This window comes from Peromyscus leucopus, chromosome 16_21 (genome assembly GCF_004664715.2).
Source record: "Peromyscus leucopus breed LL Stock chromosome 16_21, UCI_PerLeu_2.1, whole genome shotgun sequence".
Classification (NCBI taxonomy): Eukaryota; Metazoa; Chordata; class Mammalia; order Rodentia; family Cricetidae; genus Peromyscus; species Peromyscus leucopus.
Window position 1 is genome coordinate 42,607,881 of NC_051084.1, and position 72,089 is coordinate 42,679,969.

A 72,089-nucleotide genomic window follows, 5' to 3' on the forward strand; every position below is an offset into this window, starting at 1 on the left:
CAGCTGAGAGCGTTCTGGTTGTCTTAGCAGAGCAAAGAAATCACTATGTCTATAGGCAGCTTATTTGGATGAGTGACTTTAATTACATTTTTATAACGAAATAAGATGTAACTAACTTTTATGCTGTTATTTTGCTAGACTGACAAATTGGGTGTCTCTGTGATGGGTTGTTCAAACCCACTTGTATAAATGAAAGATGTCACTATCTTAGGACATGCCATGGGGAGCTGGCATTCACTATTGACTTCCCCAGGAACTGGCATGGGTGGGCAGCTCACTTATATACAGCCTGACATTTAACATAGGGAATTGTGACTACATTGCTAGGCAAACTCCCCTCACAGTCTTTGATGTCATCTTATTTGGGAATTTATATCACTCAAGATGAGAGACTACCAATCTTCTGAAGTTTCCACTGAAATGGCATTTTGAGGATTCAGATAGTAACTCTTCATTATTTTATAAACACAATTCTTAATTTTACAGTTGTATGTTGAGAATAGCTTTTCATCTTTCATTGTGCACTCTATATTGTGTGTAGGTGGGTACATTAGTGAAAAGGAGTGTCCACAAAACTTCCTTCACCATCCATATTGTAATCAAGCCTACTAAAAAATATACCCCAAATCTCAGAACTTCCACACATCCGTTAATATAATATTTTTAACATGTGTTTTCACACAAATCCTATTGATTTCTTTGTAACATTTTTATAGGAAAAATGCAAATTAAAAAAATCTCAGTATTTTGTCCAGGGCTGTTTTTTATTCTTCAATAACCATTTTCCCCTTCTCCACAGGCTAAGATCTTTGAAAAGTATCAAGTTTGCCTCATAATGATCAAAAGCATTCTGTGATGAACACAAATGAAAGATAGTTTCTATTTCATTGGCTAATTCAGCCACAGAGGCAGCCGATATTGCAAATTTGTAACAAATTGGGCAATTCAAGAAGCTGTATTAATGGATGCTATGAAAGTAAGAATCATTTGTGTCAATTGAGTTGAAAAATGCACCTGTTGTTTGCCGTCAAGGAAATAATCATCCATCTAGGCCATAGGATAAGGCTTGCTTTTAGTTCACGTCCATTAGGAAACAGTACTCCATTGTTACTCTCCACGCAGGCAGCGCCTGCAAGCCTCAGGGATGGCAGGAAATGAGGCTAAGGGAACCTGTTAGTGCAACCCTATCCCGAGACAGGTGCCACTTTTAGACATTTTAATTGATCTCATTTGTTAGTTATACGTGTAAATCACACTGTTATCATCCCTGAACAAGGAATGGAAAACCAGAATTGTCATGGACTAGAGATAACAAATCAAGTCCCCAAATGGACTGGCAGATAGACTTCCTGGCCAAGTTTCACAACAGGACATTAGATTGAAATTAGATACCTGGCAAAATCCAAATTACATGGAGGCCTCTTGTTTCTTTATATAACACTGACAGAAAACTGTTTAATATTGGGCGAAGGCAAGGTTATGTATCATATACCATGTGTTTGAGTGTGTGTGTGTGTGTGTGTGTGTGTGTTAAGAAAACTTTTGAAGCTATAAGGGCCATAGTAAGCATACAGTCTTAGCATACCACTGTGCATCTGGTTATAGAACTGTCCAGTATCTAAAGGAGAGATATAGGCCAGGAATGTCAGTGGATAAAGAATAGCAAAACATTCAGAGATTGTAAATGTCCAGGTTGTCCCCAGACTGGGTGGTGGTAGCTGAGGGGATTCTTCTTTTCTGAGTCATTAATGAATGGGCAGGAGACAACTGAATCTCCTGAGATTCTTGAAGGTGGGGGTTACCGAGAAAGCTTTAGGAGTCAGTATGCTTTTAGAAGAGAGTACAATGCCAGAAATATTCAGGGACCTTTATTTAGCATAAAACTTTTCCTTTCAAGTCTAGCAACATGTCTTGGTTTATTGGATTCTTCAGTCACTGTATTGATATGATCCTTTATCAGGCAGTGGAGGTGAATTCCCACTCATGACTTCCAGAAGCACCAACTACCTACCACAACTTTAGTATTCTAGGGTTCAATTTATCTATGACCAACCACAGTCTGAAAATATTAGATAAAAATTATGAAAACAATAATTCATAAAATTTTAAATAATTTTATCATACATATTTTGTTTTTTATGTTGTATTTTTTATTTTATAATTTAATTTAATTTTACATATCAGCCACGGATTCCCTTGTCCTCCCTCCTCCCACCCCACCCCCACCCCTCACCTCCCCACCCTACCTTTCCCCACCCCACCCCCCATTCCATCTCCTCCAGGTTGCAAAGACTCCCCTGGGGATTGAGTTTGACCTGGTAGATTCAGTTCTAGTCCCCTCCTCTCAGGCTGAGCTAAGTGTCCCTGCATAAGCCCCAGGTTCCAAACAGCCAGCTCATGCACTGAGGACAGGTCCCAGTCCCACTGCCTGGATGCCTCCCAAACAGTTCAAGCTAATCAACTGTCTCACTTATCCAGAGGGCCTGATCCAGTTGGGGGCTCCTCAGTTCATAGTTCATGTGTTTTCATTCATTTGGCTATTTGTCCCGGTGTTTTTTCCAATCTTGGTCTCAACAATTCTCGCTCATACAAACCCTCATCTTTCTCGCCAATTGGACTTCTGGAGCTCCACCTGGGGCCTGGCCATGGATCTCTGCATCCGGTTCCCTCAGTCATTGGATGAGATTTCAAGCATGACAATTAGGTTGTTTGGCCATCCTATCACCAGAGTAGGTCAGTTCAGGCTTTCTCTCAACCATTGCCAGTATCTTTGTGGATTTCTGTGGGCCTCTCTAGCACTTTGCTTCTCCCTATTCTCATGTGGTCTTCATTTATCACGGTCTCTTATTTCTTGTTCTCCCTCTCTGTTCTTGATCCAGCTGGGATCTCCCGCTCCCCTAAGCTCTCTTTCCCTCAAACCTTGCACTTCATTACCCCCACTCACGTCCAGGTTGTTCATGTAGATCTCATCCATTTCGCTGTCATTGGGTGATCCCTGTGTCTTTCTTAGGGTCCTGTTTTCTAGGTAGCCTCCCTGGATTTGTGAGTAGCAGTCTAGTCGTCTTTGTTTTATATCTAGTATCCTCCTATGAGTGAGTACATACCATGTTTGTCTTTCTGAGTCTGGGTTACCTCACTCAGGATGATTTTTTTTAGATCCATCCATTTGCCTGCAAACCTCATGATGTCATTGTTTGTCTCTGCTGAGTAGTATTCCATTGTGTATATGTACCACATTTTATTTATCCATTCTTCAGTTGAAGGGCTTCTAGGTTGTTTCCAGGTTCTGGCTATTAAAAACCATGCTGATATGAACATAGCTGAGCAAGTGCCCTTGTGGTATGATTGAGCATTCCTTGGGTATATGCCCCGAGTGGTGTAGCTGGGTCTTGAGGGAGATTGATTCCAAATTTTCTAAGAAAGTGCCATATTGATTTCCAAAGTGGTTGTACAAGCTTGCATTCCCACCAGTAGTGGAGGAGAGTTCTCCTAGCTCCGCAGCATCCTCTCCAGTATAAGCTGTCTTTAGTGTTTTTGATCTTAGCCATTCTGACAGGCGTAAGGTGGTATCTCAGAGTTGTTTTGATTTGCATTTCCCTGATGATTAGGGATGTTGAGCAATTCCTTAAATGTCTTTCAGCCATTTGAGCTTCCTCTGTTGAGAATTCTCTGCCCATTTCTTAATTGGACTATTAGGCATTTTGATGTCTAATTTCTTGAGTTCTTTATATATTCTGGATATCAGCCCTCTGTCAGATGTGGGGTTGGTGAAGACCTTTTCCCATTCTGTAGGCTGTCGCTTTGCCTTGTTGACCATATCATTTGCTCTACAAAAGCTTCTCAGTTTCAAGAGGTCCCATTGATTGATTGTTTCTCTCAGTGTCTGTGCTATTGGTGTTATATTTAGGAAGTGAGCTCCTATGCCAGTTCATTCAAGACTACTTCCTACTTTCTCTCCTATCAGGTTCAGAGTAACTGGATTTATGTTGAGGTCTTTGATCCACTTGGACTTAAGTTTTGTGCACCATGACAGATGTGGATCTATTTGCAGCCTTCTACCCATTGATATCCAGTTATGCCAGCACCATTTGTTGAAGATCCTTTCTTTTTTCCATTGTACACTTTTGGCTTCTTTGTCAAAAATTATATGTTCATAGGTGTGCGGATTAATGTCAGGGTCTTCAATTTGATTCCATTGGTCCATATGCCAGTTTTTATGCCAGTACCAAGCTGTTTTTATTACTGTAGTTCTATAGTAGAGCTTTAGGTCAGGGATCATGATGCCTCCAAAGGTTGTTTTATTGTACAGGATTCTTTTGGCTATCCTGGGTTTTTGTTTTTCCATATGAAGTTGAGTATTATTCTTTCCAGGTCTGTGAAGAATTGTGTTGGTATTTTGATGGAGATTGTATTGAATCTGTAGATTGCTTTTGGTAAGATTGCCATTTTTACTATGTTAATCCTGCCTATCCATGAGCAAGAGAGATCTTTCCATTTTCTGACATCTTCTTCAATTTCTTTTTTCAGGGACTTAAACTTCTTGTCATATAGGTCTTTCACTTGCTTGGTTAGTGTTACCCCAAGGTATTTTATATCATTTGTGGCTATTGTAAAGGGTGATGTATCTCTGATTTCCTTCTCAGCCTGTTTGTCAATTGTATATAGGAGAGCTACTGATTTTTTTTGAGTTGATCATGTATCCTGCTATGTTGCTGAAGGTGTTTATAAGCTGTATCAGTTCCTTGGTTGAATCTTTGGGGTCACTCAAGTATACTATCATGTCATCGGCAAATAGGGAAAGCTTGACTTCTTCCTTTCCAATTTGTATCCCCTTTATCTTCTTATGTTGTCTTATTGCTCTGGCTAGAACTTCAAGTACTATATTGAATAAGTATGGGGAGAGCAGACAGCCTTGCCTTGTTCCTGATTTTAGTGGAATCGCTTTGAGTTTTTTTGCATTTAATTTGATGTTGGCTGTTGGCGTGCTGTAACTTGACTTCATTATGTGTAGGTACGTTCCCTGTTTTCCTGATCACTCCAAGACCTTAATCATGAAGGGGTGTTGGATTTTGTCAAATGCCTTTTCTGCATCTAGTGAGATGATCATGTGGGTTTTTTCTTTGAGTTTGTTTATATGGTGTATTACATTGAAGGACTTTTGTATGTTGAACCACCCTTGCATCCCTGGGATGAAGCCTACTTGATCATGGTGGATAATTGTTTTGATGTGTTCTTGGAGTCTGGTTGCCAGTATTTTATTGAGTATTTTTGCATCAATGTTCATGAGGGAGATCGGTCTGTGGATCTCTTTCTTTGTTGCATCTGTGTTTGGTTTAAGAATCAGGGTAATTGTAGCCTCATGGAAGGAGTTTGGTAATGTTCCTTCTGTTTCTATTGTGTGGAACAATTTAAAGAGTATTGGTATTAACTCTTCTTTAAAGAAGAATTCTGGTAGAATTCTGCACTGAAACCATCTGGTCCTGGGCTTTTTTTTTTTTTTTTTTTTTTTTTTTTGGTTGGGAGACTTTTAACTTTTATTGACTGTTTCTATTTCCTTAGGGGTTATTGGACCATTTAAATAGTTTATCTGGTCTTGATTTAACTTGGGTATGTGGTACCTATCCAGGAAATTATCCATTTCATTTAGATTTTCCAGTTTTGTGGAGTAGAGGTTTTTGAAGTATGACCTGATGATTCTCTGGATTTCCTCATTGTCTGTTGTTATGTCCCATTTTCATTTCTGATTTTGTTAATTTGGATGCTCTCTCTCTCTCTCTCTCTCTCTCTCTCTCTCTCTCTCTCTGTCTCTCTCTCTCTCTGTCTCTCTCTGTCTTTTGGTTAGTTTGGATAAGGGCTTGTCTATCTTGTTGATTTTCTCGAAGAACGAACTCTTCGTTTCATTAATTTTTTGTATTGTTTTCTTTGTTTCTATTTTATTGATTTCAGCTCTCAATTTGATAACTTCCTGGCATCTATTCTTCCTGGGAGACTTTGCTTCTTGTTCTAGTGCTTTCAGGTGTGCTGTTAAGTCACTAGTGTGAGATTTCTCCAACTTCTTTATGTGGGCATTTAGTATTATGAATTTCCCACTTAGCACTGCTTTCATAGTGTCCCATAAGTTTGGGTATGTGGTGTCTTCATTTTCATTGATCTCTAGGAAGTCTTTAATTTATTTCTTTATTTTTTCCTTAACCCATTAGTGATTCAGTTGAGCATTATTCAGTTTCCATGAGATTGTAGGTTTCCCTTATTTTTTTGTTGTTGTTGAAATCTACCTTTAAACCATGATGGTCTGACAGAATGCAGGAGGTTATTCCAATTGTTTTGTATCTGTTGAGATTTGCTTTGTGGCCAAGTACGTGGTCAATTTTAGAGAAGGTTCCATGGGGTGCTGAGAAGAAGGTATATTCTTTTTTGTTAGGATAGAATGTTCTGTAGATATTGATTAAGTCCATTTGAGTCATAACATCAGTTAAGTCCTTTATTTCTCTGTTAAGTTTCAATTTGGGAGATCTGTCCAGTGATGAAAGTGGGGTGTTGAAGTCTCCCACTATTAATGTGTGGGGTTTTATATGTGGTTTAAGCTTTAGTAATGTTTCTTTTACATATGTGGGTGCCCTTGCGTTTGGGGCATAAATGTTCAGAATTGAAACTTCATCTTGGTGGATCTTTCCTGTGATGAGTATGTAATGCCCTTCTTGATCTCTTTTGATTGATTTTAGTTTGAAGTCTATTTTGCTGGATATCAGGATGGCTACACCTGCTTGCTTCTGAAGACCATTTGATTGGAAAGTCTTTTCCCAGCCTTTTATTCTTAGGTAGTGTCTATCTTTGAATTTGAGGTGTGTTTCTTGTTTGCATCAGAAAGATGGGTCCTGCTTTTGTATCCATTCTGTAAGTCTGTGTCTTTTTATAGGTGAATTAAGTCCATTGATATTAAGGGATATTAATGACCAGTGATTGTTCATCCCTGTTATTTTTTGGTGATAGTGTGTGTGTATTTCTCTTTTTTGGGGTTAACTGCTGTGGCTTTATCTATTCCCTGTGTTTTCGAGGGTGTATCTGACTTCCTTAGGTTGGAATTTTCCTTCTAGTGCTTTCTGTAGGGCTGGGTTTGTGGATAAGTATTGTTTAAATCTGGCTTTTTCTTGGAATGTCTTGTTCACTCCGTCTATGATGATTGAAAGTTTTGTTGGGTATATTAGTCTAGGCTGGCATCCATGGTCTCTTAGTGTCTGCATTACATCTGTCCAGGTCCTTATGGCTTTCAAAGTCTCCATTGAGAAATCATGTGTTATCCTGATGGGTTTGCCTTTATAAGTCACTTGGCCTTTTTCCTTTGCTTCTCTTAATATTCTTTTTTTATTCTGTACATTTAATTGTGTGGCAAGGGACTTTTTTGCGGGGGGTCTAGTCTGTTTGGTGTTCTATAGGCTTCTTGTATCTTCATAGTCATTTCCTTCTTTAAGTTGGGAAAGTTTTCTTCTATGATCTTGTTGAATATATTTTCTGTGCCTTTGAGTTGGTATTCTTCTCCATCCTCTATTCCTAATATTCATAGGTTTGGTCTTTTCACGGTGTCCCAAATTTCTTGGACATTTTGGGTCATGACTTTGTTGGCTTTTTTGTTTTCTTTGACTGATGAATCTATTTCTTCTACTGTATCTTCAACGCCAGAGATCCTCTCTTCCATCTCTTGCATTCTGTTGATTATACTTGCATCTGAAGTTCCCATTCATTTACTCAGATTTTCTATTTCCACATTCCCTCTGTTTGTGTCTTCTTCATTTTTTCTATTTCATTTTTCAGGTCTTGGACTGTTTCCTTCATCTGTTTCATTGCTTTTTCATGATTTTCTTTCAGGGATTTATTGTTTTCTTCTGCTTTATTTGTCCTTTCCTCTAGTTTTTTTTATAGCGTTCTTCCCATTTTTTTGTTTGTCTTTTCCTCAATTTCATTTTTGATTTCTTCTTATAAGCCTCTATCCTCTTCATGATGTTATTCATAAGGTTGCTTTCTTCTGCTTCTTTCATTTTGTGATGGTCAGGTCTAGCTGTTGGAGGAAGGCTAGGTTCTGGTGACGCTGTATTGCTCTTTATCTTGTTGTATGCACTTCTGCCTTGATGTCTGCCCATTTCCTCACGGATTAGTTCTTGGTCTTATTAGCACTCTTGGTCCAGACAGAGCTGACAGATTCAGAAAGCCTCTCTCTGTTCCAGATGGAAGCTCTGGGGCTGGGTGGGAGCTGGGGGCTGGTCTCTAAGTCTCAGGAGGTGGCTGGGATCTCAGGAGGATGGGTGTGGGGACAGGGCATGGAGATTTCAGGGTCTGCTAGGGGTCTTGGAGAAGGGAAACCTTCCTGGTGGGGGTAGGGGTGGTCCTTCCCAATGGCCAGAACCTGGGGCCAAGTTGTGCAAGTCTTCCCTGGAATGGCTGGTGTCCAGGGATGGGACCTAGGGGCAGGCCTCTTTGGGTATGAGCCCAGGCACTAACCTCTTGTCCAGATGGGAGCTCTGGGGCAGGATGGGAGCTGGGGTCTGGTCTCTGAGTCTCAGGAAGTGGCTGGGGTCTCAGGCAGATGGGCGTGGGGGCAGGGCATGGAGATTTCAGGATCTACTGGGGGTCTTGGAGAAGGGGAATGTCAAATCCTGTTGTTTGAGACTGAGCTTAAGGGGATCCATATTTTGTTTTCTATTTTATTATTACCTATGACCATTCATCTCTTACTGTAGTTAATTTATAAATTAAACTTTGTCATATGAATGTACATATAAAAACATTTTATATAGAGAGTTTAGTCCTTTCTTAGTTTTGTATTATTGTAGCAAATTACCTGAGGCAGGCTAACTTAATGGAGCAAATATATTTATTTAGTGCACAATTTTGGCTAAAAGTCCAAATCTCCTTGTAAGTCCCCTGTACCATCTCACGGTGGATCTCAGTGATGGATGAATAAAGTTCTTCCATACAGCAATCCAGAGAGAGACTAGGGTCCTGAAACCCTTCCAAGACCACACCCTCAGTTGGTCTGAGGACCTCTCACTAAGTATTAACCCTTACACTCCAACTTCACCCAACACCTTGGCCCTGGAGGCCATGTTTCTGTAATAAGAACCTTGGGGGTGTGGCTAACCTATAACAGAGGAAGTGGTCTCCAGCATTCATCACATCTTGAGATGTCTCCCCAAGGATAAGCAGGGAACACTCAATTCCTCTCTGCAATTGAAACTCTGATATAGGATGTCAAATCATCCGGTTGTTTGAGACTGAGCTTAAGAAATTGTTGTGTGATTAAAGCATAGTGTTTAATCGATGTTAATTGGCTGTAGGGACAACTGTAGTTAATATCTTGAAGTCTGTATTATTAAGTATTTTAAAGCTTTTTGTTGTGATCCCACTTAACAATGGCTGCTACAGAGAAGAAGTGTTAGTGTGACTGGAGTATGAGAAATGGCTAAATTTGTGTCAAGGTAAAGACACACGAAAGATGTTCTTTTGATCCATTCTGAACTTGCAATTATCACCTTGTCATGCTGTTGTTGTCTCTTTGATTGCCAGTTGAAGTAGAAAAAGGTCTGTTGGGCTTTTGAAGTCTTCCCTTATTTAAGGCAAGCTATCCATATTTATAGATCAGATAAGCAGACTATGTAAACACTTTACATATATAACTACAAAACAATTATGAATTATGAAGGTGAGAAACCATGGTGGATGCTAATACCTAAACAACTTGCAAAAAAAAAATCTACTAGGTCATCTTCAAGCTAAAAGATTCTCCATCTTATGCTGCCACAGAGCTGTTGAACAGTTTTTTTTTTTTTCTAGTTTATCACCTCAGAGTGAATCCAACATATTTCCTTACTCATGATTTTATATTTGGCATTCAAATTATAAAAATAAGATGATATGGGGAAGGAGTGGCATTGGATAGCTGAGATTCGTGTGTGTGTGTGTGTGTGTGTGTGTGTGTGTGTGTGTGTGTATTATTTAGAGGCAAAGGTAGTGAGTGAGTCGATGATGACAATTCTTCAACAGAAAGCTGTCTGAAGAATAACCTTACCATCTAGGAGTCTTAGATTGGGTTCAGTTCTCTACTGATTAAATGAATCAAAGGCAGGAAAAGTCACGGTCACAATGCAAAGTTTGATCGAAAAGAACCATGCAGTATAGCACTTGGCACAGTGAAGGAAGAGACAAAGAGATGGCTTCCTGAAATGGGAGGGTTCCTGGTACTGCATGCTCCCCTCTGGAGGGTCTGGGTTCGATGTTTGGGGCTTGAGGGTGAGCACCCTTTTCTTCTCTCCAGCTTTGTTGTTTGGGCTGACACAGGGGGTCAGGTAATTTGATCACTGATGGGGAGGTCGATTAATAACCACCCAAAGAGGCCACGGGTGGGAGATTCAAAAGTCCTGCTGAACAGGTATTTCAGGTGGGGGAAACAAAAGCACCAGCACCATATTTATCCCCCAAATCTTTGTTCTTATGGAGAAGACCCTGTAACATGGACATAAGTTCAACTACAATGGCCTCTTTCCCTTCCTGCCTATCAAGTGCTTTCTGTCTTTATACACATACATTAAATGTGCAGTTTATCTTCCTTTCCCAACATGAGATGGTTAGTGATACTTAAACTTTAAAGTTTTATTCAAATATTGATTATAGTGTAAAGACTTTATTCTATTCCTTATAAAATGAGGAGTGTGTACAGTTAGAAGTTTCAGGCTTAAGGCTAGATGACAAAGAACACTTTTGCTGTCTCTCTTTGAGCCAGAGGTGGTTATGTCTCCATTTCCATAGGAAAAAGGGTGCCGTTAGGCTTGCAAGGTACACTTTTGTGGGCTTTCACTCTTCCAAATATGGAGTCCCATAGATGGGGACGAATATGGCACTGGCAGAGTTAAGATCTTTGAGTGTCTAACAGAAAGCAATGGATGCTGAGGAGAGATGAGGTGAGCAGGTCAGCACTGCAATCTGGCTTCAGAACTCTAAGAATGATTAAAAACTGGGCCTTGGGTCACCTCTGCTTCTGAGGAAGCGCCAGGTGACTTTGGAGCGCAACATCTTTCCACAGAGGCTTCATCAGGCAGATAGCAGCTCCTCTCTGTGAGAAGTCTCTCCCATCACTTGTGGGAGCACTACAGCTCAGAGTTTCAGAAATCTGGACAGCACCCCACCCCAGGAACAACACAGAGCACAACATGAGAAGCAGTGCCAGTGGACACACCCTCAGAGCAAAGATCAACCCTGGAGAGTTGAAATAGACTAAGCTGAACATAAGGAGACATTTTAGAAGTTGAGAACGGATGACTTTCAAGTGTCAGTCTCAGTAACAATAAGTAAAGATGATTTTCTTTGCACTCTAGTGAATGGTCTGGGATGTAAATTCACCAAAACAAATTAGTCAGGGAAATATAGAGAGACCCATTGTGAGAGGTGGGCTTATCAGATGATGTAGCGGTAGAAGGGGTGGGCAGGCAACTGAATACAGAGCATGTGGCTGGAGAATGTTTTAATCAGACTTTTTAAAAGTGGGAAAAATTTACTAGATTTTATACACACATTTCAGGAAAATTCCCAAGGAAGAATGTGAAACAGACAGAGAATAAGGTAGAGATCTATTCAAACCTTATATTCTGCTAGGTAAGAATGAGGTGGACTCTTAAGAAAAGGCCAGTGATCCTCGAAACAAAATCACAACCAGTTAGATAATAAGTACAATAAGCTGTTTGAGCAAAACTGAAGAGCTGGCAACTGGGAAGAGGAAATGAAAGTTTTTGAATATCTTTCTCAGGTTGAAGAGAGAGTGGGTCTAGAGAAAGGCAGAGATCTCCACTAACGAACTGATAGATTCTTCATATCTGCTATTCACGTTATAGAGGTATACTAGTCACATTGGAAGCACTCAAGGAGAAGTGACAACCACTTGGACAATTACAGAATCTTTAAATGAACAGCTGGAGCTCAGGGAACAGAAATGGGTAAAACAAGTAAAAACAGGGACATGGTATGGAAAGGAGTAAGCAGCAACCATCAGCATTGCTTGTAACAAACCAAGCTATCTACTAGTTAAAATACATGTGCTGAAATATAAATATGTGTGCTTGGAAATAAAGGCAGAGAGGAAGGCATGACAAAGATGAAATCAAGCAAAAGCACAGATGACTATTAATACCAAACAAAGTGAGCTTCAAACCTCTGAAAAAATTAAAAGGAGACACAAAGCAAGTTGAGTAGTATGACCTGAGGCTGTGTCCTTCCTGGTGACACCTGGCAGTCTCATATGGAAAAGTTTTTGTTGAAGCTTTATGTATTTGCTCTACAGTTTATGTTCAACATGTTCTGTATAAAGTATTTATTAAAAAGGGTCCCAGATTTGAAACAGGTAGATGATCGATCTTTCCATTTGCACCTTGAATTTGAGAAGAAAAAAAAAAGAAAAAAAATTTTCAAATACAAAATCATGTCAGCAACACACATAGCAACAGAAAGGAAAGCTCTTTTTAGGCAGGCTGAATACAATGTGCAAGGAATTTGAAAATATCACTTTCAGAATCGGACAGGTGGAACAGCTAAAACAAATACAAGCGGGATTTGAGGAGCACACAATTGATTATATTGATTATTCACGACTAAATGCATTGTCTTTGCTTATGTTATGAAACATTCATAAAATGGAATCAATGTCACACTTGTCCCTGAATGAATTTAATGAATTTATTAAGCCACAAAATAGAATAATTGCCACAGTATTTTTAATTTTAAACAATTTTTGTAATTTTATAGATGAGTATTGTATTTTCATAATTTCTCCCTCATTTCCCCCTACAATTAATCCAGTGTCTTCTTGCAATGTCCCCCAAGTTCAATGGCCCCTTCTGCAATTATTGTTTTATACACACACACACACACACACACACACACACACACACACACACCTTACTGGGTCTATTTGGTGTTACTCATATGTATGGGTGCTTTGGGATGACTACTCGAGACTGGATAACCAATTAGTGTGAAGAAACTGGCTCCTCCTCTCCCAGCAGCCATTGATTCCTGTTCTTCATCCAGGGATGGGGTCCTGTGAGATTCTCGCCATCTATGTTGGCATGTCAGCTATTGTCATTATGCAGGTCTTGTTTAGGCAAATGCATTGTTGGGATTTCATTGGAACACTTTCCTTGTCGTGCTTATAACACGCTGTCTCCCAGCAGGTACCATGGTCCTTTGGCTTTTACAGTCTTTCCACTCCTTCTTCTGTGATGCTCCATGAGCCTTAGGTGTAGTGCTTCTGTTCTAGATCTCTCAGTGGGGGGTTGGGCACACCATTCTTCTCTGCACCATGACCACTTGTAGACTTCTGTAATGGTCTCTACCTTCTACAAAAATAAGCTTCATGATGAGAAGTGAGAGCTATACTTATCTGTGGGTGTAAGTATTAAGAATCATATTAGTTTAGGGAAGTGACAGCAGTAGGTTCTCTTCTAGGATCCATGATTTCTCCAGCCACAGATAGCTGGCTAAGTTTACAGTACCAGCCACGAATTTTCTATTGAGTGGGTGTTGTAGTCAAAAGATTTCCTGTGTCCTGGCCTGCCGGCAGTCAGACAAATCTTTCCCACTTGCATCCCCCAAGTAAATACACAGAAGCTTATATTAATTATAACTGCATGACCATGGCTCAAGCTTCATGCTAGCTAGCTCTTATATCTTAAATTAGCCCATTACTATTAATCTATGTATCACCACATGTTCCAAGGCTTTACCTCCAACCTATTACATGTTGCTTCTTGTCTCTTGACTCAGCCTTCCTCTTACCAGAATTCTCCTTGTCTGCTTATCCTGCCTATACTTCCTGCCTGGCTACTGGCCAATCAGCATTTTATTAAACCAGTGTACAAAAGCATTATCCCACATCAGGGTGTTAAGTCCAATTAGACCACTAGTCCATAGCTAGTAACCCCCAAGATAACAGTGCCACATTTGACCCTTGGGGATATACTGCCATGCTGGGTGCTGCTGTTTTTTATAGGCTATGGTTACTGATTCCTTTCATATTTGGCAGCTTTTGATACTATGATAACTAGTTTTCAGGAAGAAGACTACCAGGTCAACTCCCTTAATTCCTCTTTCTGGTGTGTGGTAATATTTTCAGCAATAGGGTCTTATCTTCAAGTTTCAGGAGGTAACCAAGGACAGTGGCAATAATCTTTATTATTTTGAGAGTCTCTTGGACTCCTCTGACACCAATAGCTCAAAGGAGGTTCCCCATGACTGGCACTGGAATTTTTTCTAGATAGTCTGTGGCTCTGAGAGCAAGCATTATCTTGGTTGTCAACTTGACTGTATCTGGAGTCAACTAAAACCCAACCAGCTGAGCATGCCTGTGAAGGCTTTACTTTGTTGGATTATTTAAAGTGCAAACAACAACCCTAATACTGGGTCACACCTTCTGGTTGCAGCTCACATAAAAGAACATGGAAGAAGAGAATTTTGGCTTTTTACCTGCTTGTCCCCACTCTTACTAGTCTAGTGATGGTTCTGCCAACAATGGGCTGGGTCCTGCCTAATCAAACACTAATTAAGAAAATGCATTATAGGATTGCCTACAGCTGGATCTTATGAAGACATTTTCTCAGTAGAGATTTCCTCCTCTTAGATGCCTCTGCTTGTGTCAAGTTGACATAAAAGCTAGCCAAGGTATTCATTCCATCAATTCTGTTCCTCTAGAGAACCCTGAATAACACAGGGGATAAGATGGTAAGTTAGTTTTCACTGTTCACGGGGATGATCATTAAGAAGATAGGAGCTGAGTAGAGAATGCAAAGAAAGTCACTGAAAGAGTGCCTGGAAAGAGCATAGCCAGACTGTGGATAGACTGGGTTTAATAACATCAGCAACAGAAAAAAACAAAAACAAAAACATATGACTAATATATAAAAATGAATACTTGGGGACACAAGAAAATTATAGAAGATGAGACTGGGAGGCCATCTAGTCAAACATTTTTTAAATGCTACTAAATTTACATTAATAAATACATTTGATGTGATCATTCAAATTCAAACAAGGTACTTGCAATTTATAAATAATATAAAATTAGCAGAAAATATGAATGGCTAAGGTCACTAAGAATTCTATAAAAAGTGACAAGGATGGACCAAAACCAGAAAATGCTAAAGGTATTGTAATCATGGGGTAGCTAAGTAGGATTTGATGAATCAAGCCTAGGTACCAATGTATATGAAATTCAATATTTATTTACATTTTTCTTAACTCTTACTAATCTTTGTGGATTTCCCATCATGTATCCCAATCCCACCCATCTCTCTGTTCCCCCATCTGTCCTCTGCCCTTGCAACTTCCCCCCAAAAAATAAAACAAAACAAAAAACAAACAAACAAAACAAAACAAAATTAAAAGAACAAAAATAGAAGAATATCGTCATCTTCATCTACAAGTGTTCATTGCAATGAGTCATTGGCCTGGTTAGAGGCCTCTGGCTTCTGCTACACCACTGATAATGGGCTCTCACTGGGGCTCTTCTTGGACATCCTGTTGTTGTCCTGTGTCCTGGGGATCCTGCAGTTTTGGATCTGTAGGTTTGTCCCCTTCACATGCTCCAACTGTTCATAGATGAGGTGGATGTTGGGGTGGGCCAACTCATAGCCCTGGTTGTGGGCCTGGGTGGTAGCTGGGTTGGTCAGCCCACCAGCGTTTCCCCATTGTCACGACCAGGTGTGCTCTCCAGCACTGCTTTGGCAAGCCCACCCATCACAGCCTGTAGCAAGGATCGGGGCCAGTTCTCTTCCTCTCAGGCCCTTGGGTCAGCTCACACACACACAAACAGGGCCAGCTCCACTGTCTTGCCCAGGCAAGGTGCAGGCTCTCTCTCTAGATTACTATAAGGGCAATCTGAGGGCAGGGTCAGCTCTCCTCCTCTCATGCCCTCAGGGCTGACTCACTTGTGTCTCAGACAACAGGTCAACTCTAGTGTGCTGCCCAGGTGAGGTGCATGCCCATGGTGAGGGGTGGGGCCATCTCTCCTGATTGTGGGGGCCAGCTCTCCTGCTGCAGTATCCAATGAGGGTTAGAGCCAGCTATGCCCGGGCCAGTGAGGGATAGAAGGATAGAGCATGGTCCTCAGATTTCAACAGGCTTTGTTCCTATGACCCACATGGTAACATGGGCCATGGATATCAACACAGACCCCAGATGCAGCAGCACCATCGATCCAGAAATGGCCCAGGTTATCACCATAGCCCTGGTGGCAGCCCAGGCCACCCAGATCAGTATGGTCCTAGTAGCAACATGGCTTTCAGACATCAAGATGGTCTCAGGTAGCTAGACAGACCATGGGCATCCCCAAAGCCCTTGGTGGTAACAGGGGTCATGGATATCAACTTAGACCCTGGCTGCTGTAGAGTCACAGACCCAGATATGGTGCTTGGCAGCAGCCCTGTCCCAGACAATATCCTGGCCCCAGATGACAGTTCAGGGCACTCAGATCCATATGGACACAGGCCCCTGGACACCCACATGACCCCAGGTTGCAGTTTAGACCCCGGGCATCCATGTGGCCTTTGGTGGCAGCATGAGCAATGAACATGACTAGACATTGGCTGTGGTAGGACCATGGACCCAGACATGGTTCTAAGACACAGCCTTTGCTCAGATGTGACTATGGCCCCAGGTGGCAGTGTAGGCCACTCAGATTGGCATGGCCCCCATGACAGCAGGGCTCTCAGACACCAACCTGACCCCAGTTGGCAGTGCAGACTACAGGCCTCTATATGGCCTCCAGTGGCTACAGGAGCCACAGACGTCAACTGCTTAAAGGCCTCAGACCAAGAATGGCCCTTGGCAATAGCCCAGGCCCAATTATCACTATGGACTTAGGTGGCTAGCAGGCCATTCACATTAGTTTGTTCCTCACCTCTCGGATCTGCCTGTCCTCCCAGCCCATGAACTGCTCTACATCTCTCTGTCTTCCACTTCCCTACACTGTATTCACTTACCATAATGGCATTTGGTTGAGTCTTGCCCCTGCCAGCCACATGGCATGACATGGAGCTGTTGCTGTTGCTATATTTAATTAAGTTTTGAATTGAGTTTAGTAAAATAGAAAAAGATGTGAGAAGTTAATAAAATGGTAAAGGGGATCTTCTTAAGCAAGGTTGGTGACTCAGAAGCTATATAAACATACACAATTGTGTATATATGTGTGTGTATGTATATATGTATATATTGTATTGTTATTATACTGTAAATATATGTATATTTCAGTTGTATTTGTCTGCTTGTTGTAGAAATATACCACACATGCTATTTGAAGTTCAAATAAAGTGGATATTTGCATATATATATGCACAAACATATTCAAAGACATGCATAGAATACATGTATTTTTAAAACTACTATAAACAAAATTATTCGTGAAATAGTTTAATAAAAACCACAGGTCAACAACAGATAGGAAAAAAAAGATCAGACATGGGAGCCAAGGAGCTAACATAATTAATTTTAAAGATGGTTTGTATTACCAAGTTTCAAAGGATGTATATGAAATATATAATTATTAAAAATGACACAGCTCTGCCAAGTATTTTGTTAAATTAAAAGGAAAACAGAAAACAAAATACAATGTGGGTTGGGGTTGAATGGATAATTCAAAGACAAAATTTAATTTTCCCAAGTTATATGATGTGGAAATTCAAAAAGTACTGTAAATGCAAATTATAGTAACAATGTTTATTTTTTCATAACCATGAAACTGGAAAAATTAAAGCAAACTATTTTGGGCAGAGATGTGTCAAAGACTGTCCCATGATTTTGTTAGTGGAAAATTGAATTGTTAATAACTTTCTGGAAACCAGTATAACTCAAAATTATAAAGCATGGAAACAGATACACTGCTAAGTGCTTCTGGTCTGCTGACGTCACTTAAGCAGCTTCGAAGTCTGCCCCTCCTAACGATACGTAAAACTCTGAACAAAGGCAAGTACCAGTTATTCCCACTTTGTTCAGAGACGTGACATCAGTTCACACTTTTGCCTGCCCTCCCCACTTGAGAGTCACACAGGTAGACACAGAGCCACAGCTTTATAGGGCAGACGTTCTCCAGCAGAGACCTCCATGGGACCCAGTGCTAGGTCAGGAAAATGAACAGATTTGACAGATTGCTTAGAGCTCTGTGTCAACATGCCAGAGATAGGGGGAAAAAAATCCTGGCATATTCAGCCATAGGATAACCTGGTTGCAACCTGCCCGGCTTTAGGGATTGTCCTGATTGGGGCAATGAGGAAATGGAGACATGACAGACGCCTGTACAGAAAAGTTGGCATAGAGTGGGCTACGTGCTCTGGTGCAGCCTCACCAGCAGCCTGGAAACTCGGTATATTCATTTTATACATCTGAATCAAGGAAGGAAGTTTATACAGCTGAACAAGGAGGCAGGTTTAGCTCACCTTTTTAAGGGGCTCTCTGTAAACAACCTGGAGGATGGAGATACAGTCTACGCTTTCTGCATATGCTGTCTACACCTTCACAAGGGAACATGGCCATTTCTGTGAGTTTGACCTGGGGTAGGATGAGCAATTCCCGTGAATCTGAGGATTCGGTTCCTTGATATAGAGGTGATCATGTTAAATAATACACATTCACTTAGGATATCATCTGCTCCCCATAGAAACCTGACACTTTGATAGAATTATTAGTTTCTGAAACCCTACCATCTTCTCAAAATTAAGATTGGAGAATTTTTTCTCTGCTTTCTGTACAGGAAAGGAGAAGAGAGCATTGTTTAAAAATGGCAGAACACTGTTCCTAACAAAATATCTTAGTTGTGAGAAACTGTTTTACTAGAGCTGGATACACTAGGAAAGGACCTACTTTATGCATTAGGGGAGTGAAGTCTCTATTTGTAGCCCCCAATTTTTTATAAAAGGAAATGATAACTAGTTCTCACTCGCTACTCTTATCTCACTCAAAGAAAGAAATTGAGAAGCTAATTTTGACAGGCTACAATGGATAGAACCAAGGCTCTACCTTCCAAATAATGAAAAGGACCTCCATTGTTTAAAGGAAAAACTACCACAAAAAAAAACCAAACCAAACCAAACCAAAACAAACAAACAAACAAACAAAAAAAAAAAACAACTCTGTAGCATGAATCTTAACAGGTCTTATTAATGAAATCAAACCTGATGCCAGGTATTGGGGTGAATGCTGGAAGATCAGAGAAGCATAACAAGCCGCAGCCACCTCGCCTTGCCAATCCCTCAGCTGATTCTGTTTCCTCAGACTGGAAGCCTCTGGGTCCTCATCCAGAATGAATCTCAGCTGAACTGTTGCTCAAAAGCCTAAAAGCTTAACCAGTCTAGTTCCTGGTTTTCACACCTTATATACCTTTCTGCCATTTCTTCCTGGGATTAAAGGCTCACTTCCTGGGATTAAAGGCTCTTATTACCACACCTGGCTGTTTCCAGTGTGGCCTTGAACTCACAGAGATCCAGGCAGATCTCTGCCTCTAGAATGGTAGGATTAAAGGTGTGAGTGCCACCATTTTCTGGCCTCTATATCTAGTGGCTGTTCTGTTCTCTGACCCTAGATAAGCTTATTTGGGTGCACAATATTTTGGGGAACACAATATCACCACAAAACTATCTCAGTATATATGGCATGATTTAAATTCTATACCCATGGCACATACAAATATTTAAAGGAAATATAAACTTGCATTAATAAAACATATTTCCATACCAGCAATATGAAAACATAATGGTGTAGTAATAGCAACCATAAAGGAAATTTTTTAAAGTTAATCCTTTGTCTATGTTATTTGGTAAGTGAAAATGTTTTACCAAAATAGAGCCTGTCAATGATTTTGACAAGCAAAATTCAGTCTTTTGTACTTCAGCCATATTTCCAATTTAAACAATTCCTCTTTTTCTTCTCAGTCAAGAGTTTGGTTATATCAGTTGAGAATTTGCCATGGAGTTTATAGTGGGACATGGTTTTCTCCCTACTCTGACTTTTCCCTCTTCTAGGATGGCTTTAGCTTTCCTGAAGATGGAATAGAAAGAAGACTCAAGAAATTGGAATTCTTTAAAGATCACCTCTGGAGTGATTTTAATACAGCCTTCAGCTTATGCCTGGATGCCATTCCTCTTGGAAATCTCTTCCAGTTGGCTCTGATGCTCCATTACATTTTCAACTGCCTGCTCCATGGTATCTGTATATGGTCTAGAGCAAGAATGTCTGACTCCTTCCAGGTCAACCAAGGTATGTCTTTCTGACTCTGCTATCAGTGACTGGTAAGTATTTTGAATTCCTGGTATTATGTTTCTCTGCCAATGCAATAAGCCAAATCAAGCAGAATTAATAAGACCCGGTTTAATCTGAGCAAAGCATTCCCAGGTTATCTAGGGCAGGGGAGCGGGGCAAGAGAGAAATCATTTGGTAGGTCTATGAACTGCAGCTTAAACATCCCATAGGTGTGGTCTTGAGCAGTTTGAGGGGGAGCCTCCACTTGGTGGGATTTCTTAGTTGGGGGTTAGGGTTTGGAATGGGGGAGAATAAGGCTGGAGCAGATCTTCCAACTTAAACAGTGACCTCCCAAAGAAAACTATGCTTTTAAAGAAGCATGACTCTGGGGCCACTGGGCTGGCTCAACAATAAAAGGTTTGTGCTTTATCCCTAAGACATATATGGTAGAAGAGAACTGACTCTCAGAAGTGACCATGTAACCATCACTTGTGTGCCTTGGTATGTATTTCTCCCTGTCCTAATTTGGCTTCTATTGTTGTGATTAAATACAGAACAAAAGCAATTTGGAGAGCAATGAGTTTATTTCATCTTATTCTTCCAGATAACAGTCCACCAGTGAAGGAAGTTAGGGCAGGAATCAAGCAGGAACATAGAGGAACTAAAGCAGAGGTGATGAAAGAATGATGTTTATTGACCATCTGAATCTGTTTTCTTGTGCAACCCAGAAGCACCTGTCCACAGGCAAGCACAGTGAGCTGAGTCCCCCACATCAACCCTCAATCAAGAAAATACCCCCATTGAATTGTCTATTGGGCAATCTGATGGAGGCAATTATCAACTGAGGTATATCTTACTAGACAGCTCTGTTTTGTATCTAGCTGACAAAAAGCTAACTAGAACTCCTGCCCACACTAAATAAATAAATGTAAAAATAAATTTGAAGAGACTTGATGTCTTAGTTAGGGTTTCAATTGCCATGAAGAGACACTATAAACATGGAAACTCTTACAAAGTAAACATTTAATTGGGGCCGACTTACAGTTTCAGAGGTTTATTCTATCATCATTATGGCAGGAAGTATGGTGGCATGCTGACAGACATGGTGATGGAGAGGAGCTGAGAGTTCTACATCTATCTGGATCTGCAGGTAGCAGGAAGAGAGAGATACTAGGCTTGGCTTGAGCATCTTGAAAACTCAAAACCTATCCCCAGTGACACACTTTCTCCAACAAAGCCACACATGCTCCAACAAGACCACATCTCCTAAAGCCACTCTCTAAGCATTCAAATATATGAGCCTATATGGGCCAATCTTATTCAAACCACCACAACTGACTACGTACTAAAGTACCGGCTACTGTATTAAAGTCAGCTGATTGCTAGTCTGTAAAACCCATTCTCAGTATCACCCAAATTAGCATTTTACAGAATGACAGGAGAATTTTATACACAATGACAGTTTCATGCATTAGAAACCAGGAATGGCAGAAAAGTAGATCTCAGAATTCATCCTGGTAGAACTATGTCAAGCATTTTACAATACATTTAACAATTTTAATGAAATGAATTCATTTGTAATGACTCAAACTATCTAAACTCTCACTTATGACTTACATACACAGTTCCTTATCTATAAAAATTTTTAGGTATGGTTAAGTATTTTTTCACAAAGAAATGTGCAAGCCTATATCACTTCAGTGATAAAGTCTTTCAGTAATTAGAGAAAAATGCACTCTATATAAACTTTTCCAAATAACTTTAAAGAAGGGTATCTTTCTCATTCTTCTATGTGGGAAGCAATACTTCATTACTCAAACCTGGCGATATTATTCTAAGTTATTAAAACAATTGACCCAGTTGACTTATGAGTATTGATGTAAATATTTGCCAAAAGTTTTATTAAATTAAATTTGACACCCTAATACCAAATCATCATGTCAAAGTGGATTCTATCACAGCAATGCAGGACCTCTAATGTTTGAAAATCAGCCAATGTGATTCCTGATTCTGACAAAACTTAAAAAAAAAATGTAACCACACTACAAGGGAAGACCATATATCCAAAATATTGGGGCAGCACAAACCAATCATGAAGGATTTAAAAAGAAAACAACAAGGAAAAAAAGCTGGGTGAGTAAGGAAAGTGGGTGTGTGTGTCTGAGAAGAGTTGGAGAAGGGAATGGATATGATATAAAAACAAGTGTATGAAACCCTCAAACAATTGATAAAATAAAACTACAAGAAAAATGTAATCATGTGATAATCTCAGAGAAAGCATTTGACAGAATCTAACCCTTAGTCCCATTCTTTTTAAAAAGAAGGAAACAAAAACAAAATGCTTCAACAATCTATGAATAGAAAGGAAATTCCTCCATCTGCGCATACTAACTATGAAAAATTTTGATTCATAATAGTGATGGACATGTGTCCAGCCTACAATTCACAATAAAACTCAATCTTGAGTTGATCTGGAAACAGTGCCCTGCTTGTTTGCTTTCATAGTGCTGCAATGTACATGAGGAACGCTGGGGCATGGAGAGACCATGGTGATCTTTCACAGCACTGGACCATGCATGCTACAATACTGACCTACCAAGTACAATGTACCCACTAGTGCAACTGTGGCAAGGTTGTAATTGGGAGAGAAACTGTTTTCTGATTGGATTTGAGGTCTTCTCAGGAGTTAATTAATGTTTGGTGCTGGAAACCCAGAAAAAAACACATGCCTTGGTAGGTCATAGGCCGTAGGGAGAAAAACTACTATAATTGTTTTGCTAAATGGTCATGTTGTCATTTGTTATACCCACCTGTTTGTGCTGCTGTCAGTTTCTTGGCAAAGAATCATATACAGGGGAGGACTATACAATGGCTTTATAATATAAAACTCAAAACTATGAATAAATAAATAACTTGCTGAACAGGTTCAATATCGAAATGGAACTGGAAGAGAGAAGAAACTTAATTAGAAGATAAAGTAACAAGATTGTATAATTTAAAGTAAAGAGAGAAAAATGAGAAAACAAAACAATTCAAAATAGTGTCCGGGACCAAAGAATATATAGCAAAAGATCTGAAGATGTCACCATGTCTTAAATGATAGGAGCAGGAGAATAGAGCTGGAAAAGCACATGAAGAAAACTGGACGAAGATTCCTACGTTTGTGAAAACTAAACTAACAAAAACCAAACCCAAAAAGCCATAGAGTTTTAAGAAGCCTAGCAAAATTTGTGCTAACAAATTATTGTCAGGATTCTAAGAGAATTTTAAGACAAAGAAAATACTATGGGAAACATCAGATAATGACACACTCCTTATTTGGATGAGGGGAAATTTCTTCTCGGAGTACATAGAGATAGAGCTGGGGGTGTACTTTGGTTGGCATGTGCCTAGTGTGCTTAGCAAAATGAGATGGGGCAAGATAAAACTGAACTAAACACACAAGAATCAAAAGGGAAGCTCAGAACTTTAAGAGCTTGAAGAAAACAACTGTCAATCATGGTTTCCTTTCCTTATCTTTTGTGATTCTGCAGATCAAATCCAGGACCTCAATCATGTTCCTTAGAGTTCTGTTCCTGGCCTCATTCATAGGCCTTGGAATTCCTTATCTAGGGAGAATATGCTGTCATAATGAATATCACTAAGGTCCTCTTAGAAGAAACAAACTGCCAGAAAACTGTACAAAGGAAACACAAGACAGAATTTTAAACCATCGACATGGCCAAAGGGGGGAATAATTGTAAGGTGGAAATCTACAACATATGTACTTATCTTTCTGCATTTCTATTATTTTATAGTTGAAGCAAAGAAAATAAACTTATAGCACTGATGCCATTCTGAATGTGCTTCCAGAAACATTTAATATCTTTATAAACAGAGGGAAACTAAAGTTACATGATATTTACATATGTGATTCATAGTAATTCAGTAATTTATAGGAATGCAGGAAAAGAAAAGTAGAAATACAAAAAAATGTGAGAGCAAATAGGAAACAAAAATTGTAATGGTTTAAGTCTTCATAGGTCAATAATTATGTAGTATAAAATACATAATTATACTGACAAAAAGCTTTGGGTAAAATGAACTGGAAAAAAAAAACGAATCATCTATACTCTATTATGACAGTCAATTTAAGTATAATGATGTGGGTGAATTATAAGTTAAAAGATGGGTTGAGCATGTACCTTTGTGGTAGAAAATCTGTCAACATAAGGAAGGTTCAATCCCCCATTCTGTAAAAAGTAGAAATATTTTTTTAAAGGACTAAGTCAGGTCTGGAGAGATCGCTCAAATGTTAAGAATGTAGAGGACCCCCGGGTGGCACATGCCTTTAATCCCAGCACTTGGGAGGCAGAGACAGGTGTATCTCTGTGAGTTTGAGGCCAGCCTGGTTTACAGAGCAAGATCCAAACCAAAACTACACAGAGAAACTCTGTCTCAAAAGAGGAAAAAAAAAAAAAAAAAAAAAAAAAAAGAATGTGGAGGACCTTAGTTAGTTCCTATTTTTCACATGTGGTGGCTCATACTCATAACCCTCTGTAAGTCCAGCTCCATGGAACTGAATGCCTTATCCTGGCCTCCATGAGTAACAATACACATGTACACATATCCACCCACATGTACACACATAATTAAAAATAAAACCCTTATAAAGGAATACTTTTAAATTTTATTTTACAAAGCTACTATTACCCTGCCATTGAAACCACATACTAGTGAAAGTCAAACATTCTTGACAAATGGAATTCAGCAATATATAAATCTAAACATCTGGCATGACTGTGTGTATTTATGCCAGGAATAAAAAATGAATCAGTCAATGTAACTAGAGCACACTTTCTCCATGGGTGCAGGAAGAGTGATTGGGAAGTTATTGACCATTCAGAATAGAAAACAATTCAGCAGACCAGAAAAGTTGACACCCTTCCTCAACCAAACAACTCCTCAGAAGTTCTACAGCTCACAAAATACTCCATTGTGAAAGGAACTACGCTTTCTCTGATGATGTGGAGCCAAAGTCAGATATCTGCTCTGGTCATTTTTTTTCCCATGGGACTGGAAGCCCTCACCAGTGCAATGGAAAGAGAAAAGGGACTAAAGGTCTACCCTGAAAGGGAGAGATTAAGCTGTTTCTATTCACAAAGGACAGTGTAATCTCTGTAGAAACTCCCAAGGAACACACACACACACACATACACACACACACACACACACACACACACACACACTCAGAGAGTGGCATAAAAGAAGGACAAATATTGAAAGGACATATCAAAAATCTTCAGAAAACATAAAGACACATGAAAGAGGTTCAATACTCTTAGTTTTTTGGAAATACAAATTATAACACAAGTGGAGTCTATTATATATTCTTGAAATGGAAAAGATTACCATGGAAAGTGGTTTTGACATTGTGAAATGCAACCACCACTTCCACTATTGGTGTGGCTGGAAATGGACACACCCACTTTAAATAGTCTTTCCTGCTGTCATAAAACAGGAAAAGCTAGTCTTGACCTAGAAGTTTCATCCCTACTGGCTAGCTTTCGTAGTGCTGGAAGGTGCTATCCATGTAACTGGGGAGAGAAGCAACTGACAGTCTTACCCAACTAATGAACCTTGCAAGCTACAACAATGCCTAGTCAGTCAAGATATGCCCACTGCTATAATAGTGGTAAAAAAAAGTTATGACAGTAACCAACCACTTCCTGGCTAGATTTAAGTCCTGCCGTCTGAGACAGAATTCATGCCCACAACAATTGAACTATTCATGATTACTTCTTGAGGTGAAAGTCAGTTTTCCTTAGAAACGCAGCCCCTGGCAGGCTACCCATTCACTAGATGGCCCTACATCCATATACATACAGGTAGCACTGAGTAGATTCAGTGGATTTAAAAGAGAGATAAAATTGGAAGACATCTTAGTCACTGTTCTGTTGCTGTAAAGAGACACCATCACCAAGACAATTCTTACAAAGGAGAGGTTTTAATTGGGGCTTCTTACAGTTCCAGAGGCTTAGACCATTGTCATCATGGTGGGGAGCATGAAGGATTATAAATGATTGTACTTTATGAAGAAATATAAACCATAACTTTTCATATAATAGATAAAACCTGAAAATCAACAAATTGTTCATCAATAGATAAATGCATAAAATGATCATATATAGACATGCAAATTTTGTAGCTACTGTTCATAAATGAAGAGGGAACTACTGGTACATACTTAACAATGGGTAGATAAAACAAAAATAACAACAAAAACAATTGGGCAGAGCAAAAGAACATGCAAAGCAGAGTAGATGGTATGTGACTCTGTTTATTAAAAAAAACAAAAAAACAAAACAAAACTCAAGTGTTTGAAACTGGTCTATAATGACATAAAGCAGATCACTGGTAAGGACACATGAGATGAAAGATGATGTCTATTTTGATGGTAGCCATAGTTTAATTTGGGCTGTATATGTTAAAACTCACCAATAACACACTTTAAAAATGGTCAGTCTGGATATCGATATGTAGAAGAATGATACTAGATCCTTATCTCTCACCCTGCACAAACCTCAACTCCAGATGCATCAAAGACCTCAACATGAGATGAGACTATTTGAAACTGCTGAAGGAAACTGTAGGTAGATATTTCAATACACAGGCAGAGGCCAAGACTTTCTGAGTAGGGCTCTCATACTACAAGGAGTATGGACAACAACTGATGAATGGATTCTCGTGAAAGTCAAAAGCTTATATACAGCAAAGAAAACCATCATCCTGGTGAAGAAGAAGCTTTCAGAATGGAAGGAAAGCTTGCAAGCAAGAAGAGCTCAAAAAACTAAACTTCAAGACAAACAAACAAACAAACAAACAAAACAAACAACTGATTAAAAACTGAGCCATGGATTCTGAGCAGAAATTCTCAAAAGAATATATGCATATGGCTAATGAACATTGAGTGTTCAACATTATTATCCACTAGGGAAGTGGAAATGAAAATTATGTTGGGGGCTGGCAAGATGGATCTGTGGGTAAATGCGTTGCTGCCAATCTGGACATGCTGAGTTTGATCCCTAGGACCCACAAGGTAGGAGAGAGCTGACTCCCTTGAGTTGTCCTCTGGTCTCCACACACAGTGTTGTGGCATGTATCATATGTGCTCACACACGCAACAAATAAGTAGTAAAAGTAAATGTCATAAATTTTTTTAGCTACTTTGAAATTTCTTTTTACCAATGCTGTACATGTATTTTGAGCATATTCGTCCTCCATCCTGCTCCCAAACTCATCCCAGATACATCCTATGACCTCACCACCCCTCCCAACATTATGTACCTAAAAATTGTGCTATCCATATACTCTTGGATCTGGGTTATCTATCTATCTATCTATCTATCTATCTATCTATCTATCTATCTATCTATCTATCTATCTATTTATCTATCTATCTATCTATCTATCTATCTATTGTGTGTGTGCCATGTATGGTATACTATAATGGTGTGTGTGTGTGTGTGTGTGTGTGTGTGTGTGTGTGTGTGTGTGTGTAGGTGGGTAGGTAGAGGACAATCCATGGGAATCTGTTCTCTTCCTCCATCATGTGGGGCTTGGGGATTGAAGTCAGGCTATCAGATTTCAGCCACAAGTTGTCTTCATCTGCTGAGTGATTTCACTTGCCCCAGTTTTGTTCTATTTTGTACATATTTCTTTTGTTCTTCATTCTCTGCTGTTCTACCTTCTTTTGTATTTAAATACAAACATCCTGGAGTGCAACTTTACATTCCTTTTCTTTTCATTTTTCTGCTATATTTCACTTGTTATTTTCACTTTGGTCCCCAAGGCAAAAATTAACACATTGAGTTATAAAAATATAGTTCAAATCAACAAAAACATTTTATCAACATCAATAATATCATTTAAAAAAAATCATTGTTCTGTTTTTTTTTATTGACTTACTTTGTGTCCTGATTAAAAATGGTTAAATATTTATACATGGCTGTGCTTTAAGGCATGTTTATAAATATGAGAACTATATATCTAGCTCATTATGGTATTTATTGATTAGAAGATTGGGGGTGTTTGCAATTTGCAGTTCTTCATATATTCTAGATATTAATCACCTGTCTAATGTATAGTTAGCAAAGATTCTTTCCCATTCTGTAAACTGTCCCTGCACTGCACTGGTTTTCTTTGTTGTGCAGAATCATTTTAATTTCTTGTGATACCACGAGTCAGCTCTGGAGGTAATCCCCTTTGCAATTGGAGTTCTCTTGGGAAAGACACTGATTATACCTGTCTTGGAAGATTTTGTCTATATTTTTCTTTAGCAATATCCACATCTCAGGTCTCTGATCCAGTTTGAGTAGTGTGTGTGTGTGTGTGTGTGTGTGTGTGTGTGTGTGTGTGTGTGTGTATGCATAGTGAAAGATGGATCTCGTTCTAGTCTTCTGTGTGTGGGAATGCAGTATAACTGGCATAATTTGTTGAATAGGCTGTCTTTTTTCCAACATATGATTTTGACACTTTTGTCAAAAATTGGGTGACTGTAATTGTGTGCGTTTTAGTATGTTGGTCCATATGTCTGTTTGTGCTGCTATTGTGCAACTTTTGTTACTTTGGGTCTACAAAGATTTTGAGATCATGCCTTGTGAAATTTCCCACCATTTTTTTTTTCTAAACAGGAATGCATGACTGCTTTGGTGATTTGGGATATTAAAGTGTAAACTTTATGCTTACTTTTAGAGTTCTCTGAGGAGTGTGTTGGGATTTTGATGGGGATAATGTTGAATCTGCAGATCTCTTTTGGTGATATCACCATTTTCACAATATTCACAATATTGGTTCTGTCAGTTGCTGAGCATGGGAAGGCTTCCCATCTTCCCTTGTGTTCTTCAGTTTCTTTAGGGTCTTATATTTTTCATTGTAGAGATCTTTTACTTCCTTGGCTAAGTATTCCTGGTTAATTTTTATGCCACTCTGAATGATACATTTTCCTAATTTTTTATTGGTAAGTAAATTATATTTACGTAGAAAACATACTTATTTCTTGAATGTTGATTTTGTATTTTGTCACTCCTTTGAAGGTGTTTATCAAATGCAATAGCTTTATAATGAGTTCATTAAGATATTTTACATATAGGGCCATATTTTCTCTATATAGGCATAAGGTAAACTCTTCATTTCTTATTTATGTTTCCTCTTTGCTTAATTAATTAATTGGCTGATTAGTTAATTTTGTGTGTGTGTGTGTGTGTGTGCACACGCGCGCATGGGTTGTGAGCATGTGTGCATGTGGTATGTGTGGTGTTTGTGTGTGTGCATGTATGGTGTGGGGTGTGGTTGTGTGTGTGTGTGTGTGTGTGTGTGTGTGTGTATGTGAACTTGCTGGTGTGTTTCAGTGCAAGCATCCACATTCCAAAGTATGTATAAGGTTGTCAGAGGAAACCCTTTAGGTATTGGTTCTCATCATGGCCCACTGTTTGAGACAGGATCTCTTCACAATGTATGCACCAGGCTGCTTGGCTTGGAGCTTCTGGGGATTCTCCTGTATCTGTCTCTCACCAAAGGGTTAGGTAGATTAGATGTTCTGCTACCTACCACTTCCAGCTTTTATATGAATTCTAGGCCTTTAAACTCTAAGTGCCAGGCTTGTGTGGCAAGTACATTCACACACTGAAACATCTGCCTTGTCTCTTCTTTTTACATCACTTTTAATTTCCTTTTCTCTTGTCATGCTGCTCTAGCTAATACTTGGAGAACTCTATTGAGCAAGAACTGAGGAAACGCATTCCCTTGTTTCTTTCATGATTTGAGATGAGACGTTTTCATTTTTCCCATGTAGTATGATGTTTGTTCTAGTATAATGACATTAAACATTTATTATGTGTGGTTTGTTCCTTCTGCTCCTGGTTTCTTGTGGGTTTTTGTTGTGAGGAAATGTCGCAGATCAAAACAGGATTTTTCTGCGTCAGTTGAGATGATCAGATGCCTCCCATCCTTACTACTGTTTATTGATAGATTTATGTTGAGCCACTCATGCATGCTTACAATGAAACAGACTTGGTCATTTATACAACTTTCTTATTGTATTCTTGGATTCATTTTTCAGGAATTTCACTGAGAATTCAGTTTTGTGTTCATCATGGAATTCATTTTTGTTTGATGATTGGAATATATAACTTTCCATCCCAATTTGTTGTGTTTATATGTGTGCAGGTAAGTATATACATATGTGTGTGTGTATGCATGTGTTATGTGTATGTATTTATACATATGTGTATGTGTGTATGTCTATGTTTTGTGTATATGTGTGTATGTATGGAGGTGCTAGTTTTCCTTCTTTGTAATGCCTTCATCAAGTCGTGGTATCCAGGCAATGGTGGTTTTGTGGAGTGCTGCGATGGTCCCCCACTTTCTGCTTTATGGACCAGTTTCAGATGCATTTGTTTCCCCTTTAAAATGTTGGTAGAATTTGGCATGGCTCTGTCCAGTCCTGGCATCTTCTTTGTTAGGAGATGCTTATGTTTCAATGTCATAGCTTGTTGTGGATAAATTTAAGCCATTTTTAATCCTCTTGAATTAACCTTTGAAGGTCATGCATCTAGAACTTAATTTGTTTTTCCTAGATTTTCAGTGTTTTTTAAAATATAAGTTTTCAAGTTATTACTGAATAATCCTCTGTATTTCACTAGAATTTGATATAACATCTTTTTTTTAACCTCCACTTTTATTAACTTGAGTTTTCTGTCTCATTTTGTTATTTTGGTTAGGTGTTTGTCAATATTGTTTATCTTTTCAAAGAACAGCTCCTTTGGTTAATTTTATATATTATTTCATTAAGTTCTGAATGCTTGTTATGACTTTTTTTTCTGTCTAGTCCTTTTGAGTTTGGAATCCTCTTATTTTTTCCAAGACCTCAAGATACAGGATTAGATTATTTGAGAGTTCTCTGTTTCTTTGTGTTTGTTTGCTTGTTTTTTGTGTGTGTGCTATATTTTTTTTGTTTTTGTTTTTTCTTGGTTTCTTTTTTTCTGCAAGCACTCATAGATTTTCATAGTTTTCAATTTGACTTTAGAATCTTCCTCACTGTATCCCAAAGGTTCAGGTAAGTGAGTTTTCATTTTTGTTTGATGATTGGAATATATAACTTTCCATCCCAATTTGTTGTGTTTATATGTGTGCAGGTAAGTATATACATATGTGTGTATATACATGTGTTATGTGTATGTATTTATACATATGTGTATGTGTGTATGTCTATGTTTGTGTGTATATGTGTGTATGTATGGAGGTATGTATGGAGGTGCTGAGACTTCACTTCCTGCTTTTTTTATGACCTCACAATTGAGGTTTGAGGAGCTTCTTGAGTCTTTTGTGTGCATACCCACATGCTTATGAATGGGCACATCCCTATTTTTGTATAACATTCTAGCTCTTCATAGGCACCACAATGATGCTCAAAGCCCCTATCAGTATCTTACCCTCTAGATCTTTTTTGTGAATTTGGTTAGTCTGTTCTCATCACCTCAGGCTTTCATGGCTTTAAACAATGTCCCTGAATATTTTTAAAAACTCATCCAAGGGAAAAATCTATTTGTAATAAGTACACCCTTGTGGACTTTCTGTGAGTGCTAGAAAGAGGCCAGTATGAGCTATGTGCAAGCAAGGCCACAGATGAGGAAGGGCCGGCTGTATTTTATAAAAGCCTCACTAATGCCCAATCTCTGAGGTGGCTGCATGTCAGGCAGATAGCTTTTAGTATTATTTTCATCCCTTTGTGAAGTTCCTGGCTGCCCTATTATGACTTGTAGTCACTCACCCCCTACAGCATCAAGCCAGAGTTCCTCACTTCAGAATTGCCTGTGAGTGCCTTTTCTCTGAGGTATTTTGTTTTTGTAGAAGGACATCTGTGAGAGGACCATAGGGCTGGTCTTCCCTCTCCCTGATGAGGCCTTTGGGGGGAACTTTATCTGATGATTCTGAGAACCTGCAAGGGTTGGGCTAGCAGCTGGTGGGGGAGTTGATGACAGAGTGGGTTGGTTAGCCTTAGCCTCTCATCTCTGCACCCAGCTTCAAATGCAGTCTAGGTAACTAAAGAAGTATTTTCACCAGCACCTAGCATGCTTCTCCTCCTAGCACACACATCTCAGGCAACTTATCTTTGCAGGTTTGTGTGGCCTTCCTTTCCTTTGCAAACCTGGTTTACTGACCAATCCAAGAAAAGCTATTGATTTTGAAAGTTTTCCAGCTATTTTTTGATGTAAGGATAGCGATAATGAATTTTATTTTTTAAAAATAATATATTGGAGATTAAACAGGAAGTTCCTCTTTTACTTTAGCATCTTGGGATTTATCGTGTTAACAGGTATGATAAGGCTCTGAGCATATAACATTTGGCTTAACTTGTATTTTCTGAGAACTATTACTTCTTGGCTTCTAGAATGTTCTTATTTGATGAACTGCCTCTTCCAGCTCTTGCCCATTTTCTACTCTCTTTCATTTTTTTTTCTCTCTGTATTTTAGCCGGTCTTTATATGCATTCTGGATATGAGCCCTCTGCTATTACATATACTGCAACATCTCCTTTCACTTTGTGATTTCCATTTTTATTCTACTTATGGTGTCTTTGATGAAAATAGAAATTTAATTTTAATGTACTACAACTTATAAATCAACTCATGTATGGTTATTGCTTTTCATATCTTGTTGAAGAAAAATTTTCTACCTCAAACTTTTAAAGAAAATCTCCTATATTTGTGCTGGGCTCTACAGGTCTGGATGACAAGGAGCTTTTTCATCGAGGGTTCTTTTGTTATTGACCTCCTTTTTTTGAGACAGGGTAGTGCTATGCTGTGTAGGTTGGTTCCAAACTCCTGGACAAGTGTTTCTTCTGTCTCACTTCCTGATAGCTGATGACATCAGTTTGTGCCACTGCATCTGTCTTTTGACACTCTTCTTATCCAATTGTTTAACGATTGCCACCACATTTTAAAAGTGCTCTTAGAATTGTAAAAAGTGAAATACAATATTTTTAATATTTATTTAATTTACATATTTTCAAAGTGCCCACTTTGGTGGGTGAGAAATCAATTTAAATAACGTCAGCTAAACCCAGAAGATTCAGTAGTAGGATAAAATTCTCACACAGCATATATTGAACATAATGTAATAAAAAAATACTTTCAAGTGACTTTCGTAGTAAGAGGGGAGTATGCACTTCTAAAACGAGGACCCAGAAGACAGTTCAAAATTGGCATTAGATTTTTTGCAGGTTTATTAATGATTGTTTCCTAATAATTCTCTTGTGTTTTTTTATAGAGATGGCAACACACACACACACACACACACACAAATATACACTAACACTATAAATGTTTCATATTTGTACAGTTTCTTCCTAAACACAACCAGATGGTTGATAGCTCAGTCTATGGTTCTTTCTTCAACATCAGGCAAGTAAATGTTCAAGATGTTCCTTTCCTAGGGGTTCCAGTGTAAGGGCATTTCAAGGCTCAGTTTGCTTTATGATCCTTAATTGACCTTTGGCCAATATCAGTCTCACCCTCACTTAAGGTGTGATGAAATGCACTCTGCCATTTTGTAAGACTGGCAGCCTTGAATTGCAAAGGCTGCAGCCAATCTGCAGTGATCACTATTTCATTTATGAGTCACGATAGTTCTCAAATCATTTCATTCAGAGAAAGCACCGGATAACTATTCACAGCCTTGCTGACTGACTGATGGACTAAATGAATGATGTGTGGAAGAGAGCACTGATCATTTTAATGAAAAAATAACTTTACAAAAAACTACTTACTTTTTAAAATATTTATTTTGGTGTGTGTGTGTGTGTGTGTGTGTGTGTGTGTGTGTGTGTGTGTGTGTGCCAATGTAAGTGTATGCTCATATATGTGCTGGTGCCCTCAGAGGCCAAGAGTGGACATCAGATCCCCTGAAAATGGAGTGACAGATGTTCATGAGCCACCTGATGTGTGTGCTAGAAACCAAACTCTTGTCATATGCAGAACAGCAAACACTCTTAACAGCTGAACCATATCTCCAGCCCCAACTTTTCTTATATTTTAATTGCTACCTTCAAATGACGACATGCATAAATTTTTACATTATAATCATTTGCTCTTACTTGAGACTTTAAAATTCAATAAAGCACATCCATATTTTCTATTGGCAAATTGTTAAAAAATAGAATTCTTAATGGACTTTTGCAGGTTAGAAGTCTTAAACTCAGACATGGTGAGAAAGAAACAACTTCAGCATTTGTTAGTAAGGATAAAAATGGAGGGTATAGTATCAACATGAGGATATTTTTTTCTCCCCTGAAAAGGAACAGATAGGCTGGCATATGCTTTTCTAAGTGTGGATCTGCTTGGTGCTGAGCAGAGCTAGCACAACAGTGCAATTAGATGACTTAGCTTCAGAAATGCTCCCTACCCACACTTCGCCAAGTCAGGTGGCACAGAATTGAATACTGTGAAAAATATAATCATGGCATTGGATTGGCTTGGGATGACTTTTACTAGTTTGCAGGTCAACCTTTTATTTCTCTCTCTCTCTCTCTCTCTCTCTCTCTCTCTCTCTCTCTCTCTCTCTCTGTGTGTGTGTGTGTGTGTGTGTGTGTGTGTGTGTGTGTATGTGTGTGTGTGTGTAGTGGGTGTATATGCATGTGCATTTGCATGTGTGGACCTGGGTGACCATGCTTGTGTTTGAGCATGTGTGAAGGCCTAAGGTCATGTCAACATCAGGTATCATTCTAGATAGCTCTCTATTTACTGAGGCAGGGTATCTTTTTGAAATTGGAGCTTTCTATTTCAGCTAGGAGATTTTAACTCCAGTCTTTATGCTTACATGGTGAGACATTTTGGCCCATTAGCATATTTTTTATAATTTTTTAACCTTTATTTTTATTTTCTGTGTATGGATGTCTGACCTGCATGTATGCCTACGCATCACATGTGTGCAGTGCCTGCAGCAGCCAGAAGAGGGCATCTGGACCACCAAAACTAGAATTACAGAAGGTTGTGAGCCACCATGTAGGTGCTGGAAACAGGACTCAAGTTCTCTGGAAGAGCAGCCAGTGCTCTTAAACACTGAGCCATTTCTCCAACTCCACTCTAGCCTATTTTGATAGCTGAGTCTAGCCTTTTCGCTAAGCAGTCATGGCTGAGTGTACTTCTGTTTTTGACACAGCAGACCCAGAAATCAGAGGACTCTGTCTTAGCACCTCCCCAGATGCAACAGTTGGTTTAACAAACGGTTTATTTCTCCTGGGAAGAGTTATGCTAAGATGTGGGCTCCAGTCTGTTTTATATCCCCAGTGGACCCAGGGTTATCATAAGTAATCTTCATGCATGAGAAGCTGATATGTATGGACAAACTTATGAAAGCTGCCACATGCTTGGGACTCCTTGGTCCCATCATTAGATTTCACAGATTTGGGTACAGTTAGCAAGTTCCCTACTTCATGGTACTGTCCTAATTACTTCTCTTTTCTCTCATCTATCAGCTCTTCTGCCTGGAGGTCAAATGTTGCGATTACTAATCAAGGCCACTGGCACCATTACCATGCTGGGGTGCCATGTTTCCCCTGTCAAGGAGCATCTATCACTCCTCTCCGTGTCAGAAAGTAAATTAAATCAGACCCACACAAATCTCTATTTTTGCCCTGATTAAAGGCCCACATTTTCCCTAGGCATTGCCAGATGCAATCCTCACTTGAAAGAGACTCAATGTTCTCAAAACATCATTTGGAAGTAGTGTGCCTGTCTCCTTCAGTCATTATTCTTCAGAGTCACTTGCTTTTTATGGACTATAGGCTGATGACCTAGACCTCCTTTGGGGTGTTAATTAAGAAGTGTCCAAAATTAATCAACAGACTCACTAGGGCGAAGGGGAGCTGTCTGAAGGCCTTGGAATATAGCACGCCCCTGGTGCAGGGAAACCAGCCCTCGGCTATTGACAAGAAGCAAAGAAGTGTACAGACGGCAATGTGACATAAAAATTTATATATATGCAAATATACACTCATTTTTGTTGTCAGCTTGTCAACTTTAATTACAAAGGTTGATTTGCTATTTGGCAGATCTCAACATGGTAGACGTTGGCCATTTGAAAAGCATCCTATGGTCAGTGTCCTAGAACAATGGAACGGGAAGACACAGTCTATGAGGCAGTGTGCTTATAATCCACACTGAGCAGAAATGGCTTTTGCCATGGCTCGGCTGCAAGTGTTCAGCTATTTCACCAAGGATGAGAAAGATAGCTTATCTGCAATACAATATTGACAGCTGATGAAAATCACTGATTTAGAAGGAACGTTTCCCATCATTATTTTGCTGTATTCATTTTTTGTGTTTTAGGTTTTTTTTTTTTAATTTAGTAGATTTCTCTTTTATATGAGAAGGTTGGAATTTTAAAGTAAAAGTTATCAGTTTTAGTAAAATCTGGGGCATTTTAAATGTGAAGTAAATGAGTAATCTCAAATGTTTAACAAGCATTATTTCACTGGTAATAACAGAATCCACTGTTGTTTTTTATTGTGTTGCGTTGGTTAATAAAAATTTAATTTTCTCAAATGTCTGCTGTTAACCTCCACTTTTACAGTAATCTTTACTTTAAAACTGAACCAATTCAGTTCAATTGCCCCATAATTCAGATTTTCATCATCATTTCCAACATTTGGAGAATAAGGGCACATGCGTTTATCCTTCAGCAATCTATGACAGATTACTGATGGCTAGACACAGGGTTTATAGTCTCTGAATTTGGAAGTACTGTCAGAGCCCCAGTGGGCTAGAAATGAATAAGCCATTTATTAAGACCATTCCTAAATGCTTGGATCCAGTGTTATCTGATTCTGACATCTGAACTTAATCTTCTGTTGATGCAACATTCAAAACAAGAACAACAAACTTTATGAGTCTGTGAAGTTTTTGTTTTCTACAAAAAAGGGGCATTTTATTCTAAAACAACTAACAGGCATGTGAAAAGGGGGAAAACAAAATAAAGGAGGAAGAGAAGGAGGGAGATGGGAAGAGAGGGAGGAAGATAGGGAGGAGATAGTGAGAGACAGAAGGATGAGGAAGGGAAAAGGGAGAGAGGGGGAGAGGAAGATGGAAAGGGAGGGAGAGAGGGAGGAATAAAGGAAGACAAGAACAAAGGGAGGAATAGAGAGAGGGAGGGAAGAGGAAAGGAGAAAGGGATGAAGGATAGAGGGAGAGAGGGAAAGGGGAGGAATTTAACCCTTCTTAAAGATTGTCACACTAATTGGTTGTTTGCAAAAAGAATCTTTCATTAAATTATATTTTTTGACATATCTTTATTTAACATTCATATTCATAAAAGAATTGCAATATGTCCATGGGATTTAACACCAAAATGAGTGATATTATTAAGCTAGAAGTTTATTCAAAAGATTTTAAAAAGTTCCAATAATTAATTTGAAGGAAATCCTACAAGTTTCTCTTTGGTTTTTCACAAAAGACAGAGTAGTAGAGCTGTCTTTAAAATCTCAGAGGAGATTTTAAACTTTTGTGCATTTGGGTTTACTAAAATTCACAATTGGAAGTATTGTCAACAAAAATAATTTTTGTGATAACCTTGTGTCAATTTTCTCTTAGTGCGGTTTAGTGATCTTTTCGATATTCCACCCCCACAGAGCTAAAAAAAATAATTCTTTTTACCTTCATTGTGTAGAAGTTACCTTTGACCCAGACTATCCTCTGCTACAATATTACTGTGTGGCTCTCCCATGGCCAATAGTGGAGACAGTCTCACAACCAAGCAAAATGGCCTGTGAATTCTTCCAGCTCTTATGCTCCTTCCTTCAACAAATAGTTAAAAGCCTTCTGGTGTACAGGATGTCATAGGAGTTACACTCTTTTGGTAATAATGCTTTCTGGTAGCAATATAAATGATTGTTTGAAAAATACCTTAGTATCAGATCTATAAGCACATGAAATCACACGATAAAGCTGTGAAGTCAGATTTTAAGACCTATCTGAGAATAACACCCCCACCCAGGTCCACTTTGCCATTTCCATAGTTTCTAGTCCATCTAATCTTGATTAGAGGCTGCCCTGTAGATAATTCGGGAGAGCAAAGAATTACACATATTTTTAAAGGTAGTAGAGATAGAGAGAGAGCATGCATGTGCATACACACACACACACACACACACACACACACACACACACACACACACACACATTTCTTGAATACAGTCTGAAAGCCTCTGAGTTAAGTACACAAATATGAGTTACGTGATTGTGAATGAGGAATTATCATAATCAAGTATGCCTAGCACATCAGAGTTCATATGTCTAATTAGAACTGGACAAAGGAGATGTGCACTGAAGGCTAATTTACAGGAGTGACAGACACCAGACACCTTACAGGAAGCATAACAGGGAGAATGTCATTTGCCAACTTCTCCTTATGATGATTGCCATATAAGAATGCTAGCCTCTTGGACATATATGGAATGGAACACCAAACAGGGTCAATGATCTGGCCCCACCAATTAGTGACTAGATTTCTCTGAAGATGGTGGTGTTCTATCTACCACAGGACTTCCATTGCTACATACACACATGTGCAGTCCTTGCTTACCATATCCCCTGCTTTCTCTAAATATAAGATGAGGGTATTTAACATTCCTGTAGACTTTCCATTCTTCCAGCATGTGTTTATCCTGGCACCCTGAGACATTACAGATGACATCATTATTCTCACTGTCTCTACACTTCTTTCAGTTCCTGCAGAATTTGTCATATAGGTTTCAAAGCAATATCATTGATAACTAACAATAATTTTGACTATGAATTAAAGTTACTCTAACTCTAAACAGAGGACTGTCATTTAATCTTGGTAAATACATTTAATGTCAGGCTTGATGATTTCTTTTGATCTGAAAGTATGGTGTAACTATAGAACAAGGTGTTTCACAGATGACTAACAGAGATGGCTAAAAAAAAAATAGAAATTGCAAATATTCTAAGCGAAAGCATTTCTAGAGTAAATGTGGAGTCTGCCAAAACGTTTACCATTAAGGCCTCATTTGTTTTTTCTTGACATTTTGTTGATACATTTAAAGGTGGTCATATTTCATATTGCCATTTTGACACTTCTGTTTATAATGATTATTTCCGGAGATAGATCTAAAGAACGATATTTTATATTCATAAAATAGTCATTCCAGACTCCACAACTTCACATAAAATTTTCTAGTCAATGATCTGTTGGGATTTCAAACTGGGATTCAGAGTGCAGGTTCCCACTGTCCATGATCTTATTCTCCTTCTTAAGAGTGTCTTTCTCTCTCCTCATAAACTGTCTTTATTTTCACTCCTAGAAATAAAAAAGCACATTATTTAAAATTTCAGAAGCACTGTTTAACAATTGTTTGTACTGAGGAAGTGAAGGGACTCTTACAGAATATTCAACCTTGAGCAGTAAAACAACAGGAAAAACAAATGGGACAAAAATGGTTAAGTACATTCATTAATTAAAGATGCTTGTTAATGCCTTAATTTATGACATTTTAAAATATTTTTTCACACAAAGCCTACCAAACATAAATTATCTGCTTTGATTTTCACAGTGGGACAGGAACATATTATTAACCTCTTGTGGTTGTAGAAATATGGGTTTAGCAAAAATTTCCTTGCCATCATCTTCAAAGAAACGAGCCTAGAAACTAGAGTTGGCCTTCTCTTCTCCCCCTTCAGACTCCATTGGCAAATTTCTATGGTTAAAGTCAAGTCAGCTACTACAGATGGCTTGGCAGTACTAGAACACACAATCTACCTGCTCCCAAATACATGTGCTGCAAGGTACAAACCTCATTCATAGAAGTATAAGTAAAAACAGCTCATTTCTCTTGGTTTCAGGAACCCACTTAGATATCAAATTCCCAAGGCGTTTCAGTGTCAAAGGAAGTGGCTCAGTGTTTGGGAATCTACACACCCTCCATACACTGTAAATTATCTCCAAATGACTCATTACAGTTCACGTAGTGCAAGTGTTCTGTAAGTAGTACTTACACTGGTTTATTTAGGGACCAGTAGCAACAACAACACGAAGAGGTTAGTGCAAGTACAGCAGAAACTCATTCAAATTGTTTTGATCTAGGTTTGTCTCACTCCATGACTGTAGAGCCTGCAGATGTGGAGGCCTATTGACTCCTGCAGTGTGGACACAGCTCCCCATTTAATACCTCAAGGAGTGTTTGCATGCACTTCCAGTCATCATTCAATTGCTCACTTGTATTTTAGACACCAAATCTGTGCTCATCTGGAAGCACCTGGCAGGATGGCTTAAAATACATTTCAAGATTTGTAAAATGTCAGAATTTACTCATTTATTTCCTGTACTGTGTGTATTTAATACTTTTACAATGTATTTTCATGCCACTGTATAATTCAATAGTTTAAGAGGGATATTAAGGTTAAAAAAATACCTTCTTATCCACTGACATTTCTAAACCAAGATGGTTGAATAAGAAGGCATTAATACCACAAAATAAACTGCCAAGTGGTCTGCAAAATGTTGAACTAGTTTATCACTAGTTTGATAATTTAACACATAAAATGAATATGAACACAAGTAACAGCATCTTTATTCTCATTTTTTATGGTCACAGATGACTTATTTTCTCTCAATTTTATTAACACATCTGCAAGCTAATTTTAGTGGTGATGCTTCTCGTTCACAAAGGCTGTGCTAACTTTAAAAATTTGAGAGTAAATTTGTGAAAAATTATTTGCATTCACATTTGCTTTCAAACTAGACTTTGAACTTAACTAGGGAAAACAACATAGGAACTTTTGGAACTCAGAATAATGAGTTTTATATAATTTTCAAATTGGCAATTTTAAACACTAGTATTCTTAAACTCACATATTTCTTCAGGTATTTTTCAATTATGCTATGGAATTTTGTTACATTATATCTCAAAATTCTGTTGTAAGTGTTTATCAGGTAAAATTTGAAGTTTCATCTTATGTTTTGGACTAATAATAAAAATATGTATTTATTCTATCTATATCATCTACCCACAAGTGAAAAGAATTTGTTAAACTAGATAAAAATAAGGAAACAGGAAAAATTGTAAAAAGGAATTCTTAAAAGTACTTGCAAAATTCTTTTAGGTATCTTTTCCTGCTAAATTTAATATAGAAAAATGCTGATCTGCATAATTAAAATTATCAACCATCAATTTATTTAAAAGCCTAGCATTACTCTGGAACAGAAACATGATTTAAATTCAACAACAACAACAAAAATTTAAATGTCAATATTCCTCATGAACATATACACCAAAATCCTCAACAAATTATTAGCAAATTGAATTAAATCATTAACAAGATTCAATCACTACAATCAAGGGGAGTCATTCCATGTCTGCAAGGATGGCTCAACAAAAGTATCAGACCACATAGCAAAAGCTGGAACCTTGTCCTTCAAGAACTGAACAAGACAGGGAGATTCACTTTCAGTCTTTCCCTATTAACAAAATCAAAATTAAAGCCTTGAATACAGCATTTGAGAATGTGATTTTTTTTTTTTGATAAAACCTCCAAAGCACAGAAGCAAAAACTCAAACCAACATATAGGATTGTAACCAATGAAAAACAAAACAAACTCCGAGACAATCTGCACAGTGGGAGAAAAGAATTGCAAACTATACACTTAACAATTCATAAAGAACACAATAGCAGAAAAATAATGAAACATGAGCTAAAGAGCACAAAGATATTTTGCCAAAATAAGACATACAAATGGCTAACAGGTATATGAGAAATTCTGCAATGTCACTAATTATCAGAGATATGAAAATGGAACGTGCAATGAGGTGTCTCCTCACCCTATTGGATCAACTATTTCTAGATACAAATAAGTGTTGTCGAAGATATTATGCATATAGTGTTAACGGCAAAATAAAACAAGCATTACAGAAAATATTATGATTCATTCTCAAAAATTAAATGTGGAAGTACCAGACAATCTAGCAATTCCATTTTTGTGTATTGATCTAAAAATACTAAATCAATATGTTGAAGAGATGAGCAACACTAATCACAAGAGCTAAGATATACTATCCTTCCAGTATTCAAGAGATGAATGGATGGATAGGTGGATGGAGGGGTGGATGGATGGATGAATGGATGGATATAGACAGTGTAGTAAACATACACACTGGATACTATTCTAATGAACTCGTTTGAATTACAAAGGTTCAACATAGATGAAATAAATGTATTAAATGAATTACATCAGGAAGAAAGATAAATACCGCATGATCTTATTCATATAAAATTTAAAAATTTGATCTCACAGAAATTGAGAACAGAACAGGAGATATTAGCAAATAGGGTAACAGAGAAAGCAGGGAGAAAATGGTCAACAGGTCCAAAGGTAGAGTGAAATTAATAATGCAAGTACTTTTCAAATAATAATAATAATAATAATAATAATAATAATAATAATAATGTACTTTTCAAAATAGCCAAGAAAACATTTTAAGTGTTCTTATCAGAAATAAATAATAAATATTTAAATCACTAGATATGTAAATCATCCTGATTTGAACATTATGCAACATATGTATGCATTGAATGAGACATTGTATCCACACATGCACAATTATGTGCCAATCTAACCTTCAAAAAGAAAAAATTAAAAGCCAAAATGTATCAACCTGACATTAACCTGTTTTTAAATTCTCCAAGTAAAAATGTGGCTTGACATGGGTATGAGGCAGAAGTAGCTCCAAAAGAGTTCAGGAAATAAGGTGTTTTGATGTATTGATGATTTTAAGCTGAGAACTGGTGGGGATGTGTGAGTGGAGACAGGACCAGGGTTGTAACTCAATGACATATAAAATGGGCTTCAATGGGCAACAAGCATCCTGTTAGAGATCCCAGGTTGGAGAAGAACAAACCGATGAAGAAACAATAATGGCAACAAATACTCAATGTTGAAGTTGGCTTGTTGCTATAAACATGGATCCTCTAAAGGGGACTCAATATCCATGGACTCCTCCTGGAACCTCATCCCTTGAGATGGAAGGACAGGTAACCAGAGGCACCACCATGATCACACCACCTGCCACCTACTATCTTGAGGTCCCCTTAGAGACAACTTTAGCAACTTTAGTCACTCCAACATCTTTAGGTGCATTTTAAAGCAGGCTTTAGTTACCTTAGACCCTTCCATATTGTGTGTACATAGCCCATTTCTATTTTATTTTTTTTTTTTGTAGCTAAGGAAGCCAGATAAACTTCTACCATCTGACCTTTCTCTAGTTTCATATTTTGAGTTTTGAGTGGTTCATGAGCATATGCAAGTAATGAATTTGTCTGACTTTCTTTAAAATTTAACTTGTAGTCCAGCCTTGGAATTTGGAAAGATAGAGAGTAGCCATTTACACACATATAAAAACTGATTCATATAGTCATGGATAAGTCAGGGGTAATGGTTTCTTATGTTAGAATGGGATAGGAAGTACAGAAAGTGCTAATGTCATTTGATGACAAGCCTCTCTAAATGTAGAATTACCTTACCATAAAACAAAACCAAACACACACACACACACACACACACACACACACTTAAAGTGTGTAAAAATATCCTATGATCTGAGACCACAGGCTTTCTCCCTCACACAAGTTGCATATAGTTAAAGCTATGTTCTTGACCTAGCTTGCACTCTTAATTATGAATTGTGTGAATTGCGTTCATTTCATGGGAAATGTGACTGAAGCCTCTATATGGACTGAATATAGTCAATTTGTAATCTCTTTTGAAAACATACATTTAATTTTAAAACAATCATTCTTAAGCAATTTACATATCCTTCCACTTAGCACTGTGCATTTTGCATCCTGCATAATACTGTGTGGATGCATGATAATGAAAACACATTAAAAAAAACTTAAATGCTTTAATACATTTGTGTACATTTGCCTTGTACTTACATTTCTTTTCAATGAAATAAAAAGCCATTGTGGTTCTAATGATTATTTTACATTTAAACACACACAGGACCTTGACAGATTCTACATAAACATTATCATAATCTGAAATTTGAAATAACCTACGTAGGAAAAAAAAATAAGTAACTTGAATCCTACCGCTGCTTTCTGTTTTTCTATTTTGGGGATAATGCTAACATTAAATTTCATCTCTGAGCAAGCAAGACTATCCTTTGTCATGTCTAACTAGAAATAAATCAACATAGTGAGACACTACTTCTCTTCCCCACCATTACAAGCAAAGACTAACTTGTTGCAAAAACAATGTGACCATGAGAGCTTAATGTATGCTTTAAGTAAAAAGGGAACCATCTGGAAAATTGTATTTATATTTCTATTAACCCTTTAATATATAAACAGTTCTGACTTGACAAAATACACTAGCTGTATGAGCTAAATTTCACTCATCAGCTTTTCCTGTTTGATTTCCTTTCTGGGGAAAGCTGATGTTTTATTTTATCCAGCCAAAATAATTCTGGTGATAAAAAGTTTTATTCACTGTTTATAGCTAAACTATCTTTCTTTTCTTTTCTATCTTATCTCTCTTTTCCTTCTTCCCTCCCTCCCCTTACCCCTCTCCTTCTTTCCTTTCTCCCTTCTTCCTTCTTTCTTTCCTTCCTTCCTTCCTTCCTTCCTTCCTTCCTTCCTTCCTTCCTTCCTTCCTTCCTTGAGATGCTGATAAAAAAACAAAACAAACTTATAATTATTCTGTGTACCAAAACCAAAATTATTTAACTTCTTTCTAAGGGATAGTTATAGTCATTAACTTTTAAAACAACATCTTTGTCCAATACTTTTACAATAAAAATTTTAAGTATCTTTGAATTAATCTACTGAATGTAAGTCTTAAACATCCATGAAACAAAACTCACAAATGGCTTTTAACAGTAATCTTTCACTTAGTATTTGTGAGGATGACAAATTTGTGTTCATATGAAGGTAATAATGAATAAATGAAAACCTGTGGCAATTGTTGGCATGTTCTTCTCTAATCCTGGTCTGTGCAACATTTTAATGAAGTCATCGTGTATTGTTAATAATATACTCCTGATTTTTTTTTTACAAGGGAGTTGGTATCACTTATTTGGAATCATCTACCTCTAATATCATGGGAAGTTAAGAAAGCTGCTGTGTGTTTGCCACATTGCACTCAGGTAGAGGATGTGACTTCTGCAGGCCTTGCCCTTCACAGTTCAGGAAGTCCTTCTAACACAGTGCATCCAGCACCACGAATTCCTTGAACCTGGAGCTGTTGGCTAATTACTTCTGGAGAGCAACCCTAGCAGACCTTGATTTTCAGTAACTGGATCTGATTGTGAAGCAAAACAAAATAACAATCCTTTTGTCCTTTCCAGACAGTTTCTGTTTGGATCCGAGGAATGGTGAGAAAAGCTGATCTGGAGGATAAGGAATGGAAATGCACTCACAACTATGTGGGCATCCTCATTAATGTCCAACTCTGCCATCTAGACCATCCTACCGACTCTGACCACTATCCTTAATCCCTTCACTCTGCTAACCTGGAATGGAATAGTTTCCACATACACTGAAAATTATCTGTTAGAAAGTAATTCTGTTAGCTTACTTGGTGCTCATAAATATTACTATAGTTCTGTAAAATATAATAAGCTTATCTGTTTTAAATTCTTCTACACAGTCTGTGGCAGCTTTGAGAAAGGACGTAAAGTTTGCACATTATGAAATCAGAGCCTGCACGGAGGGGAATGTGTCCATCATTACATGCATTACTCAGACCTCCAGATGCCTTTCTCCTGAGCTCCCATCCCTGTCCTTCACCACCTCCCAGCAGTTTGTCCCCTCACACGGTGACACTGCCAATCTCTGACACGTCTACTAGAGTAGAGCCCCACAGAGTTGCGAGAAGTCTTGTTGAATATGCTGCCTATCTACGTCCCTTGACCTCTTAGCCTACAGGATGGCCAGGTTACAGGGTGGGAGGGGGAAGCTAAATGGAGGGTTCTTCTGTGCTGTGTTCTTGAGTGAGCATCTGCGTGGAGGAACTGGCTGCTTGCCATGTGGAAGGGAGACATTTTCATTGGGTTTTCCAACCTGGGCTCTGCTGTGTGGGGAAAGGACACATGCATTCCCACTCTGGGTGGTTCTCGTCCCCCAGGCTGGGGGTGTATGTTACTGAAATCTCAGTGGTAAGGATGTGGGAAATGGCAAAGGAACCTCAAGCAGAAGTGTCTGGACTGCTGTCATTGTCACCTGTGCTGAGATGTTTCTGTTCCTTGGGTCCTGCTAGAGGTGATGTATGCAGTGCACAGGACGCCAAGAAGGGGCCTTCTTGTGGTCAAAGGAAGCCACTGACTCCTGGTTGTTGTGAACATATAGATGACAGCTAGGATGAACCATGCAGTGATGGCCTTTTCTGTCACTTATCTGGGAGCACATGCCCATGCATGAGTACACATGGTGAATGCCCCATGGCTTCCTGATGTCCAATTGTGCAGCTGGTTTCCTGACCCAGGGCAGATACCCCTTCACTATAGCTTTACAACAGCCCCACAGCTAGGCACTAGGAGGCTACCAAGAAAGACAGTGAAGTCTACTGATTCGCTGGAGGCAGAATTGGAGAAAAAAAAATCCAGGTTAGTCTGAGACAATGCCTCAGTTCCTAGGTCTACAGCTGGCAGCAAACCTTAACCAGAAGAATCCTTACACTTATTTAGGATTTGGGCCTCTGAGATATGACCCTACTGATATTACCCTGGCATCTTCAGTCCTGCTTCGGAATGCCGTGGACCTAGCTCTACTTTGTAGCTGAGAAGACCAAGTTTTGGAGAAGATGTACCTAGCTTAGGGTAGAGCTGAACAGGTTCCTGCTTTCAATGAAAGCTTGTTTTCCTTCCTTGTGTTACTCCAATCCAAGAGCATCCCCAGAGGACGTAGTCTGGCTGAAGATCCTGCCCTTTGCTTTGTACACAGACTGTGTGTCAAGGTCAAGTCTCCTCCTCCAGTGGCACTCTCTGTCACTCAGCATCCTTGGAACTTCTGGCACTCTCTATACTTGCACCTGCTTTTCTAGACACCCACAACATTGATCCTTCTTATCACTATTTCCAGAATTGGAAATATTTTCAGTGCTCTTTTTTTTTTAGTGTGAATATATGATTTATGAGATAGATGTTCTTTGGTTTCTGATAGGCAAATCATTTATTCTTCATTCATTTATTCATGCACTAGAGTGATGAACTCTCGTACATCCTAGACACTTCAGGTAGAGATAAATAACAACTAATAAAACTCATGTGTTGGAGTTAGGGGCAGGGACATAATTGTTTATCTCCTTTACATTTTTATCAAAATAGAAAGAAAGATCACCATTTTTTTTTTGAGTCTTCATTTCTGTTTTTGGCACCATATTACAAAAAAAAAATAAGTTTTTTCAGTCCTTTTAATGCTCTGGACAAAACTACAGATACCTCTGTGAAGTCCTGGTTAATGGGGGACATAACATAGTTATGTTAGCCTGATGACCACTTTCTGGCATGGTACCCAAAGCCAACCAGGAGTTGAATTTGCTTGTAGCCATAGCATGAGGCTAGGCATGTTCCTATCTTTCTTGAGAGCATACCCTAAACTGTGAGACAAGGGTTCCCTATATAATTTATTTCAAGATTTTGAACAGTTTGAAGATGGAATCCATACCAAGAATGCTAATTCTTCTTTGTAACTTTAATATGTATGCACTAATACAGGTGTGGTTTTTGAATGGGAAATGTCACTCATAGGCTCATGCTTTTAAATACTTGGTGATAGTTTGCTACAATTATGGGACTTTGGGGAGGATGGGCTTTGAGAATTCATAGCCTCATCGCACTTCCTCACACTCTCTGTTTCCTGTGGGTGGTTGAGATGTGATCTCTCTGCTTCCTGCTGCCAGGCATTCCCCACCATTGTGAACATCTAACCTCTAGAGCTCTGAGTGAAAATAAACTCATCCTTAAGCTGCTTTTGTTCATGGTATTTTACCACAGAGATAGAAAGTAATACAATGTGTAAATAAAATTTCCAATAGAACGTTAACACTATTATCAAGTTAGAGACCAAATAGACCTTTAAGAATGTCGAAGTTTGTAAAACAAACAAACAAAAGAAAATCAGAGTTATCACAAATTCTTGTAGCATTCACCAGTTAAAAAAAAATACCAATAGCTGCACTGTTTTCATAAATCTGGTGATTATGTCTAAAGAATGTTTCTTGTGTGCTACAGCTGTCTTATGTACTTAAAGGATGGATTAAGAGAGTGTTAGAGCTAAGTAGCAGAAGCTTCCCAACTTCCTAAAACTCACATTCCAAATCTCATTTGGCTCTTTATTTTGTGATGAAAATAAGATGGCATGTTATCAGTGAAAAGGGCCAAGTATTACCCCAACACAGAAGGCAACAATGGCTTCCTTTACAATGACATGGCCAGGTAACACATAGGGAAAGTAAGTGTGCATATTCTTCTGTCTCTGAAAAGTTCTTGCCATGAAATGATCATCAAATCAGCTACCCTGCGACTTAAAAGGCTCCCATCATTTTCCTATCTCAAGGACCTCTCCACTTCTAAAAATGTGCAAACAACGTGATCTCGAGAAGATACTTTGCTTAACATAAAAGTTAATCTACTTCGTCAGATTCACATCAAGGAAAACACAGAGGACTTTATGAGATTCCATTGCCAAAGACACAGAGCAGGTGACGCAGGTCAGTGGAGTGAAACCTGCCTGCCTGAGGGACAGACTCAGTCTCTCTCCCTCTACTAAGCTGAGCCTGTGACACCGCCTCAGGATGCACATTTGGTTTTCTAAGTAGGCACATGTTTCCATGCACATCTCATCAGTTATATTTATGAATGAAATAAAATGACAGAGTTTCATGAGATGAAAGAAAGCATTAAAAGAAATCAATACAATAAATCTTTGAACATTTCAGTGTTATCACATTTTAAGTATTCTTGACATCAATTCTAAAAGTATGTCTTTTCAGAATATTCACTGCTCCACTTCACAAGGGATATCCTTGGGAGAGCAAAGCAGAAAACCTACTCTCAGAAATGCTTGCCATGGTCTACTCACAAGAAAAGAGAACAACTCCCAGAAGTTTATGAACATCTTTTGAAATTAAAAAAATGCAAAAAAGATAATGTTAATTTCTACTTTTAAAATTATGGTTTTATCTAGCAATTGCCAATTTCAAAGTGTTAAGATTATTGTTTAAAATCCATTACACTCTAGAAAAATTATTTCTCTAACAAACCTGACTTTTGAGATATTTTTAAAATGACATTTATTCATTGTGTGCCTGTGTCTGGTGTGTGCCTGTGCTTGTGATGTGTGTGTGTGTGTGTGTGTGTGTGTGTGTGTGTGTGTGTATGTGTGTTTATAGGCACAAGGGCATTGACATTTTTGTGGAGTTCAAAGGAGAGCTTCCATGAGTCTGCACAGTGTGGGCCATTTGAACCAATACTTTATTAGACTTTTTTGTTTGTTGATATTTTAAGTTGGTTTTGACTCAGTGTGCTACTTAATTTGTTGTGTCAGAAACACAGCAATCATCTGATTGTGGTGTCTTACTGGCCTTACCTGAAAACCAGTGTAGTATGCATTGTGTTAAGTGAAGAAACCTGTTAAGGAATTAAATGCAGGAAATTAATGTTCACCTAAAATTTTATTAATTTTCCAAGTTGAGCTTATCTGGAGAAATAAATGTTGTTGACTGAAAGAATTTTTTTCTCTTTGTTCTCTATTGAATTGTTGCTTTTAAATGTTTGCTTTCATGATCCATCATTTCAATTGAACTCTAAAGAGATCATTGACAAACATGTTTAATGGCATGTATCAGTTTCTGAATTCCTTTAGCAGAGATCAGCGCCTTGCTCACACTGACTGTGTGCTCAGTCTCCAGCATGTGGAATGCTGTAATTGGTATCTATTCTCCACTCAAATAGATAAATTATTAATATGTGTGCTACTGTATTAAACAAGCATCACATTTGCAGCATTGAAATGCTGGTTTGTAAAGTATCGGGGGATGTAACTGTATTAAATAACAAGGCGGCTATGTGAGGGGGAAATATTCTTTCGAAGGGGGATCTTAATCAGTTTCATGCTGAGCAAAAGAAAATTGTAAACTATGCATTAAAAGCAGATTTACTGAAAGTTATTTTTGCAGGATCCACTGCATTCTAATTCACTGCTTCTCTTTCGCAGCTGATAATATAGGTAATCCTCCCGCCACATTCATGAGCGAAGTTTGGTGTGGATTTGCACTTGTAGAGCTACATTACAATGGGTAGACTTAAGGTATTATAAAACGAGTTTTTGGATTTGTTACAGAGGTACGGAGCCCCTCACATCCAGACAGAAAGGTTTCTTCACATATGGCAACCACCTTATTATAAAACAAAACAGTGCTAAGTCAAAGTACCTGATTACGATTCGTGACTGCTATGCTGCTCCGATAGCCAGGCTTATATTTAATACCTCGGAAACAGTATCATTTATTTTTCTGTCTTCTTTTATCCCTACGTTATTGGGTTTGCAGGCTCTGAAACCTTAAGCAAAAGGATAAAACACAAATTATAGAAAACATCGGAGTATGGAGAAATCAAATTACATTCTCTACAATCCTCAAAGGCTGCTTCCCTTTCCTCTTCTGCAGTCCGGGTGAGTCCCAGTCTAGGAAGAGACCTGGGGAATAATTAATAGTCTTGGGGTACAGGGAAAGAATCCACATCTTACAAGGAAGGGCTGCTTATACTATTGGGTTAATTTTCAGGTTTGAAATGACAACCATCCATGTTATTTTTAATTAATCCTATTGAGAGTATTCAAGTAAAATTTTATCAGTAGGCTGATGGAGTAGTTCTGTTTTACCTTATAAGAGTAGGTGTCCTTATTTTTAGCTGCCTCTACAAATTTCGAATTCATTTTAACATTGTAGAAATTCAGAAGTTGTTCAGGATCTGAACATGAAAAAAACTATTTTTCACCACCAAATGGAATAGAAAGAATACTGCTTTGGTAAACTGTGTTCTAACAAGTCATATCTTATAGAAACTGAACTGGATGACAAAAGCTATTCTTAGGCAGATATATTTAGTTAGCTGCAATAACTAGTTAGTTTATAACCAATCAAGCCTAAAGTCCCATGGACTTGTCTTGGGCTTTGATTCTCATACATTGCTCTCTTATTAACAAGGCTTTAATTCCAATACTGACAGCCCAGAGCCCTGGACTCTAATGAACTGTCGGTTCTATGGAGAGAACCGGTGTTAATATAGAATGGTAGTTACAATAATGATAATCTTTAGTATTTTTAGCTTGTCAGAACTTGCAAGCTAACAGCAACCAGTCTTTTACTAAAACTCTACCTCATCAAACTAACTTAATTAGCAATTCAGCTCCTTATTTTTGTTTTGGAGTCCCCTCTGGCTACTAATTAAAGCTTAATCGAAACCGCTGAACTGAGGTTGTAAAGAATTCATTAATATTAAAATTAGCCCCAACAATTTTTTGGGGGCTGGTGCAATTTGTATTTGTTACTGTCAGGGGTTTGAAACTCAGTTGAATTGTTGGGGGAAAAAATACTAGGAATTCTCAGTCTGCCATACATATGAACAGAGCGCACATGAGAAATGTCAAGAGTTACACAGACAGATTGCTTCTGACCATGCAAACGCAGTGCCATTTAAAAATATATGTAGCCCAAATATAAATTAGGATTTCTTTTCTTCAGCCTTTCACATTGTTTTATCCTTCTAAGTGGTTTCATATTTTGGATAAAAAAGAGCGGAGAAGGGGCTCTGGAAAAAATTTCAAGGATTGATTTTTATGTATTATCTTGACAAGATTAATATGCTTGAAAAACGAACAGATTTAGCTGTTCACTTTGATTTTTCCATTTTTTTGCAACATCAAAGATCATTCTAGCAGTTGGACTGGTCATTCTGAAAAGTAAAATCAAATGAGTCCCAAAACCCAGGTCCAGGATACACTTAAAAAAAAAAAAGTGAAATCTGATCTTTTATCAGAAATAGTTGAAAAGGAAATGTAATACATTTTTCTCTAATAAAATGATCATGTTGGTATGTGCTTTCAGTTTTCTTCTTAAGTAGCAAGTTAAAAACTATTAGAAAATTTGAAGCTCACATTAGAGCATCATTTATTCAGTATTTGGGTTTTTGTAAATATGCTCAATTTCAAAGAGATCGCATTTTGTTTTGTAGCAGGCGACATGAAAGCACAAAGTGGAAATATTTCTTGGCTTGGTGAACGAGATGATTTTCATAAATCAAATCCCCTTTTCATTTAAATTTTTGATATTTAAATAATTTTGTAAAAACATGTATATTTATTTTACCCTTTAGGAAAATTCCAAGTATGTAGGAAACAAACTTGTTGGCACTAAAATATGCAACTGATACTATTAGCATATCTTATTAAACCTGAAAATTAAAATGCATTTACAAAATGCAAAACTTTATCAAAATATACAAGAAAATTACTCTTGCATCCAGGTTTCATTTTGATAACATTTGTGACAAAATAATCTTGCAAACATTTTAAAAATAAATACATATCCACATTTAAGCCCATGCATTAAATCAACAATGGCATATAAAACACACAATTTTAAATCTTAGCGACAATTTCCGTGAAGTTATTTAAATGCATTTTGACTTCTGACAGGAGGATATAATTTATAAAACAGAACATGCCTATCAGTGGATCCCAAATTAGCATAATGAGGATATTTTCATTTCTGCAAGCGCAGCTTTTGACGTCCCAATATGGAGCGCCGAGAAGAAGCCGATAATAACAATTTAAAAAAGGTCAATCGACATCAGCCCAAAATTAGGAATAAACTACCTGGAAACTTTATTTGATCTGAGTAAACAAGACAACATTTACTTTCAAAAGAATTCTTGTTCAGACATCAAACATTTTTTCCCCCTTGAATGGAGAGCGATAGATGACAGCTTGTGGAGGCCATGGTCGGTTCCTCTTCTCTCATGGAGGGGTTGGGGGTTACGACGGCACAACGACTCATACTGACATTAAGGGCATGCAAGGTTCTTAAATCAGCGGTTTGAGTTAATTTCTTATCATATTTCACATAAAGCCATTCACTGCAATAACTAATGCAACCTTATAAATGATTTTACAAGTTTCGAATCCCCGTGAAATGATGCAGGTTGTTACTGAGTGACTGGGGAGGGGAGAGGTAATCAGCAGAAATACATCCCAGTGTTAAAAGCAAACAATTTCCTTCAGCAATACCAGAATGTACAGGCATTCGTATGTTCATACTTATTTTCTTAGTTTTATAATTCTATTTTTAAAAGCTTTTTTTGTAAATATTAGTTTATAACTTTGAACACAAAAAAATAGTATAATTTTCCAAATGTATCCTTAAGAATATTAATTACTGATAGTTTTTGGATATGTTAGGGTTTGGCCTTCTCAAGGAAATGGAGACTGTGCAGGTATTTGTGTGTTATAGTGCAAGGTTTCTTCATCCTTTACCCAGCCATAGATTGTAAATGTTCCTTCACACGTGAATATCTGTGAAGGAAAATTTCCTGACACTTCTCCCAAAAGGATGTAGGGACACACATGAGTCATTTTGTGAGAGTAAAACATAAGTTCTGTTACAGGGCTGTGGTGGTCTTTTGATGATATAAATGTGGCATTAAAATAATGAGACACCAAGGAGAGCACACATCAGGACTGTGAGTACTCTCTCTTACAGTGTTCCAGGTGTGCATGCACTTTGTAATGGATCTGCATTCTTTCTATTTGCTTATGATATTTTAAGAGCAAATTCTTAAACCCAGTGTTATTATTTGGGGACTTACATAATGTTTATATGTGACACATGTTCCAGGCAGATATTTTAATATATCAGTCTAATTTTGTTAGTATTTCATGTTGTTCTTTTCTACCAGTGTGTAGATCAGAAGCACCATTATTTTTTAATTTTTGTAAAAATACAATCATATTTAAATATATAGCTTAAGTTTTATATGTACCTTTACTTCTAACTTAACTCTAGCATGAAGGGTCTTGTTATAATGATTTTAAAATATAATACAATGATACAAGGAGAAGGAGCATGTATATATCATTGACTTATAGGTTCTTTTCTATAGTTCTATTATATGTTTAATCCAAGAAAATAGCCTTTTATCTTTCAAGTATTGGTTACCAAAACAGAATACCAAATCTAACTGATAGAAGTCAAATTCTACTTGAACATATTTATTGGTAGAACTGATAAGTAACTTATTTCAGGAAATTAATAAAAATTTATCATTTGTGAAATGATTTTTTGAATAAAACAAGATATTTCTCTGTGCATTTAACTGTGACTTTATTATCAAATAATAACAAAGAAGAAAATTTTGACCTTTACATATTAAGCAGAACCATTCCCTTTGTCTCATAATGTTCCCATGTGAGAGGGAAGGGAAGAGTGTGTTGGCAGGGGTAGAGTGGTGTATGGGTGAAATAATGGATAGCACGTGGGGTACAATGACCAGGACTTGCACCAGGGACCACCATGTGTTACTCTGCGACTCACTGAGGCCACTGCAAGTGGAATGGTTCCTTGGAACATCCTTTACTTTGTCTGGCTTGTCTATGCCATAGGAAATTTATCAATAAGATTCCCTGCACTCCAGCACACAGCGTCACAAGATCAGCAATAGAAAAGTATTGAGAAAAGAGGAAACTGGCAGAGAGTAGTTCCCAGGGCCTGAACAATGGTGGAAAGTGCCAGTTGGTGTGTAAGGTATATAATGTTTCCATGTCAGAAGATGAAAGGAGTTCTGTGATTGGCTGGTTGCTGAGCACAGCCAACAGTGTGATAGATATAACGCTACAGATCTGTCCACTGGGTGATGAAGAAGTTAAATGTGAGGCTGGATAGATGGCTCAGTCATTAAGAGCACACACTGCTATTGTAGAAGACCCAAGTTCAGTTCCCAGCACATACTTCAGGCTACTCAGAACTGCCTGAAACATTTAGCTGCAAGGTATCCAGTGACTCAGGTCTCCACATCACTTGTGCATTCCTGCATGCAAACACCCAGATGCATATGCATATCCATAATTAAATATAAAAAGCAAATATTTTTAAAAGAAGGTAATGTTACATGCACTTGTCACAATTTATAAACTAAATTAAAGAAAATAAAAGCAATTTCCCGCCACAGAAAATTGCACACTGTATATAGCTGGCTGAGATTTATTTCTCAGTGACAACTTCAGTAAGTTGCTCCCTTTTCTTAGCATCTGTATTAAGGACACATGCCAGAAAACCCAATGATTTATTGTCATTGATCTGGAGAAAGTGAGGTACAGTCAGACTGTTTCACAATTAGAAGTTACCTGTATAATTAAGAAGATCAACTCTACAGCCTTTTCTTATTATTATGAGTGGATTTTTACATGAGCATCAGAACTAACATGGATTTTTGTGGTTGTAATTATAAAGCCTACACAAAATGTCAGATAAAGCTTAGTCTAATTCCTACCTACCCCACATATATAATTCTTCAGGAGGCACTTATTAGTGTATCAGCTGGGATAGTATAGACAACATTCCTTAGATCAGAAATAAGTAAAACTCAAAACCATATTTGATGTCAAAATTCATTCTCAAAGTGAACCTTTAAAGGCCTGTTGTAGGTGTCTATTAGGACTTCAGCATTTCTTGCACCTGTGTATTTCAATATATGTCTTCATTTTCAAAGTAAAAACAAAACTGAGTAAATTTGACACAGATTGCTATTGATGTGTGACACAAATCTAAACTTCTTTGATGGAAATCTGAAGAATATTACAGAATAATTCTAATGAGTCACCAAAATCAGGAAATCTGTATAATGTTATCTTCTTAAGATCATTATTTCATTTGGATTTGAGAAGGTAGGACTGTACAAATTATGGTAGACTGAAGAGTTACAAAGGTAATTTATATAGTGTCGAAGTTGATAAAGGGTGTGCATCTTCTCTCTTTCTCTCTAATTACATGCAATAATGGTTAAAATTCTTGAAAGCTTAAATAATTTAATCAAAAGTTAAAGGCTTATTTTATATACATAAAAATATTGCACCTCCCTCACATCCTGTCCCACTGGAGCTAGTTTCAATTGTACAGAGGCTTAGGATATAGAATTTTGTTCATAAACATGCCCATTGCCCAGTGTCTTTGTCCATTAGAATTCATAAATGATGTTTACCCATGACGTGTTTATTCACCTGATTGGCTCTGAGCTCATTCATCAATGATTGCTAATTATTCTCAGCACTTCTCAGATCTTCACTCTACCTCCTAGGTCATGTGCTAGGGACCTCTCTAATCACATCCACTGATTTAGGCTTTTATTTTAAACCTAGTCGATTTCTTTTTTTTTTTCCAGGCTTAACTATAATATTCTTTTAGAATATTCACAGAGATAAGAAATAAAACATTCATATAGCTCAAAGCTAAGGACAGAATAGTTTGGCCATCTTGATCCCTAGAATGCCGAGGAGTGGATCACAAAGAATTATGGATCCAAAATAAACTTAGAAAAACCAGTTATTTGGAAAAATGTAGTTGAAAGCAGATCACCTTGTTCTGAAACTTGCATAGTAGTACAGCTGAGCAGTTAAGACAACATGGTGTGTTAACAGTGAAGCAGACAACCAGGAAAGTTCTTCATAGGAATGCATGTTGAAGTTATTTTACCCAAGGGCGCGAACAGACTCCCACCAGCTAAACAAGCCAAAGGTACACACAGATCATTTCAAACACCTAGTACTCAGGCCCGTGGTCTGATCATCCTCTTATGCCATCCTGCTGGGTAAAGCCACTAGGAAACCTAGGTAGGCTCCAACACTGGAGCTACATCTAAATTCAGCTCCTGAGATACTGTAGATGCACATTTCAGGCACAAAGTTCAAGCTCTCACCAAAGGAGTCCTCCAGTACCCAGATCTTTGTGAAAGTTAGAATGCCACTCTGCACTCAGCATATACGTGGTAGTGGGTGAGCAAAGGAATGGGGAAATGAACCAATGCTTGTGAGAAGTGCTGTGGAGGAAGAATCCACCGGACCCTGTTGAGGAACTTGAATATAAATGAACAATGGTTGGGCCATGTCTAAACATAGAACTCTGACTCACCATTTGCAACAAGCAGGTCATCTAACAAGCAGCCTAGGAAGCCAGCCAGCTATCTGTCAGTCAGACATGTAGACACTTAATCCACTATCTCTAGCAACAATCCTCCAAACCAAACAATACCCTTAGTTGCAATCATCCTCAAATGACTAGGACTTTATGAATAATTGATGACTTTTTAATCTCCTACCTTCTATTCCCAGCCAACTTCCAATTTAGGAACAACCAGAAAAAGCCAAAAAATGAATTGCACTCTGCAATGTTGATGTGAGAAATGCAGAAAACCAGTCACATAGGAGATCTTGTTTCTGATGAGTCACTCGCAAGCACTTCAGTTCAGGGCACCCTGAAGTCTTCTGTGCTGTGCACTACAAGGGTCTTGGTCTCCTTGGCCTATCTTCATTCTGCCAAATGCAAATGGTAGTGGGCAACTGTCACGGCCAGCGGGATCTTCAGCAGAGACCCTAGAAGCGGGAATGGTGAATGAAGGGACAAGAGACACAAAGAATTGACAGCAAGACAGTATTCTGATCAAGCTGCAACATTTTATTTTTCTCAGGTGGGTTTTATAGTAAGCAGACCAGGAAACTTTCTTTGGGAAAAGATCAGGGGACTGTTGAGTTGCCAAGCAACCCAACCAAGCAACCTAACCACAAAACATTGTTACTAGTGGTCACTGTAGCAAAAAGATAAGGAAATGTTAAGTTATTTTCTAATAACTCAGGACTTGTCCAGGCATGTCAAAAGTTTCTGGTTAGGGGCTCAATACTGGACAACAGAAACTTAACTCAGGCAGGCAATATGCATGGCTCTTGAAATTGTCCTCGGCAGGCAACTCTCTGGTTGTGACAAGCTCTGAATAAAAAGCCCTTTCCTGTTCCCTTTCGCTTGGTTCTTGTTGATGTTCACACTGTAAATTATAACTCAGGGGATAGAAGGATGTGGCAAGAGGAGGATGTGGTGAACTGGGAGGTGCTGATAAACCCAGAGGGAGACCAAGTCTCATCACTTGAGCAATGTGAACTAGAATGAACAGAACTTTTGGAGAAACTGAGTCTTCAATAAGGGACCAGTGAGATTTCATGAGACCCAAAATGTAAGGCTCTTTGATTTTGAGACTACCACTTCAGGATTTTAAATTAAGCATGGGGCCTAAGAATGCCACACTTTATCTCACGAAATAGGCAAAAGGAATCTATTATGTGAAGGTTATCTTTGGAACGGAGAAACTAATGCTCAGGGAAATGAAGGTAGAAGCCCAGGTCACAGAGCGGGGCATGCGAGAATTGATAGCTGAGTCCTGCTGATCCCAACCTTGCATTCCCTCACTCCAATGTAACTGCTGTTTCATTGGTTTTGGGGCATGCCCGTCAGGAAAATGGAAGTGAGAAAATGGAGCTTCAGAGTTAAACATCCAGCCTGAGAATCTCTTTTGCATTCTTTCTTTTTTTGTTTTGTTTGTTTTTGTTTTTCAAAACAAGGTTTTCCTGTGTATCCATGGCTGTCCTAGAGCTTGCTCTGTAGACCATGATGGCCTCAAACTCAGAGATTTGCCTTCCTCTGCCTCCCAAGCACTGGGGTTAAAGGCTTGCACCACCACCTCCCAGCTGTCTTCTGCAGTCTTAACAGTTAGCTAACACTAACTACCCTCAGCCACAGTAGGTGTCTCTCCATGGTTCTGTAGGGGTAGCTGCCATCTGCAGGGCTAATGGGTTTGCATTAGAATGGGTTGACTAGTGAATTTCCATTGAGCACAGTTCCTTACTATCCATGGGGAAACAGTTTCAGGAACTGTAAGATAGCTGGACCCACAGGTGTTCATCTGACTTAGGTAAAATAGGTAGTGCTGGAACATAACCTGTGGATGCCCTCCTACATGCTTCAGATCATCTCCAAAGTACTCATAATGCTCAAGAGACGCTAACGAAGATGGGAAAAGTTGTGATGCTGTGTTGTTTAATGAACAGTGACAAAAAACAACTGTGTGCATGTTTTCAGTACAGAGACAATTATTTCTCTGAATTTTTGAATTTGCTGTCAATTGAATCAACACCATGGAGCTCACATATGAAGAGCAGAAATCAGCACCGCATTTGTCCTGAACATATTGTTAGCACTTCCCTCTGCCCCTCTTAGCTTAGACAACTTGATCTACTCCATCTCTCCACTCCTGGGTTTTCTTAAGGCTAGGACTAGAATAGTAAGCTTGCCATTCTCCCTGATGAGCTATGAAATTCAAGTGGCTTCCTGCACATAAAAGGACTATGAATCTCACACTACAATATCAATGTGAAAAATACATAAAACGCTTACTTTACTTAATTTTGCATAAATGTTTTAAAGGCCGACAATTTTAGGAAAGTGTTTCTCAGTCATTAGACATATGTGTCCCCCACAGAGCCATTCTGTACTGCTTTTCTGGTTTGCCAAATGCAATGTGGGAACTGTTGAGAGGCACATGGAGAGGCTGGGCCTGTCTCATACAATGCAGTGGTCTTGGGTACCTGGTCTTCATGAAGGGGAGCTGTTTATCCTACCTCACAGTCCTCTTCAGCATTACCTATGATGTAATGTATGCAGAATGCTCTTACTGAGCATGCTCACATCAGTGCAAACTGCTGTAGTATTGGATTTCAATGCTGATGCTGAACAACCACTTACTATTATTGTGATGATTACTATAATTGAAGAGCATAATGCATTTCAGGAATTAAAGGTAGACATAAGCTATCTTTGTGTACCTCACTCATTTCCAGGCTGTTTCACTTCAATAAGTATACTCCCTTTCCTTTGGACTTCTATATTGCTATCATTAACCTTTGCCATATTAGAAGCTTTGCTTCTAATACTGGATACACAACTCAGAAGTATTTCATTGCATTTTCTTTCCCATTTTAATAGGTCCTATTTTATTTTTAAATTAAATAGCATTAGGAGCATGCTACTGGACCCGTCATACTTACAGTTTTTAAAACTAGGTTATGCATGGCTTAGTATCATTCAGTATGCCTTGTCTTAGCTATAACTTAATGACTATAGAAATTTATTTTGAAAAAAAGATTCTCAGCAGTTTAATAGGGAAGAGAAACAGTTAAAGAATACAAGTATTCTTTGGTTTGTCTATAAAATAGATCAATTATATTTTTAAATAATGGGCACTTAAAATTTGTTTTCTGGAGCTCACTTCTCACTTCTGTGAGGTATCTAACAATATCCTGATTTCTCAAAGGTAATTAAAAATATTTTTTGAAAGCTTTGTTTACCAATTTCCATAAATATCATGAGGTGAAGTTACAAGAACTATATTTCAGGTCATAGACTGTCTTTATGTCCTAAAAAAATTAATCTATTCATTATTCAAACCCAAAGGATTCCTTGGGAACCTCAGTTTGCCAGGGACTATCAGGCCCCTCTGGCAACAAGTGACAAGTTTAGTGCTTTCCTGCTCCATTCTTTCCCCAGCAGTCTCACTATAGAAGTCCCCCAAGGGCCTGGCTCTCAGCCCTCCACACCTTTGAGACTGTATATTTTACTCTTCTGGACTGTTGCTGGAGGGCTTCTCTCCAGGTTCCCCAAGCCCCGCAGTCCCACAATCCACTTATAAAATAATCACTCAGACGCTTATATCACTTATAAACTGTATGGCCGTGGCAGGCTTCTTGCTAACTGTTCTTTTATCTTATTAACCCATTTTTATAAATCTATACCTTGCCACGTGGCTGGTGGCTTACCGGCGTCTCTACATGCTCTTCTCCTGGCGGTGGCTGCAGTCTCTCTCCTCCTTCTTCCTGTTTCCCCAATTCTCCTCTCTCTTTGTCCCGCCTATACTTCCTGCCTGGTCACTGGCCATCAGTGTTTTATTTACATAGAGTGATATCCACAGCACCGGACCCTGGAGGAGAGACTTCCATTGTGCTCCTGGGTTACAGACAAAGATTCGGGCCATGATTCCCACTGACCCCGTTTGACAGAATTACTCACTTTTGGGTCAACTGACAGAGACAGAGGGTAAGCCAATAAATAACAGCTGAATTTCATTTACCTGCACAAATAGGGGGTGAAGAGGGTTTGATGGGAAAGGTCATATTAGTTGGCCTTTCTGATCACTCTCATTTACATAGGAAATCAACTTCCTATCATTTATTACTGCATACTTGAGATAATCAACTTAAAAGGTGAAAAGATTGACATTGGCTGTTAATCTATGAGGTTTCAGCTCAGGAGCTTACTGGCTAGCCAGTCTAGCCACTGAGGCACAGCTTCAGTGAGGGACCTGTCTCAAAAGATACCTCTACATGAATGAGCCTATACATGTATGGGTGCACATGCACCGCACAACATATACACACACACACACACACACACACACACACACACACACACACACCATTTACAAAGTTTTCCTTTCAGAATATTCAGAGAGGAGGGATACTCAATTGAGAAAATGTTTCCATAAGAATGGACTTTATGCAAGCCTATGGAATATTTTCTTAATTAGTGATGGATGTGGGAGGGCCCAGCTCCTTTTGGGTGGTGCTATACCTGGGCGGATGGTTCTGGGCTCTATCAAAAAACACAATAAGCAAGCCAGGAGGGACAAGCCAATAAACAGCACCCCTCCGTGCTTCTACCTTCAGCTCTTGTCTCCAGGTTCCTACCCTGTTTTGAGTTCCTGTCATGACTTTCTTCAATGATGAACAATGATATGAAAGCATAAGCCAAGTAAATGTTTTCCTTCCCAACTTGCTTTTGGTCATGGTGTTTCATCACAGCAATTGAAACTTAGACACTTAGTTAAGACCCCTCTTTATTTTTCATTTCATTGCCTCAGGATTTGTTATTAGGTTAGTCTATCTTATTTGTCCAGTCTTCAGTGACCATGAGAAACAATAGAAATTGTTTTGCTGTTTCAATAATTTCCTTTGTGATATATCTGCATTTTCATATTTCTTACTATATTCACAGATTTGGACAAATGATCATCACGTGATATATTAATCCTAAAATCAAAATAGCTATATTGTGAATTATCACTTAGTGATTACTTGTGTAGAATAAAGGAACTATTATAATTTCCTAGTTTTTCTTTCTAAAATTACTTTCTTTTAAAACAAAACATACATGTATGTATATGCATATGTGTGTACGTATGTACACATTAATTCTGGTGTCATAGAAGCCAGAAGAGGGTGTCAGATCCCCTTTAGCTAGAGTTATGGGTGATTGTGAGCACTGGGATCCAAATTCAAGTCATCTGGAAGAGCAGCCTGTGATTATAACCACTGAGCCATCTCGCTAGCCACTTGTTGCTTTTTCTTTAAGATATGAAATATATTTTATTTTTCCCCAATGTCTGATAATTAAGAGAAATTATGATGAAACTATTTCCTGAAAGTTTTACCTCTTTAATTTACAAGTCAGGTATATATTTCTAATTTCTGATATATCATTAGCAGAATAGGAGTGGCATTTAAATTTTTTGAACAAATCAGCATTATGATGCCTCTGATATAAAGTTAAGGTGTTCACTTAGTTCATATATGGAAAAACATGAACAGAGTGAGCATCTCTTCAAATGACAAAACCCACAGGCCATCAGCCACAAATGTAGAGTTGAAAAGGAATAAGCCAGGCTTTTGCCTGTTGTAATGGTACTGACAAGATGCTGCCCAATGGTGGGACAAGCATTCTGGGGTGCTGGGACAAGTTCTCTGGGACGACAATCTTACTTTCCCTTTTAATATGGAGTAAGGCCAATCTGTGTGTTTCCTCTCCCACATCTATACCAAAACCATCCAGAGAGCAGACCGTACAACCTGCCTCAACACAGAATATTTCATTTTGAGCCCCAACACCTGGCACATTTATAATGCTCCCTATCTATCCTTTTTATCCCACACCAGAGACTTGAACCCATGTGGCACTGCCATCTGAAGGCAAACGTCTACTCCAGCATCACCTTTCACTGTATTCAATGGGTGCAGTTTATGTGTGTACCCCACCTCTGGGTCAGGGGGTGTGGTAGAGTAGAAGGTGTAACGGCTAGAGATACCAAAGGATCAGTCTGTTCCAGCACAGAATCCACACGTTTCTGTCTCTGTGGTTATGTGACAAGTTCTGTGACTTTTCTCCGACTTGGAAACTGAAGTTACGACAAGGATAGTGTCATATACCCAGTAGAGTTGAAGCTAGGTTTGTAAAATGTTTAAAAGAAATATTAACAATACACACTTAGAAGGATTAAGGGAATGCACATAAGGTTCTTAGCTAGCTTAGTTGGCAGAAAGGGCTATTTTCACACATAATGTATGACCAATTACACACACACACACACACACACACACACACACACACACACACACACACAGTGTACTTGGCCATGATACCCAGGAGTCAGAGAAACAGGTGAAGTGTCAGACTTCCTGGAGCCTTGAACCCATGAGAGTAATCCACAAACCCAGTCACAGAATAACACACATAAACAGCTTTGAGGGGAGTCTGAGGTGGATGTTGGGTCCTGCTGGTGCAGAAGCTGCTCCCACCAGGTCTCAGGTGGGTGCCACAGAGCAGCTTTCAGGCTCAGATCCCACGAATGCCCACAAATGAGAAGGCAGAGCCAGGGGTGTGAGGAAAATTAGCTGAACAGCAGGTACAGAGGCCCACACAGGAAAATGAGTTTGGGAACTGAGAGGGATGGACCAAAGAGGAGGAGGGCAGTAGACTAGTCAGTGACTTGGGAGGCTTGATTATGTATCTCAACAACAATAATGAGACCTTTGGAGCACTTCAGCCACAATACAAAGGATGTGATTTTTACCGAGGTGAACACATGGGCTTGAGTCTGTAGAAGGGTTGAGGGCAGTGATTCCCAACCTTCCAAATTCTGCAACCCTTTAAAACAGTTCTTCCTGTTGTGATGACTCCCTAAACGTAAAATTATCTTCTTGCTACTTCATAACTGTAATTTTGTTACTGTTATGAGTCCATAATGTAAATATCTGATATGCAGGATATCTGATATTCGACTCCTGTGAAAGGGTCGTTTAGCCCCCAATAGGGGTTGCAACCCGCAGGCTGAGTACTGCTGGTCTAGGGGGACAAGCTTCTTGGCATGACAGTTGTCAGTGGACTGATTAGGTAGGCAGCTATCGTGGGTATTCCAAGAAGAAAGCTGGTAATGTGGACCACTGGAATGATACTGTAATAGATCAAGGAGGAAACTGGAGGCAGGATCAACCCAACTTGATGAAGGAGCAGATGGAGTTCTGAAACAAAGAGCAAAGATTTAGCCCACGCTCTGGGTCTGCTGCCTAGAGTTATCTGTTGTATACCTCTCCTGCTATCTGTGGCATACCTTTCACTGGCATCAGCATACCTCACAGGAAGATGGCTGACTTCTCAATCCATGGAAATGTAATGCAAATTCATCTGGCAGGAAAATCTGGACTGAACAGATACACAGTTACTTACAGTTTTTATTCTGCTTGCATGGAATATTTTGGTACAAAATTATGTCTGTGTTTTATTACCCCAGACCTCACCAGGGAGGTATATAATATGTAGTGTACATATAATTTTACTTGTGCAGATTCTGAGTTACTCTAGATTCAAAAATACATCTGCTCCACGGGTTTAATGGACCTGTAACTGTAGTTTTAAAAATCAGGCTTACAGACATACTTAACTGAAGCCTCTGAGCAAAGTAAGAACCCACCCCTAGGTTTGCTCGGTGCCATTTTGCAGACCACTGGCCACCACCTTCACCTCCCCTGACCACTGCTTGTTTGCCTTTCTTATCATGTGTAAGAAACACACTCATTGGCCAATTGCCCTCTCTAATTAGGAAACATAGATGGCAGGGAGGTAAACGAGAATAGACTGCAGAGGGGAAAGTTTCCTCCCCGTTACTGTGTTTCCCTAAGATCCTATAGCTCTTTCCCACTAATGTACAGCAAAGCTGATCACCTTCTTCTTCTTCTTTTTTTTTTTTTTTATCACAAACCTCTTTCAAAACCATCTGTTCCACAAGGCATCTCAGTTACATTAGTCGCACGCATCTCCAAATGCTGGCACTGCACTGGGTTTTATTGTTCATTGTCTCCTGTGTCCTTGTGTGCATTTATATTGTAATCCCCCAAAAGGAAATGCTTGCTTTGTTCTGTCTGCTGTCTGGGCATGCCTACTGCTGAATTGCACCTACATTCATGCCCTCTATAAATAATGGATAGGAAGAAAACCACCACCACCACCAATCTTGTATCCTTGAGGCTTAAGGATCACTACTTGTCGTGTTCCCCAAGACATCATATAATTCTGTGGGGAAACTTCAGAAAAAGTGATTGTTTGTTTAAGTACAAGTGTTCATTAATTTTATAGTAATTCACTCAAGTTGGTATTGGTCAAAAGAGAAACATCACACCAGGCATGGTTGCACATGGCACACACCTTTAATCCCAGCACTCAGGAGGCAGAGGCAGACCATGTAGTTAAGGTTGTGTACATGCCCCCAGTACTAGGTATGTGATGGCTGGTCAGAAGGAACTATGAAAAGGAAACAGTTATTCTCCGAAGAGAGGAGGAGTCTACACTGCAATTCATCCATCTGTGATAGCAAAAAGAAGATAAAACTGAGCATGATGGTCATGGCTTTAATCCTAGCACAGAGACAGGCAGATTTTTGGGAGTTCGAAGCCAGCCTAGTCTATATAGTGGAGTTTCAGAGCAACCAGACCTTGTCAAAGAAGGAGGAGGAAAAGGAGAGGGAGAAAAGACAGCAAATTAATATATATCACTAACTTCATGTAGCTACTCAAAGTCAGTACCTGTCCTGCAGGCACATTTACATTATCTCAGCTACTTGGGAGACTAAGGCAGAAGGATTTTAAGTGCAAAGCCTGCCTGGGATATTAAATAAGTTCAAGGCAACTCTGGGTAACTCAGTGAGACCCCATAAAAAACAAACAAACAAACAAAAACAGGTAACAAAGGAGCCTTGGGTATAGATGAGTGGCAGAGCACTTGCTTAGAGAGTGTTAGGACCTACGCTGCATCCCCAGCTCTGGAAAGAAAAAAAAAAAACAGAAAATTATGCAATCAGAAAATGCAAAATGAATGCATAACATGCCAGACACACTTTGGCTTCATGAAGATGGTCTCATTTTACCATCCAAGTACATCAAGCGAATGACGTGATTATGCACATTCTTTAGATAAGGAAACTGAATCATACTTGAAGTTGTAAACAGCTAATTAATGATGAAGCAAAAGTTCAAACTGTAGCTGTTGGATTCCAAAGACAATCATATCTTCAGCGTGCTGTGTTTCCATCATTTCAACTGGTCACCATGGAGGTTTTTTTTTTTTTTTTTTTTTCTAATATGCATTTCTACAACAGTTTGTCTTTCTCCACGGTGTTTTTATTTCTCTTGGTGTGTTAGAGTCACGGTACAAAGATAAAAATCAATATTTGCAGAGATGAGGCTTCTGACAACGAGAGCTGTAGATGGAATTGGCAGCAGGTGTATTTGGGTTTAAGCTTAGGTCTCAGGTGTTGGTTCCAGGAGCTTCCCTTGGTTTCTCCTGATAGTTGTACAAATGAGTGCCATCACAGAAGTCTCTCCTCCCAACCTGTCCCTAATTTAAAGCACCATATGTGCTTCCAGGGATAGTTCTGTAAGGCTGAATGATACACAATGTACACTCAAGAAATGCATGGCCAAATTCAAGGGAGCAGATCTCTCCCTTCTTTTATAAAGTATGTAGGTAGATACTGGGTCTGTGGAAGCAGGAGACAAGCATGGCACAGACTCCTCATTTAATGGTCTCCTATGCCTCCAAAATTGCATTTGTTGATGAATGCACAGGGATGTTGATGTGCCCCATGTTCTAGTCATCTTTTCATTACTATAAAACATACCTGAAGTAATCAATTTAAAGATGAAAGGTTTCTTTAGGGTCATGGGTTTGGAGTTCCAGTTCATGACTGGGTAGACCCATGGCTTTTGGGTCACTGCTCAGCCTATAACCAAGAAGCAAAAGAGAGGAAAAGCCAGGATCTCACACTCTCAGGAGACATCCCATGAGGGCCAAGACCTATGGGGGACATTTAGCATTCACAAACATCTACTTACCCCAGGTAGGGAACCAACTAATAATATACCAACATAAGGATATCATCAAGTCTAATTTGTTAAACCAATGAGTTTTGTTAGGGCTACATACAAGAGCATAGGTGAGAGGCAACTTACAGGAGCAGAAATGCATCCAAGACAGCTGCATCACCAAAGTCTACCCCAGCAGGAATGATATCTTATCAAAGCTAGGAGTGTGGAGTCTGTCTATAACTTGCAAATAGCCCCACAAGTTGGAGTATTTCTCCCAGGAAGTTTATTTGGCCTCTGCCTCTTCAAGGCATTTTATACAGTCTGAGTTCTTCTATGCAGCTGAGCTTGTTTGAGAGTGTCTCTCAGCAGTCCTTTCTGCTTATATGCTTGGGAAGGGTTCAGTGGGTCTGGTCGGTTTCAGGGACTTCCTGAAACTGTTGGTTTGTTTACTTCCTGAATTTTAAGTAGCTCCCTTTCAGTGTGGAGTTTGCTTCACCATCCTTAATGTCATCACGAGTTTGGATGAGATTTCCTCAAAGACAGAATATTTTATCTGGGAGCAAATTGCTACATAACAGATGGACTCAAGGTCATCAATTCTTTTGCACTATTAAGTTGCACAAAGTGTGGAGAAGTTTCTCAGGCTTTCCATAGTCAGGGAGCAAAGCATAGAGCAGAGCAGAAGCCCATGGCTGAGGGTTGTACTAGGCCAAGCAGGGCAATGTCTGCTCAGACATTTTCTCTGCTTTAGCTGATGGAGCAAGAGGGGTAGGGTGGGAGGCAGGAGATTAACAGTGGCACTCAAGTTGGGCATATCAATCATCTTTCTTCACCTTGGAGAGGGAAAATCAAGTTTACTAGATGTGTATGCCTGTAATCTCAGCATGCCTGGAGACAGAGGCAGGAAGATCAGGAGTTGTGTGATGTCTCCTTGTATAATGTAAGACGTGGCCTCAGAAAACAACAACAACAATAAAGCAAACAAACCAAATAAAGAACATTACGTTGATTTTAATCACCCAGCTTTAATCAAGTTTACTTTGATATTCCGTGGCTTGTTTAAAAATGTTACTCATTTCTTTAATGGATTCAAAGTTTATTTACATCTCGTTATTTCATTAATTTAGTTATGATACTAGAAAACATGTACTGTATGCTTATTTTGTTCCCGAAATTCTAAGAAACAATTAACACAGATAATTTCTTTTCCTCCGTGAGTATTCACGGTGACTCTTCTAGGGGAAAATACACTGCTGTTGATATTTTAGAGATGAGAAACATAAGGCTTGAGAAGGTTGTCACTTATCAAGGTCATGTGGGTCATGCTGGGCTCATGGTTCTAGCTCAGGTTTATAAACACAAGGCTATAAAATGCTGCTTTCCAAAAGTATTCTGTGCTTAAGCATACCCTGAAGGCTTTGCTAAAACACAGAGCACTGCCTTCCCTATGCCAGCTTCAGATTCACTGAGTCTACTGAAGGCCAGGTCTACATTTCTACCAGCTCTCTGCAGATGCCGGGCCGCTGATGGGAGGTCCAGATTGCTCAGTGCACTGTATCAGAATGGTATCATGTTCCCCAGTGTTTCTTCTTTTACTCAGTAGAAAGAAGATGCTTTTGGATTTCTGAGATGACCTAATCCTGGAACATTCAGTGACATTGCTTTGTGTGCCTCCCTCCCTCCTCCAGCATGGGACAAAGGATTTTGTACCTATTAGCGGTAGGGACAGGTTCAGCTCTTGAGGCATTTTCTTTTTGGAACTCCAAAGCAGCACATCCATCTTACAAATGATGTTTCAACTCTGCTAAAATATAAATATTTATGAGTGTGAGGTTAGCTGCTTGGCATGCGGTACATATTTTTGTTCAAATTTTCCCATTAGAAGACAGTTCTTTGGGAAATCCTTAGAAACGAATGTTGCATTTGTTTCATGATGATTGTGGACAACTCAACAACAGCAAGATGATCCACATTCCAGTTGCTGATTCCAGTTGCTGATGAGAGGACGTATTCCCACAGTCTCCCAGTGCTAATGAGTCAGAGCCTCAACGCTCAACACAGATTCCTATGGTTACGGGGCCGTAATTAAGGAAGGAAAGTTGTGTACAAGGAATGACTGAAGGATCAGTAAGAAAAAAGAATCAGAGACATGCAGAGGATAGGGAGACAGGCTGACCAGTAGATGAGGAGATCTAGGGAATCACTGTACGGCACATCAATAAGGACAAGGTCCTGTATCCTAGACTAGACAGCATGGATACTAGGCCAATTCCACTGTGTCTAAGGATGCTTTGTCTGTAACTATTTTTGATGTGTCTTGTTGCAGTTTGTCACTATTGGGTAAAATACTTGTTCCAACAAGTTAAAGTCAGGGTAACAAGAGGTGGAACATTCACAGATGTAGGAAAGCATCCATGTGCAGTTCTTTTCACAGGATATGTGAATGTATATGATGTTTCAACTCTAAAATGATATTAAGGCCACAAGCATCCAGCTGAGACTGTGGCCATAGTTTTGAATTTGGGTCTTTTTCCAGGCTAGTGATATGCAGGATGGTCCTTTATCTAGATGTCAAGCAGCAACAACTGGCAGTTTTCTAGATGTTGATCTTATCTCTAAAAGATATGATGAGGAAAATTGGAGCATGGAGTCAAACAAACTGAATGTGCCTATTTGTCTTTGGCTAGGTTGGCAAATTTGTAAGTGGCTTGGTTTTGTTGGTTCTCAGTTTCTTTATCTTTGGATGATGTTGGCTTGTGGTGTTGGTAGGAGGAATATTTCCACAGTGCTTCATACAGTGTGCAACTTGTTACAGTATTCCTTAATGATATTGTACCTAGAGCATGGCCTGACATGGTCAGCAGAGACATGCCTGTTCAATATTGATGAAGTGGCTGGCTGCTTTTAAGGGTTCCCTCTAGAAAGAACATTTCGTTTTAGGCACTCCTTCTGGCTTTCCCAGGCTTTGTTCCTGTTTATAGGTTTGAATGGCAAAAGTGTTAGGAATAGGCTTGTGTCATTGTGCAGACACTGCCATGTTCCTTTGAAAGTGGGAGCCACTGTTTTACATGGCTTCCACTGAATCCAAAGCTGACGGAAGAGAAGACAGTAAAGGATGAGGAAGAAATGACACAAGAAGAGAGGAAGAGTAGGAGAGCAAAGGCAGAGAACGAGAGAAGGAAGAAAAGGAAAAGGAGGCTGTCCAAATGTGTACAGTGAACAACCCAGGTATCCTACGTCCTTCACTAACACAGCCCTAAGGGGCTCCTCAGCTGCTGTCTTCCACTCAGTGAGCCTGGGCTATGGGCTTGCCATGCTTCTGTCTTTTCAGTTAAAGCTTGTAGCAGTGGAAGAATAAGCATTCTTTCCTATTTTAAAGAAAGGGTGTGTGTGTGTGTGTGTGTGTGTGTGTGTGTGTGTGTGTGTATAAGTTCATACACGCACCTTAAGCATTTTAAGGCTTTGTTTTGTGTATATCCCCCAATAAACGGAGCAGATGATTTAAATGGATCATTGACCAAAGAGCGATTAGAATGGAAGAATTCTCAAACCCCAAGAACTATTCCATCGCTGCTCAGCCAGAGTTATTTCAAGAAGTCTAAAGTTATGTGAATCAATAGTACTGGAATAGTACCAAAACCTAATTGCTTGAAATAATGTAAGGCTCATGCTAAAACTTCTTCATGGCAATCACTCAACAGCAATGTAAGGAATGATTTTAAGCACTGTCGAATTCTAATGTAGCAGCGGGTCTGGTGGGAACAGGATATGTAGAATGCACTGACCACAGCCAACATATCTAGAAGAGAGTTCACATAGCACCTTCTACTCCGGCCCCTTCCTAAGATGAAAGTTGTACTAAAATCATATGTCTTTGAAGTTGCCTCTTTTTTTTTTGTTGTTTTCTGCTTTTTATATATTATTTCCAAATTCCCTAACTTCCCCTGGGTATGCTTCTCAAACCCTTAGAAATTCAGCAGGACTGGGCCCTACCATCCACCTTGAGCATCTTCTGCCTTATATATTTCTGTCTTTGACCCCGAAATTTGCAGATCAAAAGGGAGGAAGGAAATGAGCTGCTGTGTCCCACATTCTCCCCCACACTTCTTGTCTTCACTATGTGTGTGTGTGTGGAGGTGGGAGGCATATGAGGAACATCACAATGAAATAAAACCTTTCTAAAGCTAATAAGAGCCATGCTGTTTGCATCTTGTTTTCATAAGGACAATTCCTACAATACATGCAGTGTGAGCCTTCCTCCAGTCTATACATTGACTTGAGGATGGGAGGAATCGGGGCAGGCAAACAAACAAACAAACAAACAACTACACAAATATTGCTCTCCGCTGAAACATAGACTAGACAGTGATAGCCCGTGTTTGATGAAGGGGTTGGCCACACAGCTAGCACTATCTCAAATTCCTCTCAACATAGTTTCCTATTCATCCTGGGACAACCCAGACCAGAAGAATGGTATTTAGCTCCGTGTGCATGTAT

The 72,089-nt window shown here is 38.8% G+C and overlaps 1 long non-coding RNA gene across 1 annotated transcript; it reads right to left on the reverse strand.

Annotated features, from left to right (window-relative positions):
* Window positions 1–39,128: 39,128 nt before the first annotated feature.
* Window positions 39,129–58,008, reverse strand: LOC119086789. The gene is made up of 3 exons (XR_005090146.1): window positions 57,680–58,008; window positions 50,746–50,872; window positions 39,129–39,618 (listed from the first exon to the last, which is right to left on the reverse strand). It is a non-coding gene; the product is annotated as an uncharacterized LOC119086789 (long non-coding RNA).
* Window positions 58,009–72,089: the final 14,081 nt, after the last annotated feature.